The sequence below is a fragment of the Mixophyes fleayi genome, chromosome 1 (assembly GCF_038048845.1).
Source record: "Mixophyes fleayi isolate aMixFle1 chromosome 1, aMixFle1.hap1, whole genome shotgun sequence".
In the NCBI taxonomy this organism is placed as follows: domain Eukaryota; kingdom Metazoa; phylum Chordata; class Amphibia; order Anura; family Limnodynastidae; genus Mixophyes; species Mixophyes fleayi.
The window spans coordinates 461,187,806-461,259,537 of NC_134402.1; the positions used below are offsets into that span (position 1 = coordinate 461,187,806).

At 44.4% G+C, this 71,732-nt stretch overlaps 1 protein-coding gene across 2 annotated transcripts; it reads left to right on the plus strand.

Moving 5' to 3' along the window:
• The first annotated feature begins 13,813 nt into the window (after window positions 1-13,813).
• LOC142102858 (uncharacterized) lies at window positions 13,814-42,849 on the plus strand. 2 transcript variants are annotated; one of them, XM_075187367.1, is made up of 4 exons: window positions 14,209-14,358; window positions 22,125-22,177; window positions 35,419-35,527; window positions 40,754-42,849. In XM_075187367.1, exons 1-4 carry the CDS (start codon window positions 14,277-14,279, stop codon window positions 41,818-41,820), a joined length of 1,311 nt encoding a protein of 436 aa, XP_075043468.1. In that variant the 5' UTR covers window positions 14,209-14,276; the 3' UTR covers window positions 41,821-42,849. The 2 variants fall into 2 exon arrangements, with proteins under 2 accessions (XP_075043469.1, XP_075043468.1); XM_075187368.1 differs by lacking the exon at window positions 35,419-35,527 and having other exon boundaries at window positions 13,814-14,358.
• The last annotated feature ends 28,883 nt before the right edge of the window (window positions 42,850-71,732 follow it).

Consider the following 71,732-nt stretch of genomic DNA (forward strand, 5'->3'; position numbering starts at 1 on the left):
CTTTGGCCGGGTCCTGTGGAGGAATCCAGCATTGTGAGTGGGGGCATAAGAGTAAACACCACCTCGTTACCTCCATTCTTACGCTCAGAGCGTTAGACAATCATCCAAGCTGTGACATTAAAGTCGTAGACTTTGGAGACCACCCCAGTAATAAAATTCTAAACTAAAGGCCTAACAGGAGAGGGGTATACAGCAGGAGTAGTGTCAGTGAACTTCCAGAATGTCTTATATTGCCCTTTCGCCTGGTCCCTACCGTATCTTCCAATGGTTCCTGGTGTCCCGCAATGAATGCCTGAAAAATAGCAAAATGTAAAAGTTATGGATAAGTGAGAGAGCTGAAGTATGCCACCCAAAAAAGTGTGTAGAAAACTGGATGTATTGTTATTTTTGTGAGATAATTGAGAAAAGTCTTTTATGTACAGTGTTGTGACAAAAGCAATTATACTCATGACCTGTAATGAAAATATCATCTGAGTAAAATGTGGTTTTGTTTATTAAAGATTACTGCATCTAGTCACAACATCTATGGCAATAACGGTCTCTGTATTATTATCTCACCTGCCGGTAAGGCTCTACTCCTCTTTCAAATAAAAAGTACCTCGTTTCATTCTGAAGTAAGAGGTGTCAGGATTGTGGGCAGCGGGGTCTGTGAGGGAAAAGAGAATGAGCACCTGTCATGGGGAATAGCAGATAAAAGATGGTGAGTGTTGTCAGGGTATTGTTGGTTGAGGAGGGGCTGTGTGGGGAAGAGGGGAAGATGCTTCTCCCTCACATGCCCCTTCTGCCCACATGCTTTACTCACACATGCCCCCCCCCCTCTGTGCCCTGCAGCTTCCATCACACATGCCCCCCTATGCCAAGAGAGAGAGACACACACACACACACACACTACCATGTGACCCCTATGTCAAACAGCTTCCACCACACATGCCCCCTGTGCCAGCCCTGCATCCACCACACATGCCCCCTGTGCCAGCCCTGCATCCACCACACATGCCCCCTGTGCCAGCCCTGCATCCACCACACATTAAGCCTAACGCTGCCGATCTACCACTGCCGGCCTAACGCTGCCGATCTACCACTGCCGGCCTAACGCTGCCGATCTACCACTGCCGGCCTAACGCTGCCGATCTACCACTGCCGGCCTAACGCTGCCGATCTACCACTGCCGGCCTAACGCTGCCGATCTACCACTGCCGGCCTAACGCTGCCGATCTAACGCTGCCGGCCTAACGCTGCCGGCCTAACGCTGCCGGCCTAACGCTGCCGGTCTAACGCTGCCGGCCTAGGGCTGCCGGTCTAACGCTGCCGATCTACCACTGCCGGCCTAACGCTGCCGGTCTAACGCTGCCAGCCTAGGGCTGCCGGCCTAGGGCTGCCGGCCTAACGCTGCCATCATCAGTTATTTATATAGTGCCACTCATTCTGCAGCGCTGTACAGAAAACTCACATCAGTCCCTGCCCCATTGGGGCTTAAAGGCTAAATTCCCTAACATACACACACAGACAGAGACACAGACTGGGGTCAATTTGATAGCAGCCAATTAATCTACCAGTATGTTTTTGGAGTGTGGGAGGAAACCGGAGCACCCGGAGGAAACCCACGCAAACTCGGGGAGAACATACAAACTCCATACAGATAAGTACATGGTCAGGAATTGAACTCATGACCCCAGTGCTGTGAGGCAGAAGTGCTGACCACTGAGCCACCGTGCTGCCTTCTGTGATCATCCGTTTAGTATATCTCAGGATAATGTGTAGATATTAGCAATTATTATTCTATGCTAGAACCTTAATACACATCACCATGTATTAGACATATATAAAGAGCCCCCTCTCCCTCTCTATTCACACAACTTGTTTTCACTAGCAGACAGTTATAGCTGCCAGCTCAGTTGTTTGGTGTTAGTATTCTCTATGACTGGTGCATGTAGATTTGCTTACAGGAGTTGACTATTATACTTGTATGCTTTGTAGTAGATGCTTTAGGTTATGTTTTAATCATACTTACCCACGACTCCCTAATTCTGCATAGATCCCCCGCACTCCCGGGAGAGCAGTTGGTTTTCCTAGCGAAGTGGGCAGGATGGGGTCCTCCATGACGTGACGGCAAACCGCGTAATGTAGGCTTTGTCATCTGGGTCATATTGACGCGGCTGCGTAAATGCATCGTTGGTGGTGATACCAAAATGACACCATTCCCTGCCCCCCCCTCTGTCCTCACACTTAACCACCCCTCCAGGATATGTACAGATTTTAGTGTAAAGTTAAATAGTACTTGGATATACCTATGTTGTAAATTTTGCTGAAGGGGTATTTATGTGGCATTATTAACCACAATGAGTCTGGTGACTCCCCAGTCATTGTCCCCTGTCCATGTACTAGGACACCTTATCCCACTATCCTACTGGAACCATACTCAAGAAGGACACTGGGAGTAGGTATAGCAATTATCATAACGAGTGCAGAATGGTGAACAATGTAAGTAAGGCAGACAAGAGGAGGAATGATTCTGAGGATGCCCTATCACAGTAAAATAAATAATAAAACGGATATCGCTTATATCCGTTTTAATTATCTTAATTCTTAAGATTATTTGCAAATGTATCTTATTTTGAGATTCTTTCCTATTGCAGAGTAAGATTTATTGAGACAAAGTTCATAGGACAAGTTCCTTAATGTCAAAGAGATTTTGTTTAATGAAAATATCTGTGATAATAGAATATATATTTAATAACAGCTTCAGATTACATTTACATAAAATTGCACTATGCTGCCTCATATTAGGTATTCAGATACAATTCCTGATAATAGTTTCCTAATATGGACAGTCGTTGTTATTGTAACTTGTTTGTGGGTTGTAGGTAATCATCCTGAGGGGTCCAGAGGAGACGTATGAGAAGATTGTACAGCAGACAGTGATAACTAAGAGCTCTGTAAAACACAGCGTTCTGCAATTCTGATGTCTTTTAAACCATTATAAAACTATCTATATGCCAAAGATTTACTATAAATAAATGAAATAGCAAAAAAACAAGGACAATGAGAAATGTGATTTTGCTAAACTGACGCTATCTTGTTGCCTTATAGCCATTTTGTTCTGCATCTAATCTGTCTTAAAGACAGATTAGATGCAGCTAGTTTGTAGGAGTAATTCATTGTTTGCAGGAGACTGTGCTTATAACCTTGGACATAGCAGACAGGAGATAAACCAACTCCCCCCTGGGGAGTTTTCCTGTGTGATAATGAGAGAATGTACTAACATCTGTGTGAAGGGAACATGATTGGTTAAAACCTTTTGGGGCGTAGTTTTCTGATTTGGACTTGTAACTAATAAAGCAGAGCTAATTGTACACTCAAACCATGCAGTGTATTTAATTCTCTCTAGCTGATGAGCTCATAACTGATAGACTGACACTTACAGCTGAACAATCTAATATAGATTCGACAACAACAACTGTCATAAACGTAATTTTTTTTAATTTTCAATATATACAAAACTAAATGTAAATACAATATAATACAATTTTCTATATAAATATAAATGTCAAGGTAATTTTGCATCACAATAATGACAATGAAGTTAGTGCTCTGTAACTTATCTCTGTGTATTTACATTGAGGACAGTAAAAATGTTTCCTTTTTGTTTTCACACATTTGTCATCTGTTGTTAAAGCCAACACAAGTGAAACCATACCACAGTGTACACAGGTAACACACAGGTCACAGTGTACACAGGTAACACAAAGGTCACAGTGTACACAGGTCACAGTATACACAGATCACACACAGGTCGCAGTGTACACAGGTCACAGTACACACAGGTCACACACAGGTCACAGTACACACAGGTCACAGATCACACACAGGTCACAGTACACACAGGTCACAGTATACACAGATCACACACAGGTCACAGTACACACAGGTCACAGTGTACACAGGTCACAGTACACACAGGTCACAGTACACACAGGTCACAGTATACACAGATCACACACAGGTCACAGTACACACAGGTCACAGTGTACACAGGTCACAGTACACACAGGTCACAGTGTACACAGGTCACAGTACACACAGGTCACAGTATACACAGGTAACACAAAGGTCACAGTGTACACAGATCACACACAGGTCGCAGTGTACACAGGTCACAGTACACACAGGTCGCAGTGTACACAGGTCACAGTATACACAGGTCGCAGTGTACACAGTACACACAGGTCGCAGTACACACAGGTCACAGTACACACAGGTCACAGTGTACACAGGTCACACACAGGTCACAGTGTGCACAGGTCACAGTACACACAGGTCACAGTGTACACAGGTCACACACAGGTCACAGTGTGCACAGGTCACAGTACACACAGGTCACATTACACACAGGTCACAGTATACACAGATCACACACAGGTCACAGTGTACACAGATCACAGTGTACACAGGTCACAGTATACACAGATCACACACAGGTCACAGTATACACAGATCACACACAGGTCGCAGTGTACACAGGTCGCAGTATGCACAGATCACACACAGGTCACAGTATACACAGATCACACACAGGTCACAGTGTACACAGGTCACAGTATACACAGGTCGCAGTGTACACAGGTCACACACAGATCGCAGTGTACACAGGTCACAGTACACACAGGTCACACACAGGTCGCAGTGTACACAGATCACACACAGGTCACGGTATACACAGATCACACACAGGTCACAGTGTACACAGGTCACACACAGGTCACAGTGTACACAGGTCACAGTATACACAGGTCGCAGTGTACACAGGTCACACACAGATCGCAGTTTACACAGGTCACAGTACACACAGGTCACACACAGGTCGCAGTGTACACAGATCACACACAGGTCACAGTGTACACAGGTCACACACAGGTCGCAGTGTACACAGGTCACAGTACACACAGGTCACACACAGGTCGCAGTGTACACAGGTCACAGTACACACAGGTCACACACAGGTCGCAGTGTACACAGGTCACAGTATACACAGGTCGCAGTGTACACAGGTCACACACAGGTCACAGTATACACAGATCACACACAGGTCGCAGTACACACAGGTCACAGTGTACACAGGTCACACACAGGTCGCAGTGTACACAGGTCACAGTACACACAGGTCACACACAGGTCACAGTGTACACAGATCACACACAGGTCACAGTGTACACAGGTCACACACAGGTCGCAGTGTACACAGGTCACAGTACACACAGGTCACACACAGGTCGCAGTGTACACAGATCACACACAGGTCGCAGTGTACACAGGTCACACACAGGTCACAGTATACACAGATCACACACAGGTCGCGGTGTACACAGATCACACACAGGTCGCAGTGTACACAGATCACACACAGGTCGCAGTGTACACAGGTCACAGTATACACAGATCACACACAGGTCACAGTACACACAGGTCACACACAGGTCGCAGTGTACTCAGGTCACACACAGGTCGCAGTGTACACAGGTCACACAGGTCGCAGTGTACACAGGTCACAGTGTACACAGGTCACAGTATACACAGGTCACACACAGGTCGCAGTGTACACAGGTCACACACAGGTCACAGTATACACAGATCACACACAGGTCACAGTGTACACAGGTCACACACAGGTCACAGTATACACAGATCACACACATATCACAGTATACACAGATCACACACAGGTCACAGTGTACACAGGTCACAGTATACACAGATCACAGTGTACACAGGTCACAGTATACACAGATCACACACAGGTCACAGTGTACACAGATCACACACAGGTCGCAGTGTACACAGGTCGCAGTGTACACAGATCACACACAGGTCACAGTATACACAGATCACACACATATCACAGTATACACAGATCACACACAGGTCACAGTGTACACAGGTCGCAGTGTACACAGGTCACAGTATATACAGATTACACACAGGTCACAGTATATACAGATTACACACAGGTCACAGTGTACACAGGTCACAGTATACACAGATCACACACAGGTCGCAGTATACACAGATCACACACAGGTCACAGTATACACAGGTCACAGTACACACAGGTCGCAGTGTACACAGGTCACACACAGGTCGCAGTATACACAGATCACACACAGGTCACAGTATACACAGGTCACAGTACACACAGGTCACAGTGTACACAGGTCACACACAGGTCGCAGTACACACAGGTCACACACAGGTCGCAGTGTGCACAGGTCGCAGTGTACACAGGTCACAGTATACACAGATCACACACAGGTCACAGTGTACACAGGTCACAGTACACACAGGTCACAGTGTACACAGGTCACACACAGGTCGCAGTACACACAGGTCACACACAGGTCGCAGTGTGCACAGGTCACACACAGGTCGCAGTGTACACAGGTCACAGTATACACAGATCACACACAGGTCACAGTGTACACAGGTCGCAGCGTGCACAGGTCACACACAGGTCGCAGTGTGCACAGGTCGCAGGTCACAGTGTACACAGGTCACACACAGGTCACAGTGTACACAGGTCACAGCGTGCACAGGTCACAGTATACACAGGTCACAGTGTACACAGGTCACACACAGGTCACAGTGTCTCATTTCTTCTTATGGATCTTGCAGAGACAATGGGTTGTGAGTTGTATTTTTAAAAAAAACACATTTATTTGGGTTTGTTTAATTTAATATATGGAAACATGGTCATGTGATTTTCTTCAATGCAGTTGACTAAATGTTTTCTCATCTTGTGTTCTAAATGCATTTGATTTAAATTGAATCCATTTGCCAGTGACAGAGCAGAGAGGCGGATGACACAAGACAATAAGTGTGCCGTCTGGATCAGCCACTCCCTCCAGGGTCCCCCACCGCTGGGGGGGGCCTTCGTTGGCCTGCGCCAGCCTCATGCTCTTCCCTGGCCTGCGCCAGCCTCTCTGCTCTTCCCTGGCCTGCGCCAGCCTCTTGCTCTTCCCTGGCCTGCGCCATCCTCTCTCCTCTTCCCTGGCCTGCGCCAGCCTCTCTGCTCTTCCTCGGCCTGCGCCAGCCTCTCCTCTTCCCTGGCCTCCGCCAGCCTCTTGCTCTTCCCTGGCCTGCGCCAGGCTCTCTGCTCTTTCCTGGCCTGCGCCAGCCTCTTGCTCTTCCCTGGCCTGCGCCAGCCTCTTGCTCTTCCCTGGCCAGCGCCAGCCTCTCTGCTCTTTCCTGGCCTGCGCCAGCCTCTTGCTCTTCCCTGGCCTGCGCCAGCCTCTCTGCTCTTTCCTGGCCTGCGCCAGCCTCTTGCTCTTCCCTGGCCTGCGCCAGCCTCTTGCTCTTCCCTGGCCTGCGCCAGCCTCTCTGCTCTTTCCTGGCCTGCGCCAGCCTCTTGCTCTTCCCTGGCCTGCGCCAGCCTCTTGCTCTTCCCTGGCCTGCGCCAGCCTCTCTCCTCTTCCCTGGCCGCCGCCAGCCTCTTGCTCTTCCCTGGCCTGCGCCAGCCTCTCTGCTCTTTCCTGGCCTGCGCCAGCCTCTTGCTCTTCCCTGGCCTGCGCCAGCCTCTTGCTCTTCCCTGGCCTGCGCCAGGCTCTCTGCTCTTTCCTGGCCTGCGCCAGCCTCTTGCTCTTCACTGGCCTGCGCCAGCCTCTTGCTCTTCCCTGGCCTCCGCCAGCCTCTCTGCTCTTCCCTGGCCTGCGCCAGCTTCTCTGCTCTTCCCTGGCCTGCGCCAGTCTCTTGCTCTTCCCTGGCCTGCGCCAGCCTCTTGCTCTTCCCTGGCCTGCGCCAGCCTCTCTGCTCTTTCCTGGCCTGCGCCAGCCTCTTGCTCTTCCCTGGCCTGCGCCAGCCTCTCTGCTCTTCCTTTGATATAATGATATAACTATCATTAAACTATATTGGTAATTGGTCCATTGGTAGCCATATATTTGAATTATGGTGCCCCCCCAGCCATTTTTTTGCATCCACCCATGTATGCCGCCCAATAATCTATAGTGCCATGGAAGGCTGACACTGTGCCAATGTATACTGACATTTTTATGAACGTTTAACCATTGGGACTGGGCTGCTAGAGTCATGGTACACTGGAGTAATGGATGATTTATTATGTATTTGTGCTCAGCCCTCGTATGACAGTTTTACAGACTCCCCCTTTACATGATTTGTTGGTCCCCTGTCAATGTCTTTGTGTAATGATAAATGTGGTGTAATCCTCGTGGCCAGTTGTAGTGTATGTAGTGTTAGATAAACACACTGACTACTTGTATGTATTGGGAACAGCAGCCGCTAAGCTCAGGCAAATAATAGAAAATACAACAGTTTTATGAACACACTCCTGACGTCAACCTCCGCGGAACTATAAAGTAGTCCATAGCCCACATAAACTGATATACATAATTTCCAGTAATGTGCACATTAACATGGCCACAAGGTTACCAGCCTTGTGGCTAATTGAGTTGCATTTACTGTATGGGTGCCTAAAAAAATCTAGTTATGATATTACCAGTGATTTAGTAGATTAGTGTGATCTCATGTAATAAGGGTAACCAGGTAAACATGGAAGGATTTTTCCAATCGTGATCACCAGAGCCAGTAATTTGGCATCTGTGTACTCAAGAAACAAAGATGGCGGCTGTGTGATCATGTGATCAGGATAACCAATCAGTATCCATTCTATCTGGTTACCCCAACCAATAAGTGCACGTGATACTGATCGAAGGATCGGAGTCACATAATGACCAATGTCCTACTGAAAGTAGCTATATTTGTTTTATATGTGATGTAACGTCACAATTCAGTTAAACAGAAATCATAGTAAACACCATTATATTATTATTACGTCTAATGTAATAATAATTTAATGGGCAAAAAATTAAATGCCCACAAGTTATAGTTTAGCTTGACACAAGATCAACCTAATTTGAAATTGGTGGTTAAAAAGGTGGAGATGTGTGCAGACCCCTGTGTGTTGGATTAGGCTCTGGTTCTGGTTCTAAAATCATCTTCGTGTTTTGCTTTGGATCTGGATTCCATTAGAAAAAATGTGAAAAACAGATGAACTGTTTTTGTTTCTGCATTAGTATTTATAGCATTAACATTCAATTACGTTCTATGATCTAATGACCTCTTCATAACTGTCAACATTTTCACCAGTTTTGGCCAAAGGCTGCATTGAGCTGTCTGGGTACAGTCAGTGACAGAGCAGATCAATAACAGATACAATCCCTCTGATACATTGTGGCACAGCAGTGGCAGATAGGATGGTAGTTTAATAAAGTAAAGGACACCTTTAAACATAAAGGCAGAGAACTGGCTGATAGATGGTAGTTATAGAAGAGACCATAACCCAGGGTAGGCCGACCCCACAACTGACATATAAAGTGTGGGAATCTACCTCGTTATTATAAAGTGTGGGAATCTACCTCGTTATTATACAGTGTGGGAATCTACCTCGTTATTATAGAGTGTGGGAATCTACCTCGTTATTATACAGTGTGGGAATCTACCTCGTTATTATAAAGTGTGGGAATCTACCTCGTTATTATAGAGTGTGGGAATCTACCTCGTTATTATAGAGTGTGGGAATCTACCTCGTTATTATAGTGTGGGAATCTACCTCGTTATTAGAAAGTGTGGGAATCTACCTCGTTATTATAAAGTGTGGGAATCTACCTCGTTATTATAGAGTGTGGGAATCTACCTCGTTATTATAGAGTGTGGGAATCTACCTCGTTATTATAGAGTGTGGGAATCTACCTCGTTATTATAGAGTGTGGGAATCTACCTCGTTATTATAAAGTGTGGGAATCTACCTCGTTATTATAGAGTGTGGGAATGTACCTCGTTATTATAAAGTGTGGGAATCTACCTCGTTATTATACAGTGTGGGAATCTACCTCGTTATTATACAGTGTGGGAATCTACCTCGTTATTATACAATGTGGGAATCTACCTCGTTATTATACAGTGTGGGAATCTACCTCGTTATTATAGAGTGTGGGAATCTACCTCGTTATTTTAGAGTGTGGGAATCTACCTCGTTATTATAGAGTGTGGGAATCTACCTCGTTATTATAGAGTGTGGGAATCTACCTCGTTATTATCCAGTGTGGGAATCTACCTCGTTATTATAGAGTGTGGGAAACTACCTCGTTATTATAGAGTGTGGGAATCTACCTCGTTATTATAGAGTGTGGGAATCTACCTCGTTATTATAGAGTGTGGGAATCTACCTCGTTATTATAAAGTGTGGGAATCTACCTCGTTATGATAAAGTGTGGGAATCTACCTCGTTATTATAGAGTGTGGGAATCTACCTCGTTATTATAGAGTGTGGGAATCTACATCGTTATTATACAGTGTGGGAATCTACATCGTTATTATAAAGTGTGGGAATCTACCTCATTATTATAGAGTGTGGGAATCTACCTCGTTATTATAAAGTGTGGGAATCTACCTCGTTATTATACAGTGTGGGAATCTACCTCGTTATTATAGAGTGTGGGAATCTTCCTCGTTATTATACAGTGTGGGAATCTACCTCGTTATTATAGAGTGTGGGAATCTACCTCGTTATTATACAGTGTGGGAATCTACCTCGTTATTATAGAGTGTGGGAATCTACCTCGTTATTATAGAGTGTGGGAATCTACCTCGTTATTATAGAGTGTGGGAATCTACCTCGTTATTATAGAGTGTGGGAATCTACCTCGTTATTATAGAGTGTGGGAAACTACCTCGTTATTATAGAGTGTGGGAATCTACCTCGTTATTATAGAGTGTGGGAATCTACCTCGTTATTATAAAGTGTGGGAATCTACCTCGTTATGATAAAGTGTGGGAATCTACCTCGTTATAATAGAGTGTGGGAATCTACATCGTTATTATACAGTGTGAGAATCTACCTCGTTACTATAAAGTGTGGGAATCTACCTCGTTATTATAAAGTGTGGGAATCTACATCGTTATTATAAAGTGTGGGAATCTACCTCGTTATTATAGAGTGTGGGAATCTACCTCGTTATTATAAAGTGTGGGAATCTACCTCGTTATTATACAGTGTGGGAATCTACCTCTTATTATAGAGTGTGGGAATCTACCTCGTTATTATAAAGTGTGGGAATCTACCTCGTTATTATAAAGTGTGGTAATCTACCTCGTTATTATAAAGTGTGGGAATCTACCTCGTTATTATAGAGTGTGGGAATCTACCTCGTTATTATAGAGTGTGGGAATCTACCTCGTTATTATAAAGTGTGGGAATCCACCACAACACCATAATATAGACAGGGTTGGAAAGTCGACAATAATGTCATCTACAGTGTTATTAGGTTGACAATTGTAATGTAGACAGTATTATTAGGTTGAAAACAATATCCCTAACCATATAATACTGTATACCTTTGAGTTGTCGACTTTCTGAATGTTGACCAAATGAAAGTCTATATATCCACCGCATGTTTTGGGGGGTGTAATACATATGTTCATCAGTTACCTTTGGAAGGTGAGGATGAATAGTACTGATGATGATTTAGACATAGACATTGAGGCTGCTACTTTGGCACTTGCTAAAGTCCAGCAGGAAAAGGGGGATAATTGTGGATCTGAAAATGTTACAATGTGTTGAACTTGAACAAGATAATGAGAATGATGAATGTTTCCTAGTAAGTCAGTCACCAGTGGTACCACCTCATGCCCATGATAAATATATTATCATGTCTGGGCAAAAGACCAAAAAATCCAGCCCCTGCATGAGGAAATATTTCATCCCATCCCAGACAACATTTGTCAAAGCATCTGTAGCCTTTGTGATGCCACAATAAGTAGAGATAGGCGCCCCCTCCCTTCATCATCATATTTTATTTATATAGCACTTTACAATTGGATACAAACACATTCATAAAACAATACTGTGTAATACAGACAGAGAGGTAAGACGGATCTGCACACAGTTTACAATCTCCGTTACCAAGAGATGGAAAATGATGTATAGTAACAAGTGTGGGTATAGTACACTGGATGTGCAGAATGAGAGCAGTGAGATATACTGGAGATTGGGAATGGTCAGAGGCCGGCTGGGGATTGTACACTAGATATGGGGGTAAAAGTATCAACCTCTGGATTCTTCAACTCCGGCGAGTTCAGCGTCTTCAGCACTTAAATTTAAAGTGGCGCTGCATTGTAAAGGGAAACTTCCCTTTACAAGGCAGCGCCGCTTTAAATTTAAGCGTTGAAGACGCTAAACTCGCCGGAGTTGAAGAATCTGGAGGTTCATACATTTACCCCATGGAGTTTGAGGACAGTCACAGACAGGCTGGGTGTGGTACACTGGATATGCCGATAAAGAATAGTAAGAGGCAGGAAGGGTTTGATGCACTAGATATACACTGGTAGAAAGCTATTATCTATAGTGGAAACGTTGGATTTATGAATAAAGCACCATTTTTTACTATTGCTTTGGCATTGTGACAAGCACGACAAACAGATGATGCTTACACAGGTTTGCTGAACCACTTTGCTGCAGTCTATTCAGGGATGTCAGGATGGTACAGACAGCCTTGTAGATCCAGCAATCAAACAAACACAAGTAATTACAATCCCCACAACCCTGCATCTAGCTCATACTTACCTACTTTTGCGAAGTTCTTTCTGGGAGATGGGCGTGAGTGGAGGGGGGGAGGGGACGGGGTGCTGCCAATCGCCTCATTTTGGCCCCGCCTCCGTGATGGAAATGCCGTTTTGTCGCGGGAGGCGGGGCCAAAATGACATGAATGGCAGCGAATCGCGTCATTTTGGGAAGACAATAGCGGGATGCGCGAGACTTGCCAGTTCTCCCGGGAGTCCATGAGACCAACCCGAATTTCAGGAGTCTCCCGAACATTTTGAAAGAGTTGGCAAGTATGATCTAGCTGAACACTGAGTCACCTGACTAATGGTCGGCTCACTAATTCAGGGTCCTGCCCACAACACAAATCCAGCTATTTATGCTTCCTCCCCAGCGCTAACTAGTTACACAATTAGTTACACCATACTTGCCAACCTTATGTTGGCCGGGTCTGGGAGATTCTGGAAGGCAGTAAGGGTGTATGGGCGGAGGAGGCGTGGCTTCACGATTTGCGCCATTATGGTCCCACCCCCCGGTTACATAATGCCTGTTTTGGGTCAAAATGACGCAAATCCCCGCCCCCTCCACCCGTACATTTCAGGTCTAATTTTATTGAAGTAGGCAGATGGGCCAGTTACGGGAGAATCGCCAGCTCTCCCGGGAGTCCGGGAGACTGACCCAAATTTCGGGAGTCTCCCGGACATTCCGGGAGAGTTGGCAAGTATGAGTTACACACATTATGCTCTACTTATCTGCAGCATGAGCCTGCGCCCACGGCCCCGTAACCACACTCCTAACATGACGCAGCCATATCCCTGTTGGAGCTGTGTCCTGATTTAGATATTTGGATGCCTGATAATATATATATGGTATAGGCACCTAGTGCTGTAGTATTTCTTAGGTGCAGATAAGTGTACAGGATACAAGGTGAACCTGCACCAGGTGTATTACATATTCAGAATAGAAGGTATTGTATAGTAAATAAATGAACACTGGGGTGAGAGCGGTGTGCCCACATTAATCTCAGAGAAGAATATAAAGATACATAGTGTAATATATAAGATATAGCTGTACTGATAGGGTGATACTAACTGCACGTACGTAAGATAATGCTGGAGAATCCTGGGGTCCTTAATGCTGTATACACAGCCACTATTACCAATAGTCTCTCCCAATGATGGAACTTTCTACAGGCTCCAGGGCTGGAAGAATTGTTGTCCCAGAAGCCCCCAGGCTTATTATATGTTGTTTTATATAGACATCAGTATATAATAGGTACAATGTAATACATATGAAGAGGAATATCCAGTGTACAGCCCTGAGCTAGGATCTGACTGCTCAGTTATCTAGTGATAACACTAGAGGAAGACACTTATAACACACATGGATAACATCTGTCCTCAGTGCCGCGGCCATTTTCCTGTAGTACAAGTAGTGAATATTGGAGGAGACATACTGAGCTTTATCTCTACAGGAAGATACAAAGGATGTTTTGTAAATAGCAAAATGTATATATATGACTGGTAACAATTTCATCACTAGAGTAAAGTAAAGTTCATTCGTGTATTGTCCTCAATGCAGGGTAGCGGCGGCCATTTTCCCTTAGCCTCTCAGACACAATATTACTGTTACAGGTATAGAACCAGTGACCCTGCGGAGGGGGCGTTGCCACATGCGCTCAGACGCCATGTTGGAACCTGGAGCGCTGCCCTCAGTCACCCATATACAACATCCGGGTCCTGTACAAGGCGGAGGTAATATCTGACTATAATAATATATCAGTCACTGGAGGTAAAGAAAGATCCTCCTCAGATCAGCACATTATATATATTAGGTGTCACTATTTATGTTGCTGTATTTGTGGTTACTTCTCTCTGTGACGTATGTTACATATTACACACACCAGCAGCACATAACACAGGAGGCCGCCATATTGGATTTATTGTGGGTGCTGGTGACACAAAGCGCCATAAGCCCATTTATTTATTCAGTACCAATGTATATTGTGTATTCCTGTGATGTCAGTCCCTGCTGCACGTATATGACGCCACAATCATCACCATTTATTTATATAGCGCCACTAATTCCGCAGCGCTGTACAGAGAACTCGCATCAGTCCCTGCCCCATTGGGGCTTACAGTCTAAATTCCCTAACATACACACACACAGACAGAGAGAGAGACTAGGGTCAATTTTTGATAGCAGCCAATTAACCTACCAGTATGTTTTTGGAGTGTGGGAGGAAACCGGAGCACCCAGAGGAAACCCACGTAAACAAAGGGAGAACATGCAAACTTCATAGAGATAATGCCATGGTCACTATAACCATCATTTACTGCTGGAAGAGAGGCACTAAGTTCTAGTGTTTTATATGTAGAAGGAACCAGATATCCCCCGCGGTAAATGAAATAACAAAATTCTGACCCAAACTCTCAAATTACCGCCCAATCTCTCAGCTCCCGTGCCCCTCCAAACTTCTCGAGAGAATTGCCTACACTCGCCTCACACACTTTCTTTTCGCTAACAACCTATTGGATCCTCTTCAGTCAGGCTTTCGCTCTCAACACTCCACAGAGACTGCACTGACCAAGGTTGTCAATGATTTGATCACAACAAAAAGTAATAACCATTACTCTCTTCTAATTCTCCTGGATCTCTCTGCTGCATTTGACACTGTTGACCACTCTCTCCTCATGCAAACACTACAATCCCTAGGTTTTGAAGACACTGTCCTATCCTGGTTCTCATCCTACCTATCTAATCACTCTTTCAGTGTTAATTTCTCTGGATCCACATCTGCTCTACTTCCTCTATCAGTTGGAGACCACAAGGCTCAGTCCTAGGTCCTCTGCTATTCTCTATCTACACCACTTCTCTTGGAAAACTAATAAGCTCCTTTGGATTTCAGTATCATCTCTATGCGGATGATACATAAATGTATCTATCCTTTCCTGATCTTTAACCATCTTTGTTGTCTCGTGTTACTGACTGTCTTTCTGCCATTTCATCTTGGATGTCTTCTCGCCAACTCAAACTCAGTCTTTCAAAAACTGAATTAATAATATTCCCACCCAAAAATAGAAGCTTCCTGCCTGACATTTCTATTTCTGTTGATAACATGACCATAAATCTCACCCCGCAAGCTTGCTGACTCACAACTATCATTTATTCCCCTCATGAACTCTATATCTAAATCATGTTACATACATCTAAAGAACATTTCCAGAATACGCACATATCTCACACAAGACACTGTAAAAACCTTAATTCATGCACTCATCATCTCCCACATCGACTATTGCAATTCCCTCCTTACTGGTCTTCCCAAAATCAGACTTGAACCTATTTTGCATGCAGCGGCTAGATTGATTTTCCTTGCAAATTGTTCTTCCTCTGCTGAGCCACTCTGTCAGTCTCTACATTGGTTGCCTGTATTTCAACAAATCCAATATAAAATTCTTCTACAAACATACAAGGCCATCGACAAAATTACATCAACATACATCTCCTCACTTGTCTCAAAATATCTCTTCCACTCTCATCACTTCCTCCCATTCCCAGTTACAGGAGTTTTTTCGGGCTGCACCCACTTTGTGGAATTATCTCCCTCGCACAGTAAGACTTTCCTCTAGTCTTCAAAACTTCAAGCGTTCTCTGAAAACCTACCTCTTCAGACAAGCTTATAATATTCCTCAACCAGCATCCTAATTTCCCTAGGTTACCCTATTACCACCCTCTACACAGCTATCACAAGACAACAACCCTCTGACCAACATTGCTGTGTGACTGATAACACAGCCCGCTACTTTTTACCTTTGCATTCTAGCTGGTCCAATGTGCAATATGATGTAGCACATGTCCTTATGTTTCAAACTCCCATTGTCCTATAGATTGTAAGCTTGCGAGCAGGGTTCTCTTACCTCTCTGTCTGTATGTATTACCCAGTATTGTTTGATTAATGTTTGTTCCCAATTGTAAAGCGCTATGGAATCTGCTGGCATTATATATAAATAAATGTTGATGATGATAAATATATAAAGCATCTGTATAAGACATTCCTTTTTATTTCAGCACAAACCAAAATATACATTGAATGGGCAAATGTTAAAAATATATTTAGTTTATTAAAAGAACATATACATATCTCAATACAGCTAATTAAAACCACAATTACTCCACTCAGAAATCTAATTATGTCAATATTTGAACATATAGCCAGAAGCCGGCATTAGATAGAGCATCCACATCAATTAATTTAAGGCCACTAATTCAATTTATTTATGTTCTGGGACTCTGAATGCACAAATGTTTTCATCCAAAATGAATAAAAATGACCAGTCTTCAGTTAAATCCGGGTACTGGGACTAAATCTCTTAATTGCACAAGTTTGTAAATTTAAAATGTTAACAATCCACATAATGCAATTAAATGTTTTGCGCCACTTTCATAATAACTAAGTATCAGACTGGGTGTTGATACATATTGAGTCCACGCAAATTAATTAGGAGTGGGAAAAGCTTTGTGTTGCGAGAACCCACATGACCAATCCCCTTGTACAGAAATACATAAACGCGCTGATTCATTTATTTAGATTCAGACAGAAACAGCTAAATGTCCTATAAACGTTCTCATGTATCACAGTTGAAACAATCGATCTCACAAACCTGTAAGAATTAGGGAAAGCTGTTCCCTTGTGATCCGGCTCCCAGATAGTTAATCTTCAGTAATACGTACAAAACGCGCTGTTTTTTATTATTATTATTATTATTATTATTATTATTATTATTAATAATAATAATAATAATAATAACAACACAGTTCCTCAGAGTGGATAAAGGTCTCATAATACCTGAACTCCAGATGACCACCTTAATTCTGATTGTACCATTGCTCGGCCCTCTCATGGTCAATCCCACACGTCTGAGCTGATACTGACTGATCTTTGATGTGAATCTGTAGCGGGTCCCAGTAGTTGTAAATCCCAGTTCCGTGCTGGCTGAGTAATGCTGCACCCGCTGATTCCTGGCTTTGCTCAGTAGATTGCTCCTGTAGTGACTTATTTATGGCGTTCCTTTGGATGAAGTGGTTGTGTGATGATTGTCCTCTTGTTGGATATTAGTGTACTTGTTCTGTGGATAACTCATATAGTAGTTTGTCCTGGTGAAGAAGCAGATGGAGGATGAGTCACAGACTGTGGGTGGTGTTTTGCATCCCCAAAATAAAGCTGGAAGTAGTGATGTTAAAGTCCTTGTTTCAAGTGTTTACAGCCCTTCCCCTGGTTTGGTGGCTCTTACTGTCTTTACCATTAGTTTGTGTACAGGTTGGTGTTAGATGTTTGTATCTTCACTTAAACACAGACCCTACGCAGTTTACACAGCGGCGGAGCTCGGCCTACAGACAACAGGCTCTCCGCATCCCACCTCACACTACGTAGTCACACATACATGACCGTATAGTCTGCGCCCTATTACCAGCACTGTTTTATTGTTAGACCGCTCCAATTATCCACCACACATCTCCCTGAACCTCCTCAGCACTGACTCCCATCAGGTGGAGCTGACTGTGTTTAAGTGAAAATAAAAACATCTAACACCAACATTTACACAATGTAATAGTAAAGGCAATATGAGCTACTAAACCAAGCAAAATAGCTTAAGTAGACACAAGAGCTGTAAAAGAACTATAGGAACAAAAAAGCTATAAACACTTGAGGCAAGAACATCAGTAATTTGTTGGGGCATCCAAAGCACCACCCACATTCTGTGACTCATCTCCCTTCTGTATTTACAGCAAGTAGCGGTCACCAGTGGCATAACCCAGGTATCTGTACTTGGTCTAGTGCTCTTATGTATCTTCTTTTTTTATTGTTTATTTTTTAAAAAATATGTGTTTATTGAGGGAGCGTTGGAGTTACATATCGTTCCATGTAAAAACACAAAATAAATATATGCAGTGAGTGGTACTATATATTGCACACAATAAAATTAACAAATAATGTAATTAGTTCATATGAATATTGGGTGTAAACCATCAATCCAATGTCGGCGTTGAAGCTGGAGAAGACTAGGAGAGGGATGGGACCAAAACAAATGGGAGAGAACTTAAAAGCCACTGAGATTGAGTGACCCAGGAGAGGTCACCACACCCGAGTATAGAAACAAAATGAGGTTACATATCACATTATATGTTAATCACAAATTATGTTTTGCCGCCTAAAGTTGGCAGATTTTACAGAAAGATTTTGAGACGTTTTGGATGAGACGTGTCTTTATACTTCGTGCAATAGGTGTACCACAACCTACGGAGTACCGCCTGTTGTGAGGATGTGGTGGAGGCTTCCTGCAATAGGTGTACCACAACCTACGGAGTACTGCCTGTTGTGAGGATGTGGTGGAGGCTTCATGCAATAGGTGTACCACAACCTACAGAGTACCGCCTGTTGTGAGGATGTGGTGGAGGCTTCATGCAATAGGTGTACCACAACCTACAGAGTACCGCCTGTTGTGAGGATGTGGTGGAGGCTTCATGCAATAGGTGTACCACAATCTACGGAGTACCGCCTGTTGTGAGGATGTGGTGGAGGCTTCATGCTATAGGTGTACCACAATCTACGGAGTACCGCCTGTTGTGAGGATGTGGTGGAGGCTTCATGCTATAGGTGTACCACAATCTACAGAGTACCGCCTGTTGTGAGGATGTGGTGGAGGCTTCATACTATAGGTGTACCACAACCTACAGAGTACCGCCTGTTGTGAGGATGTGGTGGAGGCTTCATGCAATAGGTGTACCACAATCTACAGAGTACTGCCTGTTGTGAGGATGTGGTGGAGGCTTCATGCTATAGGTGTACCACAATCTACGGAGTACCGCCTGTTGTGAGGATGTGGTGGAGGCTTCCTGCAATAGGTGTACCACAATCTACGGAGTACCGCCTGTTGTGAGGATGTGGTGGAGGCTTCATGCAATAGGTGTACCACAACCTACAGAGTACCGCCTGTTGTGAGGATGTGGTGGAGGCTTCATGCAATAGGTGTACCACAATCTACGGAGTACCGCCTGTTGTGAGGATGTGGTGGAGGCTTCATGCTATAGGTGTACCACAATCTACGGAGTACCGCCTGTTGTGAGGATGTGGTGGAGGCTTCATGCAATAGGTGTACCACAATCTACGGAGTACCGCCTGTTGTGAGGATGTGGTGGAGGCTTCATGCTATAGGTGTACCACAATCTACAGAGTACTGCCTGTTGTGAGGATGTGGTGGAGGCTTCATGCAATAGGTGTACCACAATCTACGGAGTACCGCCTGTTGTGAGGATGTGGTGGAGGCTTCATGCAATAGGTGTACCACAACCTACAGAGTACCGCCTGTTGTGAGGATGTGGTGGAGGCTTCATGCAATAGGTGTACCACAATCTACGGAGTACCGCCTGTTGTGAGGATGTGGTGGAGGCTTCATGCTATAGGTGTACCACAATCTACGGAGTACCGCCTGTTGTGAGGATGTGGTGGAGGCTTCATGCAATAGGTGTACCACAATCTACGGAGTACCGCCTGTTGTGAGGATGTGGTGGAGGCTTCATGCTATAGGTGTACCACAATCTACAGAGTACCGCCTGTTGTGAGGATGTGGTGGAGGCTTCATACTATAGGTGTACCACAACCTACAGAGTACCGCCTGTTGTGAGGATGTGGTGGAGGCTTCATACTATAGGTGTACCACAACCTACAGAGTACTGCCTGTTGTGAGGATGTGGTGGAGGCATCATGCAATAGGTGTACCACAATCTACAGAGTACTGCCTGTTGTGAGGATGTGGTGGAGGCTTCATACTATAGGTGTACCACAATCTACGAAGTACCGCCTGTTGTGAGGATGTGGTGGAGGCTTCATGCAATAGGTGTACCACAATCTACGAAGTACTGCCTGTTGTGAGGATGTGGTGGAGGCTTCATGCTATAGGTGTACCACAACCTACAGAGTACCGCCTGTTGTGAGGATGTGGTGGAGGCTTCATGCAATAGGTGTACCACAATCTACAGAGTACTGCCTGTTGTGAGGATGTGGTGGAGGCTTCATGCAATAGGTGTACCACAATCTACGGAGTACCGCCTGTTGTGAGGATGTGGTGGAGGCTTCATGCAATAGGTGTACCACAATCTACGGAGTACCGCCTGTTGTGAGGATGTGGTGGAGGCTTCATGCAATAGGTGTACCACAATCTACAGAGTACTGCCTGTTGTGAGGATGTGGTGGAGGCTTCATGCAATAGGTGTACCACAATCTACAGAGTACCGCCTGTTGTGAGGATGTGGTGGAGGCTTCCTGCAATAGGTGTACCACAACCTACGGAGTACCGCCTGTTGTGAGGATGTGGTGGAGGCTTCCTGCAATAGGTGTACCACAACCTACAGAGTACCGCCTGTTGTCAGGATGTGGTGGAGGCTTCATGCAATAGGTGTACCACAACCTACAGAGTACCGCCTGTTGTGAGGATGTGTTGGAGGCTTCCTGCAATAGGTGTACCACAACCTACAGAGTACCGCCTGTTGTCAGGATGTGGTGGAGGCTTCATGCAATAGGTGTACCACAACCTACAGAGTACCGCCTGTTGTGAGGATGTGGTGGAGGCTTCCTGCAATAGGTGTACCACAACCTACGGAGTACCGCCTGTTGTGAGGATGTGGTGGAGGCTTCATGCAATAGGTGTACCACAACCTACGGAGTACCGCCTGTTGTGAGGATGTGGTGGAGGCTTCATGCTATAGGTGTACCACAATCTACGGAGTACCGCCTGTTGTGAGGATGTGGTGGAGGCTTTCCAGCCGATCTCAAGTTGCCAGGTGGCTGCAGCAATAATATGCCTGATTATATTGATGATGGGATGCCAACAGGTCTGAGGTCAGAATGAGGAAGAATTTTGGCAGTAGAGGAATATCCACATGTAACATTGGGCTTTATACCCTTGCAGATGTTTGTTAGTTTTGGACATCCCCCATCAGATGTGCAGGAACGTGCCTAATAGAGTGCATCTCCTCCAACATCTGTCTCAGGCAGTGGGTAAAGCTTATGCCGTTTTGCTGGTATAATGTACCAGTGATATAAGAGCTTATAAGAATGTTCTTTGATTTTAACACAGATGGAGCTGCTGGTAGTATTCTCTTTTATCGGCCCTTTCCTACTCGCCCAATGCCTTTGGTCTATGGTGTGGTGTTCATGTTTTTATTTTACAAGCACTTTATACTTGTGGGAATGTTTTTGTTTTGATTTTTTCAGCCATTTTTGCAAATGTGCACATATGAGTCTGGACATTATCAATGTTTGTCTATTTTTATATATTATGATGATGATGTGTTGTATATTTACTACATGCTTGCATACATGTACATTGTGTTTATATACTTTAAAAGATTTTATAACATTGTGCGTATGTCATCTGCTATGTATGCCTATGTAGTGTGTTAATATATATATATTTATATGTATAATATTTTTAATTTTTTTTCTTGTTACTATTCATAGGATTCTCAAGACTATTTTGGCTAGAAAATATGTCAGTTCATCATACTTTACATGTAAGTACCTTTTGGCCTCTGTTTCATACGTAATGGTTAAAGTAAATTGACAAAAACACAAGAAGACTTTTGGTTTTGTAAAACAAATGTATATTAAGGCAAACACAACCACACGTGTCCAAAATATAATAATAACAAAATATTTTATTTATTTCGGGCCCTCTTGCCCCTTGGAAGAAGATTTAGCCCTGACCCCCTGGCTCCAGGTTACCCGTGATGTGGATTGTAACAGTGGTGAAGAAACAGAGGGTGGAGGTGGTGCAGCGGAGGGGAAGCAGAGGATGGAGGTGGTGCAGCAGAGTGTGGAGGAGCAGCAGAGGGTGGAGGTGCAGCAGGGGGCAGAGGTGGTGCTGCAGAGGGTGGAGGTGCAGAAGAGGATGGAGGTGGTGCAGCGGAGGGGAAGCAGAGGGTGGAGATGGTGCTGCAGAGGGTGGCGGTGCAGTAGGGAGTGGAGCAGAAGCAGAGGGTGGATGTGCAGCAGAGGATGGAGGTGGTGCAGCGGAGGGGAAGCAGAGGGTGGAGGTGGTGCTGCAGAGGGTGGCGGTGCAGTAGGGGCGGAGGAGAAGCAGAGGGTGGAGGTGCAGTAGAGGCGGAGGAGAAGCAGAGGGTGGAGGTGCAGTAGGGGCGGAGGAGAAGCAGAGGGTGGAGGTGCAGTAGGGGCGGAGGAGAAGCAGAGGGTGGAGGTGCAGTAGAGGCGGAGGAGAAGCAGAGGGTGGAGGTGCAGCAGAAGGGTGTTGGTCAAATTAAATCTAAACAATTTATACAAAAAGTGACAGCGCACAAGAGCTACTATTGATTTAAAAAAGAAATAATAAGAATAATAATAATAATACTGACATTAATATATCTTTGGATAAAGAATTACTTAATAATAATAGTTTAGTAAGAAAATATTTTAAATTAAAAACTCCTTATAAATCATCCATATGATAATTAACAAGCTTAAAACTATTAATAACAGCAGTAAACAATAAGGTCCATTGCTATATCCAGTGCCGGATTGGGCCAGCGTGGTCCCGGGGAGATCCCCGGTGGGTCCCTCTGCCCGATGGCCCTGTCCCCATTCGCTAGGGGGCGGGACAGAATGCCAAGACCCCCACTGGCGGAGCAGTGTAGGAGCAGCCTGTGCTGCTCGGTAACACAGAGGGGTTTTCTGCTCATGCAGGAACTCCTCACTGTCTCTCTAGTGCTCTGATTGGCTGAGTGACTGTGTTAGCCATTCAGAGCACAGACACCCCCCCCCTAGCCATCCTGCCATTGAAGCTGGAGGAAGCATTGCAGGAAAAGGTAAGTGTGTGACTGTGTATTAATGTGTGTCTGTGTGTATTAGTGTGTGTATCTGTGTGTGAGTGAGAGAATGTGTGTATGTGTGGTGAAACGAGTTTGATAACACCCTAACCAGCCTGTCCCTCGTTTCTCACATAATGTGGATTATTACACATACTTTTTATAGCCCTTTCTCATTGTAAATATGTATATTGTATCTTGTTGATATTGCATGGAAGCTGTTAGTCATTGTCCTTAAAGTGAAGCCAGGGAGGTTATGGGTGAGGATCAGATTGCAGGATACAGGTGAGGGGGAAGGCCAATTAGTATCCATTGTTCTCAACATGACTAGTCCAGACATTTTGTCAAGAGCCTAGCAGGGGACCTTCTGTGGAAGTACAGCTCATCTCCACTCCCCCTCCAACCCCCTGATACAGCACTCACCAATGGTTAAGGATAGACCAGGGGTTTGCCCAAGGAGGGGAAAGAACTGTGGAAATTTGACCCTAGATATAAGGAGCCACTCCAGGGAGGAGGAGATATTCATTCTGGGACTGGAAGCTGCAGGGTGGCTGGTTTTAGAGTTTCCATTCTCTGCCAGTGAAATACATCAGCATATCCACAGGTCGTCAAGTCCGGACAGCCAGGTGACTGTAACTCCTTAAGCTAGTGGGGTAAGGGACATATGATATGGTAAACCTGCCTGGCATTTATTTACTGTGTGTATATAATAATCTAGTGATTGTTTTTCTATTACAATAAATGTATTGCTTTACTTTCTAACTGCATTTGCCTGAGTGACTAATAAGAACCCTAGAAGGTCCTGGGTAGGCTTCCCTGGCATAGTGATGCACCCGTGGGTGGCCAGCCCACGAGAAGTGGGTAGAATTGGGCCAGGTAAACCCGGTATCTTCACAGTTTGTGTCTGTGTGTATGAGTGAGATAATGTGTGTCATTGTGTATTAGTGTGTGTCATTGTGTATTGGTGTGTGTCTGTGTGTATTAGTGTGTATAAGTGTGTGTCTGTGAATATTAGTGTGTGTTTGTGTATGAGTGAGAGAATGTGGGTCTGTGTGTGTCACTTTGTATTAGTGTGTGTCAGTGTGTATGACAGTGTGTGTCAGTGTGTATGAGAGTGTGTCAGTGTGTATGACAACTGTGTGTGTGAGAGAAGGGGTGTGAGTCAGTGTGTGTGACAAATGTGTGTATGCAGAAGGGGTGTGTGTGACAAATGTGTATATGAAAGAAGGGGTGTGAGTCAGTGTGTGACAACTGTGTGTATGAGAGAGGGGGTGTGAGTCAGTGTGTGACAACTGTGTGTATTAGAGAGGGGGTGTGAGTCAGTGTGTGTGACAACTGTGTGTATGAGAGAGGGGGTGTGAGTCAGTGTGTGTGACAACTGTGTATGAGAGAGGGGGTGTGAGTCAGTGTGTGACAACTGTGTGTATGAGAGAGGGGGTGTGAGTTAGTGTGTGTGAGAGAAGGGGTGTGAGTCAGTGTGTGTGACAAATGTGTGTATGAGAGAAGGGGTGTGAGTCAGTGTGTGTGACAACTGTGTGTATGAGAGAGGGGTGTGAGTCAGTGTGTGTGACAACTGTGTGTATGAGAGAGGGGGTGTGAGTCAGTGTGTGTGACAACTGTGTGTATGAGAGAGGGGGTGTGAGTCAGTGTGTGTGACAACTGTGTGTATGAGAGAAGGGGTGTGAGTCAGTGTGTGTGACAACTGTGTCTATGAGAGAGGGGGTGTGAGTCAGTGTGTGTGACAACTGTGTGTATGAGAGAAGGGGTGTGAGTCAGTGTGTGTGACAACTGTGTGTATGAGAGAGGGGGTGTGAGTCAGTGTGTGTGACAAATGTGTGTATGAGAGAAGGGGTGTGAGTCAGTGTGTGTGACAACTCTGTGTATGAGAGAGGGGGTGTGAGTCAGTGTGTGTGACAACTGTGTATGAGAGAAGGGGTGTGAGTCAGTGTGTGTGACAACTGTGTGTATGAGAGAGGGGGTGTGAGTCAGTGTGTGTGACAAATGTGTGTATGAGAGAAGGGGTGTGAGTCAGTGTGTGTGACAACTGTGTGTATGAGAGAGGGGGAGTGAGTCAGTGTGTGTGACAAATGTGTGTATGAGAGAGGGGGTGTGAGTCACTGTGTGTGACAACTGTGTGTATGAGAGAGGGGGAGTGAGTCAGTGTGTGTGACAAATGTGTGTATGAGAGAAGGGGTGTGAGTCAGTGTGTGTGACAACTGTGTGTATGAGAGAAGGGGTGTGAGTCAGTGTGTGTGACAAATGTGTGTATGAGAGAGGGGGAGTGAGTCAGTGTGTGTGACAACTGTGTGTATGAGAGAGGGGGTGTGAGTCAGTGTGTGTGAGAGAAGGGGTGTGAGTCAGTGTGTGTGACAAATGTGTGTATGAGAGAAGGGGTGTGAGTCAGTGTGTGTGACAACTGTGTGTATGAGAGAGGGGGTGTGAGTCAGTGTGTGTGACAACTGTGTGTATGAGAGAAGGGGTGTGAGTCAGTGTGTGTGACAACTGTGTGTATGAGAGAAGGGGTGTGAGTCAGTGTGTGTGACAACTGTGTATGAGAGAAGGGGTGTGAGTCAGTGTGTGTGACAACTGTGTGTATGAGAGAGGGGGTGTGTGTGACAAATGTGTGTATGAGAGAAGGGGTGTGAGTCAGTGTGTGTGACAACTGTGTGTATGAGAAAGGGGGAGTGAGTCAGTGTGTGTGACAAATGTGTGTATGAGAGAGGGGGTGTGAGTCACTGTGTGTGACAACTGTGTGTATGAGAGAGGGGGAGTGAGTCAGTGTGTGTGACAAATGTGTGTATGAGAGAAGGGGTGTGAGTCAGTGTGTGTGACAACTGTGTGTATGAGAGAAGGGGTGTGAGTCAGTGTGTGTGACAAATGTGTGTATGAGAGAGGGGGAGTGAGTCAGTGTGTGTGACAACTGTGTGTATGAGAGAGGGGGTGTGAGTCAGTGTGTGTGAGAGAAGGGGTGTGAGTCAGTGTGTGTGACAAATGTGTGTATGAGAGAAGGGGTGTGAGTCAGTGTGTGTGACAACTGTGTGTATGAGAGAGGGGGTGTGAGTCAGTGTGTGTGACAACTGTGTGTATGAGAGAAGGGGTGTGAGTCAGTGTGTGTGACAACTGTGTGTATGAGAGAAGGGGTGTGAGTCAGTGTGTGTGACAACTGTGTGTATGAGAGAAGGGGTGTGAGTCAGTGTGTGTGACAACTGTGTATGAGAGAAGGGGTGTGAGTCAGTGTGTGTGACAACTGTGTGTATGAGAGAGGGGGTGTGAGTCAGTGTGTGTGACAAATGTGTGTATGAGAGAAGGGGTGTGAGTCAGTGTGTGTGACAACTGTGTGTATGAGAGAGGGGGAGTGAGTCAGTGTGTGTGACAAATGTGTGTATGAGAGAGGGGGTGTGAGTCACTGTGTGTGACAACTGTGTGTATGAGAGAGGGGGAGTGAGTCAGTGTGTGTGACAAATGTGTGTATGAGAGAAGGGGTGTGAGTCAGTGTGTGTGACAACTGTGTATGAGAGAAGGGGTGTGAGTCAGTGTGTGTGACAAATGTGTGTATGAGAGAAGGGGTGTGAGTCACTGTGTGTGACAAATGTGTGTATGAGAGAAGGGGTGTGAGTCAGTGTGTGTGAGAGAAGGGGTGTGAGTCAGTGTGTGTGACAAATGTGTGTATGAGAGAAGGGGTGTGAGTCAGTGTGTGTGACAACTGTGTGTATGAGAGAGGGGGTGTGAGTCAGTGTGTGTGACAACTGTGTGTATGAGAGAAGGGGTGTGAGTCAGTGTGTGTGACAACTGTGTGTATGAGAGAAGGGGTGTGAGTCAGTGTGTGTGACAACTGTGTGTATGAGAGAGGGGGAGTGAGTCAGTGTGTGTGTGACAAATGTGTGTATGAGAGAAGGGGTGTGAGTCAGTGTGTGTGACAACTGTGTGTATGAGAGAAGGGGTGTGAGTCAGTGTGTGTGACAACTGTGTGTATGAGAGAAGGGGTGTGAGTCAGTGTGTGTGACAAATGTGTGTATGAGAGAAGGGGTGTGAGTCAGTGTGTGTGACAACTGTGTGTATGAGAGAAGGGGTGTGAGTCAGTGTGTGTGACAACTGTGTGTATGAGAGAAGGGGTGTGAGTCAGTGTGTGTGACAACTGTGTGTATGAGAGAGGGGGTGTGAGTCAGTGTGTGTGACAACTGTGTGTATGAGAGAGGGGGTGTGAGTCACTGTGTGTATGAGAGAGGGGGAGTGACTCAGTGTGTGTGACAACTGTGTGTATGAGAGAAGGGGTGTGAGTCAGTGTGTGTGTGAGAGAAGGGGTGTGAGTCAGTGTGTGTGACAACTGTGTGTATGAGAGAAGGGGTGTGAGTGTGTGTGACAACTGTGTGTATGAGAGAAGGGGTGTGAGTCAGTGTGTGTGACAACTGTGTGTATGAGAGAAGGGGTGTGAGTCAGTGTGTGTGACAACTGTGTGTATGAGAGAAGGGGTGTGAGTCAGTGTGTGTGACAAATGTGTGTATGAGAGAAGGGGTGTGAGTCAGTGTGTGTGACAACTGTGTGTATGAGAGAAGGGGTGTGAGTCAGTGTGTGTGACAACTGTGTGTATGAGAAAAGGGGTGTGAGTCAGTGTGTGTGACAATTGTGTGTGTGAGAGAAGGGCTGTGAGTCAGTGTGTGTGACAATTGTGTGTATGAGAAATGTATTAGTGTGTGTCCTTGTATTGCTATTGATGTAACATCTGGTCTGGTTGGGAAGGGGGCACTCATGGCTCGTCTGTTCATATTTCTTGTACCTATATTCTTTTCTCCCAGACAGGAGCCCAACATTCCAGGATGGAGAGAAGTAACTACTGAGCCTATTTATATGCTACAATATGGCACGAGCCATGTCCTTGGTGGGCAGACCATGCCCCTTCTAGTCACACACTCAGGTGACTGGCCACACCCCCTCTGGTGGGCCCCTACCATGACATCCCCCAGTGGACCCTTCATGATCCAGTCCGACACTAGCTATATCCTTAAAGATTTGTTGCAGTTCTTAATCAGACACTTTTGAACTGTTGCCAGTAACACCTAAAATTGTTACAATGTGAAGACAAGGACCAGGTCTCTGATATTGAGGTTATATTCAAGTACAAAAATACTCAGTCCAAATGGCGCACCAAATAAAAAAAATGAAAGGCTGCTTGTAGCAAACCAATAGGTCACACCAACACCTATAAACAAAATCAAACAAACACCAGATTTGCTGACAGGCGCCAATCAAAAGATGGGGTAAACAAAAACACCACTAAAGACAAAAAAATAAAAACTAACAAAGGCATGTAAATATAAACATGTAACCAAGACAGGCAATAGAAATAAACAAACAATGGCTCAAGTCCTGAACACAAGCAAAAAAGGGGATGAGTCCTCTAGAGAGTTCCCAATAACTTCATGCTTTGTCGTGGGTCCATATGAAAAAGAAAAAAACAAAACATAGTGCAAACTGTAGATCCAATCGAATAAAAGATCGTGACCCTTAACTGTCCGTGCATAGGTAGAAACCATAAACACCACGTGTTGAAGAGGACACTCTGAACCCCTCAGGGGTACGCACTCACCAGAGGGTATAAACAAGCAAGCGTGTAAATAGAATAACGCTCCTCCTGTTGAGATAAATCTTCTAATATGCAGCTCCAAACGACCATAGTAGGACCAAAAAGAAAAATGGCTCCATAGTGTAAAAACGTATGAACACTTTATTCACAACAACACAGAACCTAACAAAAAATACAACGACAGAGCAAGCCTGTAAAACGGGAATGGATGGACCCTTACCGTCTTATCACTTGCATCAAGCGTCTCATAAAAGTGGCAAGGTGATCTCCTGCGAGCGGTATCCCGGGTTACCTCTCTCTCATAATGTACGCTCCGTATGCAAGCACAAAAAGGTCCGATGAGGGAAATCCCTCCCTAGAGGCGTCTAGCATCTGACATCACAGTAAACCCCGTCAGCAACGCGTTTCGGCTCATCTAGAGCCTTTGTCAAGGCATGTAACTGGGATTCCCAATAAGAGTTCCTAATATAGTCCAGGTATGCGGATCCATATTAAAGTGGTAAAAAAAAAAAAAACGAACAAACATACATACCACATAAAATCTGCCCTAAAAATATATATATACATATAGGGATAATGATGTTAATCTTCCCAAATCTGGTTTCTGCACATCGGAAATTTGGCTACATAAGCCATATTAAAAACAAAAGGTGCACATCAACAGATGAAGACCCTTATATAACCAAACAGATGAATAAAAAAATACAATAACTGATTGTACAAAAATCATAATAAAAATAATAATACATAATAATGATAATAATACACATAAATTATAAAATACAAAAATAAAAATAAAAAACAAATAAAATAGTAAGCCACCCGTAAAAAATGATCCTGCTAAAATTCCCAAGTATGTCGCATACATAATAGGACCAGAAGGTTAATCATCTGTTAAGAACCATTTAAGCTCAAAGTCCTGATTAAGACCTTCTGGGACCAACGTCCCCAAATTGAAGATCCATCTCATCTCACATCTAGCAAGAGACATGGAAGTATTTCTCTGTCTCCAATTGGGTTCTATTTTGTCTATCGCTAGGAAATTCTTTAAACCATTCCCCGCACAATTGTGATGACTCTTAAAATGCGAGGACACAGAATGGTTTTCATAAAAGTAATCTTGCATGCCGCACATAACCCGCATCTAAAAAATCCCTTGGGAACTTTTTTGCTTGTGTTCAGGACATTAAACAATTGTTTGTTTATTTCTATTGCCTGTCTTGTTTACATGTTTATATTTACATGCCTTTGTTAGTTTTTATTTTTTTGTCTTCAGTGGTCTCTTTGTTTACCCCATCTTTTGATTGGCTCCTGTCAGCAAATCTGGTGTTTGTTTGATTGAGGTTATATTGCAAATCCAAAATGGCAATAGATGAAACTTATTGTAGAGACCCCTATAAATTCATATAAAGCTCTTACACCAAGCAGTCTTGGTAAGTCATGCACACAAGTAGATTCGTATTGGGCTTACTCTAGCAAAATAATCTTAATATACAGGGTGGGGCATAAAGATCTCCCACATTTTGAAAGGGTATAAAAAATTAACAATACTATTTGTCACGCTAGCCGTGAGAATCAGACCCACCTTCTGGTATTGGCGTAGCTAATCTAGGAGGCGTGCAGTCTAACGTGCCCCAGGTCTTTGCCAGGGACCCCCGCAATGAGGTATGGGCTTTGCAGCAGTGACACGCAGCTCGCGGCCCTCCAAGGTAAGCATCAGAGAAGTAGATACAGACAGGTTGAGCAATTTTGGTCAGAACCATGCAGGAGGTAGGTACCGAAGGAGCCGGCAAAGGCACCGTCAGGAATGCAGGGGTCGAGCCAGGAGATCCAGTACAAGCCAAAAGGGAATTCAAGGAGCAGAGTCAAACAAGCCGGGCAGTAGCCAAAAGTAGAACCAGGATACATGATCCAGAATAAAGGTGCTGGAGCAAAGGAGGACCTTGATACTCTGGCCCCAGAATGGAGCCAGAGTCACCTTTCAATAGATAGAGAGGCTCCCTCATTGGTGGCAGTGAGATCGACGGTGCAGCAGGAACCTGTTCAAGAATTGTCTCACATAGGGCTCTGTGCCATAATCTCCCTCACTTAATTCTTGAACCAGCGTCATTATGTAAGGATGTAATATTAAATCGTCTTGTAAAATTCTCCTCAAATTCTGACTTGATATCCCCAGTGCCATGGCATGGAGGCATGCTGATATCGGCCGTCCCATGGCATGGAGGCATGCTGATATCGGCCGTCCCATGGCATGGAGGCATGCTGATATCGGCCGTGCCATGGCATGGAGGCATGGTGATATCCTCTGTGCCATGGCATGGAGGCATGGTAATATCCCCAGTGCCATGGCATGGAGGCATGGTAATATCCCCAGTGCCATGGCATGGAGGCATGGTGAAATCCCCAGTGCCATGGCATGGAGGCATGCTGATATCGGCCGTGCCATGGCATGGAGGCATGGTGATATCCCCAGTGCCATGGCATGGAGGCATGGTGATATCCTCTGTGCCATGGCATGGAGGCATGGTGATATCCCCAGTGCCATGGCATGGAGGCATGGTGATATCCTCTGTCCCATGGCATGGAGGCATGGTGATATCCCCAGTGCCATGGCATGGAGGCATGGTGATATCCTCTGTGCCATGGCATGGAGGCATGCTGATATCGGCCGTGCCATGGCATGGAGGCATGCTGATATCGGCCGTGCCATGGCATGGAGGCATGGTGATATCCTCTGTGCCATGGCATGGAGGCATGGTAATATCCCCAGTGCCATGGCATGGAGGCATGGTAATATCCCCAGTGCCATGGCATGGAGGCATGGTGAAATCCCCAGTGCCATGGCATGGAGGCATGCTGATATCGGCCGTGCCATGGCATGGTGATATCCTCTGTGCCATGGCATGGAGGCATGCTGATATCCCCAGTGCCATGGCATGGAGGCATGGTGATATCCTCTGTGCCATGGCATGGAGGCATGGTGATATCCCCAGTGCCATGGCATGAAGGCATGGTGATATCCTCTGTGCCATGGCATGGAGGCATGGTGATATCCTCTGTGCCATGGCATGGAGGCATGGTGATATCCCCAGTGCCATGGCATGGAGGCATGATGATATCCTCTGTGCCATGGCATGGAGGCATGGTGATATCCCCAGTGCCATGGCATGGAGGCATGGTGATATCCCCAGTGCCATGGCATGGAGGCATGATGATATCCTCTGTGCCATGGCATGGAGGCATGGTGATATCCTCTCTCCCATGGCATGGAGGCATGGTGATATCCTCTCTCCCATGGCATGCTTATGAGCGGAACGCCTTGGTGATTGCTGAATGGATGCTCTCACTGCTACCACATTTTCTGGCATTCTATGGGTCCTAGGTCTGCCAGGTGATTTTCTTTTCAGTGTGGATCCAGTTGCCCAAACATTAGAAATCCATTGCAAAATTATTTTCTGATCTGGTACAGTTGCATTTCGACCTAGCGCATAGCGTGTACTGAACGCTCTCACAGAACGGTTGTTTTCATAATATGCTTGAACAACAAAGCCCCGATGTTCACCGGTCCAATTCATGATGAGTACTAAAAACAGTACTCCCTAAGTACTCCCTTGAGTACTACCTAACCTACCGAATTAAATCTACCCCACCTCTTTACTCCCACTACAGCTCGCACAGTGTCCCCTCGAAATATGGGACATCTTTATGTCCCACGGAACGTTCTTATATTAGCAGGTATGAACCTGCTGCTGATTGCTCCGAACGAATAATGTCTGTGTAAACCTAGTGATCTGTCGGCATTTGTATTGCTTAGATTTATTGTTGTACTCACACATAGGATGTCTCACAGAATACTCAAATGAAGACTTTAGGTGGCTCAAATTATGGTACATGGGTTATACACAATATCACAGGCGCTCCCAGGGCAGACTGCTTCGTGTAAAAGCTTTATATGAATTTATAAGGGTCTCTACAATATTTTACATCTATTGATGGATTTGTAATATAACCTCAATAATAGAGAATTGGTCCTTGTGTTTCACATTGTAACATTTTTAGGTGTTACTTGAAACCGTTTATCAAAAGTGTCTGATTAAGAGCTACAACAAAGAGAATCTTTAAGCATACAGCAATGTACCTTATTGTTTACTGCTGTTATTAATAGTTTTACATTTGTTGATTATTATATTCATGATATGTAAGGATGATTTTAATTTAAACTTATTAATAAACTATTATTATTAATTAATTCGTTATCCACTGAGCTATTATTGTTATTAATATTAATATTAATATTATTGCTTTCTCAAATTTAGTAGCAATCGCTGATAGGTTTTATATTTTATTTGTTTGAGCAAAAGAGCGGTTTTTGGCTGGAGAGGGCAGCGTGTTAAAGTTTGATAGGATGACGAGGATCAAGTTGTGGATAATAAGAAGAGTAAATGTGTAGATGATTTGGATTTTGGGTGGAGAGATTTTGCAGACAGACAGGAGTGAGGAATTGGGCTAATACGGAAGGAGGGGAAACGTGTCATTGGGGCGGAGGGTCGTTGGTGAGGTACTGTACAAAGAGGTCGGTGAGACGGGTCAGGGTGGTGTTAGGGTTGGTGAATTTGTCATGGATACGGGTCAGGGTAGTGCTTATGTGCTGGGTTATCCTCTCTAGTGCTTGGTTGGATTAGTGCATCGATTTCCTAACAATGTATGTGTATTTATTAACATGCAAGTCGTTGTGCATCTGTGGGGTTGTCTTTTATCAAAAATGATCACAAATTTAATAACATAATAATGTTTCTAATAGTATATATATGTGTTGAGTGGAATGCTACCTAGTCATCCTTTTCTCATCTCATATTGATCTTGTCTGAAAATACTCCGTAATCTTGAAGAACATTGTCTGAATCTGCAGTTTGATTTGCATTATAATTGGCAAGGGCTAATTCTGAATGTATTTTATTTTATTAAAAAAGCCACCTATTGTAGGGTGTGTTTATATTGCTGTAATGAAAACATTTGTCATTTTTTATCTGTGTACTGTGTTTTTATATGTACTTGTGGGGAATAGTGATGTTGTTAGGGGTGGGGTAGCTCCGGTGTCAGTCCTTCCCACCCCCTGCACCAACTACTCCTCAATGCAGGCCAATGCCGTGGTCTCCAGGGGACTGAGGTTGAGCTGAGCTGGGGGACCACTACCTGTCACCCTAGTATGCACGCGGTGGAAGTCTTGCACCTGTGTGAAATGTTGCAAGAAAAGAATGTTGCAATGTGTACAATCCAAAATAATTCTAGAAGACTTGTGCAGATACATAGTTACACCATCAGCCACAACATTAAAACCACTGACAAATGAAGTGAATAACATTTATTATCTCAAGTGGTGCGTGTGACAGGATGGATGGCAAAATCAAGTGTGAGATGTCACACCTGAGGACCTGTCTGTACCCAGACTGGGTTGTGTCTCTGGAGTTAGGCTGGTGACACAAAGCTGGGTAGACTGATTTTGTTCCTTTGCATGTAAATAGAAGGACTGGCACAGGTGGTGATAGACTAGTAGAGGAGACCAGGCAGGAACTGGATTGCTTGAACCGAAAAGCTGGAACCGGAATGGAGGAACTGGAATGCTGAATCCATAATGGAATCGGAATACTGGAACCAGAACGGAACCAGAATGCAGACTGCACTGTCCAAGCTGGAACAATAGAAAGGATTGCAGCCTGCTAGGTTCCAGGTTGGCATTTGAAATTACAATGTTACACTGGCAACAGTCCTTTCAGAGTAGTTGATGAGTCATTATTGGAGACTGCGGTCAGCTGGACTGAAGCAGCACTCGTGAGTTGCTGAGATGGATCAGGTGACTCAATCCAAGATGGCAGCTACCAGGATCTGGTTTTGGAGGGAAACCTGGAGTGGAGGCTGCGATCCCCTGATTGGCTGAGGAATCATGTGACTGAATCCAAGATGGCAGTGCCCATACCCTGATTCTGGAGGGCTCTCTGAACTAGAGACAGACTGGGCAGCATCTTGCAGATCCTGAGGACCGCAGGGATTGCTTGGAAAGACAGCGGAGAAGTAAGTGACAGGACCTGAGAGCCTGGTATGTGACACGAAACATGGAGGTCCCATCTCACAGCTTACAGGACTTAAAGGATCTGCTGCTATCTTGGTGCCAAATACCACAGGACACCACCAGAGGTCTTGTGAAGTTCATGCCACGATGGTCAGAGCTGTTTTGGAGTCACAAGGTGGACCTACAATATTTGGTGGGTAACTTTTATGCTGTGGCAGATCGGTGTATATTCTTCTGTTTTATCTCAAATTATAAACTCAGACATTATTAAATATGATATTTTTATTGTTTTTTTGGAATTTTTAGGATGATGTGACTGATATTAAAGTAGAAGTTATAGAAGGAGAGGATGATACGGATGTGAGGGGTGATCAGAAGTGTAGGGAGGAAGAAATCCCTACAGATATCAGCACAGGTGAGTAATATACACTTATTACTGAAAAGAGTCACATATTCTGCTTATTCAGTCACTATAACAATCTCTTATTCTACACCCTCCTCTGTCAGTACAAACTAATGAGGAAAAATGATCTGCTCAGTGGGGGGTCAGGAGCCATCAGTCCCTATTAGACTCCTGCTCTCCTCCGCACATAATATCAGTGTGTGCTACCAGCCCAGAGATCTGACCGGTCTATTCCTCACATCATATCACTGTGTGCTACCAGCCCAGAGATCTGACCGGTCTATTTCTCACATCATATCAGTGTGTGCTACCAGCCCAGAGATCTGACCGGTCTCCTCCTCACATCATATCAGTGTGTGCTACCAGCCCAGAGATCTGACCAGTCTCCTCCTCACATCATATCATTGTGTGCTACCAGCCCAGAGATCTGACCAGTCTCCTCCTCACATCATATCATTGTGTGCTACCAGCCCAGACATCAGACCAGTCACCTCCTCACATCATATCATTGTGTGCTACCAGCCCAGAGATCTGACCGGTCTCCTCCGTACATCATATCAGTGTGTGCTACCAGCCCAGAGATCTGACCGGTCTATTCCTCACATCATATCAGTGTGTGCTACCAGCCCAGAGATCTGACCGGTTTCCTCACATCATATCACTGTGTGCTACCAGCCCAGAGATCTGACCGGTCTATTCCTCACATCATATCAGTGTGTGCTACCAGCCCAGAGATCTGACCGGTCTCCTCCTCACATCATATCAGTGTGTGCTACCAGCCCAGAGATCTGACCAGTCTCCTCCTCACATCATATCATTGTGTGCTACCAGCCCAGAGATCTGACCAGTCTCCTCCTCACATCATATCATTGTGTGCTACCAGCCCAGACATCAGACCAGTCACCTCCTCACATCATATCAGTGTGTGCTAACAGCCCAGAGATCTGACCGGTCTATTCCTCACATCATATCATTGTGTGCTACCAGCCCAGAGATCTGACCGGTCTATTCCTCACATCATATCAGTGTATGCTACCAGCCCAGAGATCTGACCAGTCTCCTCACATCATATCATTGTGTGCTACCAGCCCAGAGATCTGACCGGTCTCCTCCTCACATCATATCACTGTGTGCTACCAGCCCAGAGATCTGACCGGTCTATTCCTCACATCATATCAGTGTGTGCTACCAGCCCAGAGATCTGACCGGTCTATTCCTCACATCATATCAGTGTGTGCTACCAGCCCAGAGATCTGACCAGTCTCCTCCTCACATCATATCACTGTGTGCTACCAGCCCAGAGATCTGACCAGTCTCCTCCTCACATCATATCATTGTGTGCTACCAGCCCAGAGATCTGACCAGTCTCCTCCTCACATCATATCATTGTGTGCTACCAGCCCAGAGATCTGACCAGTCTCCTCCTCACATCATATCACTGTGTGCTACCAGCCCAGAGATCTGACCGGTCTATTCCTCACATCATATCACTGTGTGCTACCAGCCCAGAGATCTGACCGGTCTATTCCTCACATCATATCAGTGTGTGCTACCAGCCCAGAGATCTGACCGGTCTCCTCCTCACATCATATCAGTGTGTGCTACCAGCCCAGAGATCTGACCAGTCTCCTCCTCACATCATATCATTGTGTGCTACCAGCCCAGAGATCTGACCAGTCTCCTCCTCACATCATATCATTGTGTGCTACCAGCCCAGACATCAGACCAGTCACCTCCTCACATCATATCATTGTGTGCTACCAGCCCAGAGATCTGACCGGTCTCCTCCGTACATCATATCACTGTGTGCTACCAGCCCAGAGATCTGACCAGTCTCCTCCTCACATCATATCATTGTGTGCTACCAGCCCAGAGATCTGACCAGTCTCCTCCTCACATCATATCATTGTGTGCTACCAGCCCAGAGATCTGACCAGTCTCCTCCTCACATCATATCAGTGTGTGCTACCAGCCCAGAGATCTGACCGGTCTATTCCTCACATCATATCACTGTGCGCTACCAGCCCAGAGATCTGACCGGTCTATTCCTCACATCATATCAGTGTGTGCTACCAGCCCAGAGATCTGACCGGTCTATTCCTCACATCATATCAGTGTGTGCTACCAGCCCAGAGATCTGACCAGTCTCCTCCTCACATCATATCACTGTGTGCTACCAGCCCAGAGATCTGACCAGTCTCCTCCTCACATCATATCATTGTGTGCTACCAGCCCAGAGATCTGACCAGTCTCCTCCTCACATCATATCATTGTGTGCTACCAACCCAGAGATCTGACCAGTCTCCTCCTCACATCATATCAGTGTGTGCTACCAGCCCAGAGATCTGACCGGTCTATTCCTCACATCATATCACTGTGCGCTACCAGCCCAGAGATCTGACCGGTCTATTCCTCACATCATATCACTGTGTGCTACCAGCCCAGAGATCTGACCGGTCTCCTCCTCACATCATATCAGTGTGTGCTACCAGCCCAGAGATCTGACCGGTCTATTCCTCACATCATATCAGTGTGTGCTACCAGCCCAGAGATCTGACCGGTCTCCTCCTCACATCATATCAGTGTGTGCTACCAGCCCAGAGATCTGACCGGTCTCCTCCTCACATCATATCATTGTGTGCTACCAGCCCAGAGATCTGACCGGTCTATTCCTCACATCATATCATTGTGTGCTACCAGCCCAGAGATCTGATCAGTCTCCTCCTCACATCATATCAGTGTGTGCTACCAGCCCAGAGATCTGACCGGTCTCCTCCTCACATCATATCAGTGTGTGCTACCAGCCCAGAGATCTGACCAGTCTCCTCCTCACATCATATCATTGTGTGCTACCAGCCCAGAGATCTGACCGGTCTCCTCCTCACATCATATCAGTGTGTGCTACCAGCCCAGAGATCTGACCGGTCTATTCCTCACATCATATCAGTGTGTGCTACCAGCCCAGAGATCTGACCGGTCTCCTCCTCACATCATATCAGTGTGTGCTACCAGCCCAGAGATCTGACCGGTCTCCTCCTCACATCATATCATTGTGTGCTACCAGCCCAGAGATCTGACCGGTCTATTCCTCACATCATATCATTGTGTGCTACCAGCCCAGAGATCTGATCAGTCTCCTCCTCACATCATATCAGTGTGTGCTACCAGCCCAGAGATCTGACCGGTCTCCTCCTCACATCATATCAGTGTGTGCTACCAGCCCAGAGATCTGACCAGTCTCCTCCTCACATCATATCATTGTGTGCTACCAGCCCAGAGATCTGACCAGTCTCCTCCTCACATCATATCATTGTGTGCTACCAGCCCAGAGATCTGACCGGTCTCCTCCTCACATCATATCATTGTGTGCTACCAGCCCAGAGATCTGACCGGTCTCCTCCTCACATCATATCATTGTGTGCTATCAGCCCAGAGATCTGACCACTCTCCTCCTCACATCATATCATTGTGTGCTACCAGCCCAGAGATCTGACCAGTCTCCTCCTCACATCATATCATTGTGTGCTACCAGCCCAGAGATCTGACCGGTCTCCTCCTCACATCATATCATTGTGTGCTACCAGCCCAGAGATCTGACCGGTCTCCTCCTCACATCATATCATTGTGTGCTACCAGCCCAGAGGTCTGACCGGTCTATTCCTCACATCATATCATTGTGTGCTACCAGCCCAGAGATCTGACCAGTCTCCTCCTCACATCATATCATTGTGTGCTACCAGCCCAGAGATCTGACCGGTCTCCTCCTCACATCATATCAGTGTGTGCTACCAGCCCTTAGATCTGACCGGTCTCCTCCTCACATCATATCAGTGTGTGCTACCAGCCCAGAGATCTGACCAGTCTCCTCCTCACATCATATCATTGTGTGCTACCAGCCCAGAGATCTGACCGGTCTCCTCCTCACATCATATCACTGTGTGCTACCAGCCCAGAGATCTGACCAGTCTCCTCCTCACATCATATCATTGTGTGCTACCAGCCCAGAGATCTGACCGGTCTCCTCCTCACATCATATCATTGTGTGCTACCAGCCCAGAGATCTGAACAGTCTCCTCCTCACATCATATCAGTGTGTGCTACCAGCCCAGAGATCTGACCAGTCTCCTCCTCACATCATATCAGTGTGTGCTACCAGCCCAGAGATCTGACCAGTCTCCTCCTCACATCATATCAGTGTGTGCTACCAGCCCAGAGATCTGACCAGTCTCCTCACATCATATCATTGTGTGCTACCAGCCCAGAGATCTGACCGGTCTCCTCCGCACATCATATCAGTGTGTGCTACCAGCCCAGAGATCTGACCGGTCTCCTCCTCACATCATATCATTGTGTGCTACCAGCCCAGAGATCTGACCGGTCTCCTCCGCACATCATATCAGTGTGTGCTACCAGCACAGAGATCTGACCGGTCTATTCCTCACACTGTCGGGTGTAGCTCGAGGGATGTCAATCTGAAAAGACTCCATGAAATTACCCATGCAACTCATGTAAACTACCCCCTGTGACATTATCCATAATCCTCTCTCTGTACTAATTATCTTCCCTGTGTAATAATACATAAATATTTGATCAATTTGCGGTATATTAACACTGTAATACTAAAGTAAAATTCCAGATGATAACACACCCCATCACACATTACACTTCCAAACTCCTCCTTCTCGCACTCACAGAACTATAACCACAGCCAGTGCACAATAGCTCCCCTTCAGAATGTGCTTGGACACACTGTAATTTTGCTCTTCATCTGCTTTGCCCTAATGTTTTCTTCCACTTAGTGCTGTTGCCCATCTGTGTCCTGCACCATTTTCCTACGCTGATCTGATGCTCTCCTCTGCTCTGTGCAAGGGTGTGAGAGCTTAGAGCAGTGTAAACCCATGGCCAGGACTCACTGCTAATTTAGCCCATGCCTAGACTGTTTCTGCGTCTCCAGTGTTTGTGTGTGTGGGCAGTGTCTTGTTGGACAATTTCATTGGCTAATGAGGCTTCTTGTCTTATGATACTGGTAGTGCAATGTGGATGCTTGCCAAAGTCTGCAATTCGACTGAAAGTGTCCAATGTGGCGGAATCTGTGCAATGTGCTTGTAATGTAGTGTTTCTAGTTTGCAAATTGAAATTAAACAGCGGAACATCTTCAACTCACTCATACTATGAACATTTTGGCCATTATAGTATACATCTCAATGTATTTAAGTACATTTATTTTATTCACTTCAGATGGATGCACACGCTGGGATATCTCTGAGGGACATCTCATTTTATCTACATATAAGATAGAAGATTCTCCAGAAGAAAACTCTGTTACCCTAAATATACTTCCATTACTTCACAGTGCAGATAAATCATCTGATCCCTGTAATCATGAGGAATGTTCTCCTGCAAACATAAATAATGTTACACCTAGTACAGCCCATACAAATGAAACTAACTTTCCATGTCCTGAAAGTAGGAATTGCTATACTAAATTATCTCTTCATATGCCTCAGATAACCCACACAGGTGAGAAACCACTTACATGTTCTGAGTGTGGGAAATGTTTTAGACACAAATCAGACTTTATTAGACATCAGAGAACTCACACAGGTGAGAAACTATTTTCATGTTCGGAGTGTGGGAAATGGTTTACACATAAATCAAGTCTTTACAAACATCAGAGAACTCACAGAGTTGAGAATCTTTTTCCATGTTCTGAGTGTGGGAGATGTTTTGCATACAGATCAGACCTTATTAGACATCAGAGAGCTCACACAGGTGAGAAACCATTTCCATGTTCTGAGTGTGGGACATGTTTTACACACAAATCAGATCTTATTAGACATCAGAGAAATCACCCAGGTGAGAAACCATTACCATGTTCTGAATGTGGGAAATGTTTTACACAAATATCAAGTCTTGTTGAACATCAGAGATCTCACACAGGTGAGAAACCATTTCCATGTTCTGAGTGTGGGAAATGGTTTACACAAAAATCAAATCTTGTTAAACATCAGAGGACTCACACAGGTGTGAAACCATTTTCATGTTCTGACTGTGGGAAATGTTTTACACAGAAAACAAATCTTGTTAAACATCAGAGATCTCACAGAGGTGTGAAACCATTTTCATGTTCTGAGTGTGGGAAATGTTTTACACAAAAATCGAGCCTTGTTGAACATCAGAGAACTCACACAGGTGAGAAACCATTTTCATGTTCTGAGTGTGGGAAATGTTTTACACAGAAATCGACGCTTGTCAAACATCATAGAACTCACACAGGAGAGAAACCATTTCCATATTCTGAGTGAGGCTAATGTTTTTCAAACCTATCATGTCTTGAATATTAGAAAATTGACATAGGACAAAAGAAATGAAATTTGAAATGAGCCTCAATTCTCTTAATATTGTAAAAATAGTTGATTTTATTAATGTGAAATAAAATACATATAAATATATTTACAGAGTTTATACACAAAGTCTGACTGGAACAGATCCATGTGTGGAGCTACTTTTTGTATAAGATATTGTCCACAGTAATAACAAGACCACCTCGTTGTTATGTAGGGTACTGAGTAATATAAATAATCCCAACTATGGGTCATTCCATAGGAGTGTGAAGGTAAAGAGAAAATGTGTCAACTTGGGGCACTCCAAGACTTATATATTCAATTACATAAAATATTAGCATTTCAGCTTTATTGATATTCATAAAAATGTACTGAAAAGTTTATTTCAGTAAAATCACCTACCGAAATATTAAAAAAGATTGGAGTTTAATGTCCAGAGTATATGAGAACTGTAAAAATGTCAACTGGAAGCTGATGGTCACGTTTCTACTCCCTAAAATTCCGTAATAAGCTAATGATCCTCTGGTATTTATTCAAGACACCTTTAATATTCCATATATTTCATTAAATGCTTGAATATTCAATTAAAGTATTTCCATATGTGTATGTTCTTTTACATAATTTGTATAAATGTTGTTTGTATAATTATTATCACACCTATCATATAAGAGAAATACCCTATATTGGACTCCTGATATCCTAATAGCAAGTGTAGCTGCTTCCTTTCCTATGTAGGGATTACTACATAATGATATACACTGGCTTTAATTTGTTTACAACCTTAAGGGGTTAAATCCACCCATTTAAATCTTCCACATACAAGTGATAGAGATGCTGATTGAGCAAACCCCTCACTGTTGTGATTATGAGGATAGCCAGCTGTTATGTTGTAGTATTGGTAATCACCTAAGACTCACTGCCCTTTCCTATTTAGGGATTCCTCCTACATATGCCCCTTCATATGTTCTATATTGTGTAGGATACTTTTACTCAGTATGTTAGTAAATTAATAATAGGTTCTCCTGTTAAAGGAAGCAGCTACCTATATTTCTAGCCCTTGGGAAACATTCATACAGGTAAGTCCATTCACACTGACTGCACCTACACAGACGCTCAGTACTGATCATATAATCAGATCAGGTTACAAGAGGATTATATTTAAAGCATATATTGAGAGTAGAAGCAGTGAACGTGGCTTCTCTCTGACGCGTGTTTCACTAGTGGCTTTGTCAAGCCTTGACAAAGTGTGAATAGACTTACCTGCATGTGTGTAGGCAGATCTCCATAGAGTTTATAGAGACATGATCTTTTCAGCCGATGGTTATGACAGATGAAAAGCACAGATCTGAAAGGTAAATCTTGTAAAACGTATGTAGTGTATACACATGAATCAGCATGCTGTTTGGGACTTTGTCGTTAGTAAAATCGTTAACAATATTACATCGGGAGGAATTTACTTTACTGTGTACACAGCTTAACGCAGCTGAGAGTGTCAATTTGTTGGGTGTACAAACATTTATGAGAATTCTGCCTATCAATTCATTAGGAACCAGTGACATCACTGAAGTACTTCATAAATTGATTTTCTGCATTTTAAAGAATGCCCCCAAAATTGGTGCATGCGCTATGTAAATTATTTCAATCTGAGCTCCCAATATAAAGAAATCCAGTGCTGCTGCTGTATGTCACTACCAGCACTCACCTGAGCCTGTGTGATGTGTGTGTGTGTGTGTGTGTGTGTGAGACAAAGGGTTAATCAAAAACAACCACCTGGTCTGTCTTAAATGATTAAATCCTTCCCTATCTATGCCACACACTAGCTTTGCTGTACCAATTATACCGCTACCAAGGTTTTTTGTGAAGAGCTGACCCTCTTATTCAGGAGGATTTCGGTTCTTCCTTAAAACTAACTGATCACAATTTATTTTACTCTAGGTTACCATAAACCACAATGTTCTCCCCTGTTTCAGCTATGCAGCGTTTTGACCAAACTGTCACCTGAATTCGCAAGAACACAGAGACTTAAAAGTGTAATTTAATATGGAAAATACTTCCACAATGCTTAAGGTAAAACAATTAAATGATATGCAAAGGTATAATGCAAGGGTTTATTGTAAAATAAAAGGATAAACACAGAATTGATAAAACCCTAGTATGATCAAGTTTCTGCGAGGAGCAGAAAATGGGACACTCTTTAATATCGGATTGACTCCACAAAAGTAAACAATTTCTTAGAGTTACACTACAATGTAAAAACTGCTGCAGGGCCCACAGCCCTCCTTCCTGTGATGTAAGAACTAAAAAGTCTGTGTAAATGCAAATTAGGGTTATATGACTGTTGAAAAACACCTTTCCAGTCAGGCTTTATTTATCCTGTCCTAACTTCTCACCAGAATGGCTTACAAATATTATTTTACCTCCACACAGCAGGGCTTAAGTTCCCCTTCATCTGCATACCACACATGCCTCCTTTAAGTATGAATTGGATAAAATATGATGATACGTCATTAACATATAACCCAGCTGCTTGTCTCAGCAGTCGAAATGTGTGAGACTTCCCAGATGTGTGTCACATATCACTGTCCTGAAAGTTATTTCAAAAGGCTTCAACTTTTGAGACCCACCATAAATTGACACAGTGCAGTCACCTGTACCCATGGGTCTGGGCTCTCATGTACAAGCACCATCTGGGGAGAACAGAGGAGTTTAACATAATCAAAGGGGCACAATAATTTATATTCAGTTTCAGGTTTTTACCCCTAGCTGTACACAGCTCCTCTGAGCCGTATCGATCTATTACTAGGAATTAATTCACAAACACATATTTGCAGTTTTATATGCCTAGAAATTAGCTTGCACATGACACTGTTGTTACTGATTGGAAACTGTGGGTTCGGGCTGCAATGGATTAATAACACATGGCCCTCAGATTGTCTAACAAGTATATTGTTTAATGTAAAGAATTAATATAAAAGAGTTAATAATATGCAAAAACGTAATATGATACAAAAAGTAATAATTTCCTCGGACCCCGCCTTTATCCGCACAGCTGAGCGTAAGCGAGGAAAAGAAACTGGAAACAACAGATGTGCTCGGCTGCCCTGCAGGGACCAAGCTGTGGCCATGTTGTGTCGCAGCAACTTTGCTTTTATTGATGTGGACCTTAAAATCGTTTGCATATAATGCATAAACATGATCTTGGACTTCTATTGGTTTAATACTGATGACAAACTGGAGCATGTGCAATAGAGCCAAAGCCAGGCCTTGATTATATAAGCATTGTGAAATCACTTGGTTATGTAAACCTTAAAGTAATACGAATATGAAAGTGCAAACAACAATATAGGGTTTCAGCAGACATTGTGTCACACCTGCCACAACTGTACATCCAGTAAATACAAGGACTACGCAGTTGTTTACAGTTATAAACTATGTGTTACTAATAAGTGATTAATGGTTAATAGATGAAAACTAACGAGAACAGTAGTAAATATAATGCAAATATAAAAGAGCAACTGGGTTTGATATGTAATGTACATGACTACTTGGTGCTAGTGATTTATCCTGTTGAGCTCTGACTGAATTTGACACAATAAAAGGGGGATAGAGTATGTGGGAGGGACGGGGTATAAGCCAGGATGACGTGGTACCTGGGAGGCAGCTTCTTAAAAGATGGTAACATGTTAAACCATTTTAAAAATATATTTAAAAAAAAACATTGCATCACTATGGAGATTATCAGGTGTGTATGTCTAGTGAATACATAAGTAGAAAATGGAACCACGAATGCTGTAAGAAGAGGTGTAAAGGATCTCATGTGACTATTTTCAAATCATGCCGTTTTTATGGTGCCCTTTTCTCTCTGAGGTTTGTTAAAGGGATTACATTGTAGAAAGGAACTTAGATGATAGTCTAGGTTTACATTATGTCTAATACTGTCCTCACGCCAGCCTTCATCTATTAACGATTAATCGCTCATTTATTATTTACACATACAGTTTATCACTAAAAACAAGTGTGTGCATCTTATATATACTGTAAACAAGTACGTCCTCTATTTACTGGATGCGCTACGTATTGGTGACAATTGTACTTTAATTCATGTGAAATTAAAATCTATATAACACATTAGAATATTTTACGAGTCTTACAGTTGCTGATCTTTCTATGCAGGTTAAACTACATCGCTGGCCTCTGTTCTCCAATACATCATATATTGTTTGCTGTAGTTTGTACAGTGACTCATGGGATATGTTTTATTTTCAGTTTGATTTTATTTTGTATCTGTCCATCTTATGCATTATACAGTGAGTAAGTAGATGAAATAACAGTACAGTGCATATATGGACATGACTTGCAATTATGTGGTCTGTACATAAATCAGTTAATAAAGTCTATAATTATCAACAAAGTTGACGTCTTGTTTTTCTTAAGATTATTTATACAAGATTAAAGAAGTACCGTATATACTCGAGTATAAGCCGAGTTTTTCAGCACTTTTTTTGTGCTGAAAAAGCCCTCCTCGGCTTATACTCGGGTGATGGAGATGCAGACCTCAATAAATAGTACTGAAGGGAATGGTGGTATATCCGGAGGCTCCAAACTGTATAGGACATAACAATAAGGAACAATGCAGAGCAGTGTTGGTGTGTATAACTCACGATTTCTTGATAGCAGTTCTCAGTCCGTCCGCGGTATTCCTTAAAGACTGCAAGCAAACAGATGGGGTGCGCTGACTATAATAGCCGTCCAGACACAAAGTCTTTTGAAGGAAAGATCCTAGCTCCGTTTGGTCCTACCACTCCAATAGCGCTGGTTGAAGTAGTGATGTTTCCATTCTTCAGACGCGCCTGTACAGGAGGTTCCTGACGTCCCGGCTGTTACTGATTTCCTCATGTCTCACTAAACAGGCTGTCAGTGCAGTCCAGCGCTGCAGCGGCAGAGGATGAATGGGATGTGAAGCGATGATTCATTTACCCTTCATCGTCGTCAGGAACCTCCTGCACAGGCGCGTCTGAAGAATGGAAACATCACTACTTCAACCAGCGCTATTGGAGTGGTAGGACCAAACGGAGCTAGGAACTTTCCTTCAAAAGACTTTGTGTCTGGACGGCTATTATAGTCAGCGCACCCCATCTGTTTGCTTGCAGTCTTTAAGGAATACCGCGGACGGACTGAGAACTGCTATCAAGAAATCGTGAGTTATACACACCAACACTGCTCTGCATTGTTACTTATTGTTATGTCCTATACAGTTTGGAGCCTCCGGATATATCACCATTCCCTTCAGTACTGTTTATTGAGGTCTGCATCTCCTATATATCCTTTGTGATATATTACATGTTGGTATTGCTACACCAGTCAATCATCCTATTTATTTATCTAGTCTGGGAACAATACATTTGTTTTTATAGATTGTATATATCATTTTTATTTTTGAAATTTACTAGTAGCTGCTGCATTTCCCACCCTAGGCTTATACTCGAGTCAATACGTTTTCCCAGTTTTTTGTGGTAAAATTAGGTACCTCGGCTTATATTCGGGTCGACTTATACTCGAGTATATACGGTAAAAAGAAAATGAAGGAATGGAGCATGTGATAAAGGGATATCCTGTATAAAGTATGGAGGGGAGAGGGGGTGTGTGTGTGGGGGGTCCTTGTGCACAATGTTGGTTGGCAATGTATGATCTATTACTTTACTATTCCCTATAGCGGTCCGCTAACAGGTATTGTGAACGTTAAATAATTGGATGAAGGTGATAATCAATATTTTCTGTACACTACAATCAGTAGCAATGCAAAATTTACGCAACGTATTTTCACAATAACCTTTTATTAAGCTTAACGTTTATGCTACGGCTACTAGCTATTATCATAAGCTTGCAGAACTGGCAGCAGAGGTCTTAATCTTTAGCAGCTGCCTTTCCCGTAGAGCTACATGCTCGCAGGAACTCTGACGCCCCCAGGTCTTAAACTCAACATAGTGCAACCTTATGAGTAACACTGCAGCATGGAAATAGGAGGTGATGACAGGAGATAACGATGGTTTGGAACAGACTAGGATCCAAAGGCAGTGGCAATCAGCGTAGTCAGATACAGGCAAAGATCTGGGCCAGCAGAAAACAACAGTATCCGAGTCACAAGCAAAAGGTCAGGGCCACAAGCAAAAAGTCCAGGAAAACAAGTTAAAAGGGCATACACAGAAAACAAATCCAGAATCAGCACAACAGGGCAGGAGCAGGTCAGCAGCCAGGAACTGAAGCTTATAACCGGAAGGGATGCTAACCCCTCCATGCCTTAAATACAAAAATGGGCCAATAGGGTAATTAGCCTCAGGAGGCTGCTAGTTAATTGTTTATCTGCAAAGTGTGATCAAGGCTGCTGCTGACTGTGTGCATGACACTCTCAGGAAAAAAATGGAAAACGTGTGCTAAGTTAAACAAATCTGTACTACATAAAAAGTTTATATCAACACCTGCTGTGCACGAGCGCAAAGCCCCAGATTGCTGGGACGCCACAGATTGAGGCATAGTGTCCCGGCCGTTGCCTTAGCTATGACGACTGGGACGTCACTTCCGGTATCATTCAGGCCATTGCCTTAGCAACGGCCAGGACACAATCTGGGGAATGCAGCTCGCTACTAATCTTTTTTTATATAAAATAAAGTGGTAAAGAGGTTAAAATATGTTTCCAGCTTAAAAACTACATAGTGTTTGGTATCAATCTGTTTGTGATTACATGACAATGTTTCCGTAGAAGACCAGCTCACAGGGATCATAAACAGTTTATACAGGTCTAGAGGTGGAAAACTGAAGAAGGACAGTTGGTACTTTCAAGGAACAATTACCAGAGGAATCCACCAATGCCAAGTCAAGTTCCTAGGAGGTCATGACCCAGCAACCTCTGAATAAAGACCTTAATGCTGCCCTTGTATTTTTCTGTAAAATCACTGCGCTTTACAACTCTACAGTGAAAAAATAAATAAATCACAACTATTCACCAACAATTGTACCAACAAAGCACAGGGCTTATTTATACCCAATATCCTCTAACTGTCACACGCCGCACTCCCGCTGTCCAGCGCGGGAGCCGGCTTGTGTAACCGGGTCTCCGCTGCTCCCCCCGCCTGATTCCTCTCCAGAGCTTCACTTACCTAGTTCCACGCTGCAGCTCTCCTCCAGCGCTGTCTCTCTGCTTCCTGGATCGGCATTCACTGTTCTGCACATGCGCAGAACGTCCTAAACCTTTTCTCTGCTTCTACTGCCCTCTATTGGCTACCTAATTAGAACTACACTATATAATGCCTTCCTGACCTGGAGTTGGTTACACCTCATTATCGCTACCATCTCCAGTGGCAACGCAGCAGGCTATCCGGTAGATTCGCTCCTAGCAACATCCCTTGGCTCATCTTCTCGTCAGTTGCCAGTAGCAACGCATACTACCTACATCAGTCTACGCTCTCCCTCTCTCGTGGTGCGCTGGGGACTTCCGAGGGGGCCGCGACCTGTAAGTGGAAGCCGCGAAGTCCATATTCCCTTGCGGGAATAACTGGTGAACACCATTTCACTTGTTAGACTCCGCGCCCCTAGCTGAAGTGACGTCAATTCCAGTGAACCACCAGGATCCAGTTGTCCCTCGTTGGAACCGTGACACTAACATGTGCCCCCTACCGTAGTATCTTCGGTCCACACAGGCCCTCTCTCCCCCCTTCCACTCCTCGGGCCCCCACCTTGCCCCACCGGACTCCCCTAAACTCCTGACCCCTTGGACCCACTGTCTCTCTTGCCTCTCCGGGTCTTAACTCTGTACTGAACTGGTTGTCTTGACCCTCCTTAACTCTGATCCCTCCCGATCACTTAACCCCTCAGACTATTCCGGATCCTCCGCCTACCTCCCGGTCGATGGACCCCGTGGACCACCTCCCGATCGCCGGACCCCTTGGACTACTCCGGCTCCTGTGAGCACCTTGAATCCTCCTAGACTCCCCCGTTCATGAGATATCCTTCTGGCTCTCCTAGTACGGGCTCTCCATAGCCCCTTCACTGCTTGTTCTTGTGTTTTATCTGATCTAACCATCAATTTTTATCTTTAACGTAATTTGTTTATTTTATTTTAATCAAATTGTTTACTCCACTTTTATTTTACTGTTCCCAACCAAACATTGTTTTCATTATTTAGATCGCTATTCAGATTGTTATTTAGATTAATTTCATTATTTAGATTGTTATTTTATTCTCCTCCACTTTACATTGTCCACTTTGCTTTTCCCGGCTCTTCCCCACTTTGCATCGTTCATAATTTTTTGCCACTGCCCTTCTGTTTCACTCTGTTCCTCAATCCTTTACAGTCCCACCTACAGTCTTTCTCTGCTCCGTCAGTCCTTATTTGACCTAGCTCAATTTTCTCCTCCTGTCTCCGCTGCCTCGTCTCTCTCACTCCTGTCCCCCATCTCTCACCATGCCGCCCCGCCCCTTTCCCATTTCCATCCTCTCCCCGGGCCACCTCCACCAGTCCTTCTCGCACAATCCCATCTCTCCTCCTCGCTCCATCAACCTCTCCCCCAGCCCCCTGCACTGGTCCAACTCACACCCTGCCCCCTTGCTCCAGCAACTCCAACAATCTTATCCACATCTCCCCTCATCCTTTCCTCCCTTTCTCCTGTGCCCTCTGGAACTCAAGGTCCATCCGTAACAAACTGACCTCCATCCACAACCTCTTTATCTCCAACTCTCTTAACCTTCTCATCATCACTGAAACCTGGCTCACTCCCTCTGACACCTCCTCACCCACCGCCTTCTCCTATGGTGGCCTCTCCTTTACCCACTCCACCAGACCGGATGAACGTCCAGGTGGTGGAGTGGGACTCCTCCTGTCCCCCTGCTGTACTTTTCGGGTCATTCCCACCTTACCTTCCCTCTCTTTCTCCTCCTTCGAAGTTCACTCCATCCGTCTTTTCTCCCCCATCCACCTCCGTGTCTCCGTCATCTACCGTCCCCCTGGCCCTACCTCCCTTTTTCTGGATAACTTCACTGCCTGGCTCTCCCACTACCTTTCCTCTGACCTTCCCTCCATCATACTCTGTGACTTTAACATCCCCATTGACAACTGCTCAGACCTGGCCACCATCAAACTTCTCTCCCTCTCCTCCTCCTTAGGCCTCACCCAGTGGACTTCTTCCCCCACCCACCGTCTTGGTCACTCTCTCGACCTTGTCTTCTCTCATCTCTGCGATCTCTCTGATTTCTCCAACTCTCCCTTCCCACTATCTGACCACCATCTCCTCTCTTTCACTCTGTCCTCCTCCCCTGCTCCTCCCCCACCCAAAGCCACACTCACCAGACGCAACCTTGAAACGATTGACCCCCATCTCCTTCTTCTCCTCTCTTGATTCTCTCCTCTCTCCCATTCCCTCCCTGACCTGCCCTGACCAGGCATCCTGTCTCTACAACCACTCCCTCACTACTGCCCTGGACGCTGTTGCTCCTTGCTCTCCCATCCGGCGACGCCGTCTCATCCCCCAACCATGGCACTCCAAACTCACCCGCTTCCTCAAAAAGTGCTCTCGCACTGCGGAACTACTCTGGAGGAAATCTCGCTCCCTGGCTGACTTCCTTCACTTTAAATGTATCCTCTCCTCATTCTGCTCTGCCCTCTCCCTTGCTAAACAAACCTTCTATAAATCCCTCATTTCATCTCAGTCCTCTAATCCCCGCCGTCTTTTCGCCACCTTTAACTCCCTCCTTTCTCCCCCCCCCCCCCCTCCGGTGTCTCTTTCCCTCTCCGCTGCTGACTTCGCCACCTTTTTCTCTTCCAAAATTTAAGCCATCAGACTTAATATCTCCTCCTCCAACCCCTTTCCCGCTGCCCTCATTGCTCCACCTCTCTTTAACAAACAACTCTGGTGCTCCTTCTGCCCCACATCAGGCGAAGAAGTTCGCTCCCTTATTCTTTCCTCTCCACCCTCCACTTGTCCTCTTGATCCCATCCCCTCTAACCTCCGTCACTCTCTCTCTCCCACTGCCTGCTCCTACCTGGCACACCTCTTCAACCTATCACTCTCCTCTGGTGTAGTATCCTCCTCATTTAAACACGCTCTTATCTCTCCTATCCTCAAAAAACCCAATCTTGACCCCCACCTCCGTCGCCAACTATCGCCCCATCTCACTTCTCCCCTACGCCTCCAAACTACTTGAGTGGTTAGTCTGCTGTCGTCTCACCAGATACCTCTCGGACAATTTCCGCCTTGACCCTCTCCAATCTGGGTACCAAGCCCTCCACTCCTCTGAAACGGCCCTGGCCAAGGTCACCAATGACCTCCTATCAGCCAAATCCAGGGGTCACTTCTCCTTACTTATCCTCCTCGACCTCTCCGCGGCCTTTGACACCGTGGACCACCCCCTCCTTCTGCAAACTCTTCTCTCTCTTGGCCTCTCTGGCTCCGTCCACGCCTGGTTCTGCTCTTACCTCGCCAACCGCACCTTCTCTGTCTCCACGTCTGACTCTTCCTCTGCCCCCTCCCCCCTCCAAGTAGGTGTCCCCCAGTGCTCTGTTCTCGGCCCCCTTCTCTTTTCGCTCTATACTTCCTCCCTTGGTGTGCTCATCTACTCCTATCACCTTTATGCTGACGACATTCAACTCTACATCTCTTCTCCTGACCTCTCTCCCACCCTCCTCTCTCGTATATCTGACTGCCTCTCTGCCATCTCCTCATGGATGTCCTCACGCTTTCTCAAAATTATCATCTCTAAGACTGAACTCATTGTCTTTCCTCCCTGCAGACTCCCCTCCCACCTCAACCTCTCTATCATTGTTAATAATACTACCATCTCCTCTGTCACCCAACTCCGTTGCCTGGGTGTCACCCTTGACTCCTCTCTCTCTTTTACCCCCCAAGTCCAATCCCTTGCATAAGCCTGTCGCTTCCAACTGCACAACATTGCCCGCATCTGACCCTTCCTCTCACAAGACGCCACCAAAACTATCATCCACGCACTCATCATCTCCCGCCTTGACTACTGCAACCTTCTCCTCACTGGTCTCCCCCTCTCCCATCTTGCCCCCCTCCGATCTGTACTCAATGCGGCTGCTAGACACATCTAGTGGTTAGCACTTCTGCCTTACAGCACTGGGGTCATGAGTTCAATTCCCAACTATGGCCTTATCTGTGTGGAGTTTGTATGTTCTCCCCGTGTTTGCGTGGGTTTCCTCCAGGTGCTCCAGTTTCCTCCCACACGCCAAAAACATACTGGTACGTTAATTGACTGCTATCAAAAATTTACCCCAGTCACTCTGTGTGTGTGTTAGGGAATTTAGACTGGAGACTCTCTCTGTCTGTATGTGTATTTTAGGGACTATAGACTGTCTGTCTGTGTATCTGTTTGTTAGGGAATTTAGCCTGTAAGCCCCAATGGGGCAGGGACTGATGTGAGTGAGTTCTCTGTACAGCGCTGCGGAATTAGTGGCGCTATATAAATAAATGATGATGATCATTATAAACATTGTTTGTTCTAGTTGCAGTGGCTCATACTAACCTACTTGGCTAAGATTTATTAGTTAAAATAAGGGGGTGTAATTAACCGTCACATATACTGGGTTCCTTATGAACTAAAGATGGACAAGACACCAGATTGAGGGATAATGTAACTGCCCATTAGGATTAAAAAAATGGGGGAGGGGCTACAGGTTAGTTTAAGATTTAAGGGGAATTAATAAAATAGTTGAGAACCAATTCCCCGTAGTGCCCAATCCAACTGTCATCTTGATGCAAATCTCTTTTTTTCTTTTTCTGCAAATCATTTCTCTATTATTATTCTTTGCTGTTTTTTGGGGGTTTTTTTCTCAGTCCTGAACCTTTGTGACTGTTCAGTACCTCTTTGGTTTCTCTTATAAAGGGGTACAATATACTTAGACAGTGTCCCAAGAGTTTATAAACTACCTCAGTATCTTGGCACAAGCCTGGCGTGATGGTTTTCGATCTTTCCAACCAAACAATGTCTTCTGATTTGTTTTCAGTGTCTGATACTAAACCCTTGTTACTTTATTTCTTACAAACAGTACAAGGTTGCAAGGGATAAATGACAACCATGCCAGACAAAGGTCAAATACTTAAGATACTGTCTTACCCAGGGGCTAAGACGTTTTGATAAGGGACAAGATTCAGGCGATACTACATGACACTGCTGCAAAACCAGCCACAGATTCATACTTTCTTAGGGGGTGTGGGCACTGTAGATCCTGAATATAATTTTTTCTATATTGGCTTTACCAGTGCAAGAGTTGGTCTCATCCTCTAAACCTGAGCTGTCTCACATACTGAAGAGTCAGAACAAGCATTCTTTAACCTTAAAGAGTTTGACTAATCCACTTGTCCTGGGAATATCTGATTATAAAAAACCTTTTGCGTTATACTGTACTGAAGCTACTGGTTGTGCTGCAGGAGTCTTGACACAGAAAGATGGTGAAGCTAGCAGACCTGTAGCATACTATGTGGTGAGATCTCTCCCTGTGTGTTTAAGAAGTATAGCAGCAACTGTTCTTCTTGTAAGTAAAAGTGAGGACTTTGTACTGGGACAAGATTCAACTGTCTGTACACCACATGTGGTATCTGCCCTTCTTAATTCTGCCCAAATTAGGTGTGTCTCCTCAGTAAGATTTACGAAATGTGCCTCGAGATGCACAAAGAGTGGAAGGAAAGGAGAGTAGACTGAAAGGGAATTCGGCAGGTATAGAGATGCGCATGATTGTATAGAATACTTGAATCACTTTTACCGCAAGACCTGACATATGTGACACCCCCTTAGAATGTAAAAATGTTATGTTTTATATGGATGGGAGTTGTCATAGACAGACACATGCACTGGTTATACTGTTATAGATGATGAAAGTGCTATAAAAGCTGAACCTCTTGGCCCTCCTCACTTAGCCCAAGAAGCTGAACTGAGGAGGTGAGTTGGCAGAGGATAAATCAGTTAATATATACACTAACTTTAGGTACGTTTTTGGATAGTGTGTGACTTTGGGTCTCTATGGTTACTTGGGAACTTTATAACAGTAACAGAACACCAGTAGCGCACTCACATCATATAAAAAGGACATCTGACAGTGATACAACTACCCAATATATATATATATAATTATATATATATAATATAATATAAAGTTATAACCTCGGGGTTCAACAGATTGTCATTGGATTAGAGACTCATACTACATCACAAACTTTCTATTTCCTCCTACCTCTTACTACTAGAAACACCGGACTCCAGAGTTGGAAAAGTATCATAAGCTTATTATCGTTACTGCTATTTCTCTTTACATGTGCTATGTAGTGTTCCCCAATCATGAGGGTTCTGTTTAAACACATCTTGATGCATCATCTGATAGACCTACTAACTTCACATATATCTAGGAGTCCTTCCATTCAACCTTATTACCATAAGGACGTTATGGAGTATTTATGGGAGGTATACTAAATTCTTGGACTTGTGAATGCATCAACACATTGAGTGTTGCTAATAATATAATATACATTTTTACATGAGTCCTACTGATATATATTTTTCTCACTTTCTAACATCATAGCCAACATTGTAATTCTCATTTATTATCATTTATATAGGATCTGGGGGTTATTCCTGTGGTCTTATACACATTTATATGTTTTTACTGTGTATTATCATTGATGAAGTATTAAAACCTTTTTATCGGGACTTCCGGTGGGCGGGGCATCTGGAATGGCCGCTTTTTAGGAAGGCTCTGTGCAACCTTAAGCTATCCATCGGCATCAGGGTACTAGCCCAGTGGTCAGAGAACAGGGGTAAATTACCCCAACTGGGGTAAAAATGAAATTCCTGAGGGTAATGCTGCCGATTCACCTGCTGTCAGTTGGATTGTAGACCCCTTTAAATGTGAAATTGCTGTTGTACCAGAAGGGCCTCAGGGGTTGGCAGAGGCACTTCTTGAGCTTCGATACAATAATGAAGCACATATTGCATTTGAAATCAAAGCAGATCTGTAATATTTTTGGATCTCAACAGCTACAAAAGCATCAAAATTGCATATGAGGAGGCAGTCAAAAAAGTTGCTGCCTTTTGCAACAACCTACCTTTGCGAACAAGGATTTTCCACTGTAACGAACATAAAAACAAAGCAGAGAAATCGATTGGATGCTGAAGACTGTATCCAAATTGCCCTAATATTAATGCTCTCGTATCAAAAATGAAGCAACATCATTTCTCCAAAACCTGAAGTTTTGAAGTTGAAGCTTTCAAAGAAATTTTAAACAGATTTAATACAATTTTGAATTCCAATAATTAATAATATATGATTTCCTTCCTTTCAAATCAAGGGGGTAACGTCGGTGTATCTAAATATATTTTGGGGTAAAAGGTAAAAGGGTTCACTGACCCCTGTACTAGACAATTCTAAAACAATATCAGAACTTGGCTAATAGTAAGCCCAAGAGTCTAGGTGAGACCCATATAGTAGCACGGGGTCGACTCATTGTATATCCCCGGAGTCCGGCTCTGAGTGAGAGCCACATGGCGGATACGTCTCCAAAGAGCTAAAGAAGATTACTTTGTCACACTCATATGTGCATCATATGTGAGGCGATTAATACCACAAAAAGAAGGGACGGCCTAACCGGGAGAAGGCGAGAGATTGATAGTCCCGGCACCTATACCGACTCCTACACATAATCCCTACCTGAAGACTCTGTTAGGAGACAGACGGGTGACAGATGTGAGGGAAACCCTCGGTGAGATTCCGACGGGGAGCAGTGGCGGCAGAGCCAGAAGAAGTACTATCGCTTGCCTGGGAGCCGTGTTGGAGAGTCCGGTGGCGGTGAGAGCGGTGACCCCATTGACGGAGTTCGTGCAGCCTAAAGTATCACCACTTACTTGGAAGCAGAGCTGGAGGACCGCATCTCGGCGCTCATGGATGGGCGGCAGTGGTGAGACCTCTCGAGATCGGCAGGCAGCTTTTCGTGGAGAGTGCTACTGCACAGTGCATGTGAGCGCCAGACGGCTGCGCTGGAGAGTCCATATCTGGCAGCGGAGATCGAATGGAGGCTTTCTGGGGAGAGCTGAGGCGCGGAATCGGGGTAGCCCACAACTGGTTTGGACAAAACAGACTTTCTTTTCCCAGCTATACATGCTAGAGTAGTCAATACTGCAGTTGAGAAGCAGTAGGTGATAAACTTTACTGTGTAATTTCGCCTTTCTCTTAGCACTGTTTAGATGAGGCTAGGTGTGTAAACAAAGAAAAACTAATTCTTATATGCCGCTAAAATTATCCACATGTGTGCAAACTTTTATATGTGTGTCTAGAGATAAGAGAAACCATAAAATATTCTGTTAAAACTGACATCCCAGGCACACATACTACATATGAGTGACCTCACTGCCACCTAGTGGCGACAATTACTTGCATACTTCTAAAAATACTAAAATTAAAATAACTAGACGAAACAGTGAGAGAACTAGATATTAGTTTTAATATCTCGCATATTTGTGACCTTGCTAGCTTTAGGTGATGGTGAATGATTTATGCTTTTAAACATCTCATGCAAAACTGTCTAAAAGGTTGTTTTATACAAACACTGTAACCCTGCTGCCACCTGCTGGTGGAAGATATTCAAGGTTTTCGAATATCAAAGGTTGATATTGCATTACAATACACACAGAAAACCAAAAGGTCACCTGGCCAATTCTAGTGGAACCAAAAGGTCACGCAACATATCTTTGATTTATACGAGATAACTCTATCACATAAAGTGACTTGCTGACTAAAAGAAACAAAATTCAACTATATTAAATGTCCCACTCACTCAAATAAATACAAATGTAATTGTTTAAGGAGAGAAGTAAATGTAAACTTTTACCTAAAAAATTGACAACCTAGGCAGACCCCCTTAACGGGGGCTTCCTTTTTCTAGATATCTTGTTCATCCCATGTAAAGATACTTACACAAACAAAAAACAGGGATTAGTTTACCCAAAGTTTCCCTTTCCACAATGGGAAAGCCAAAATCACAAACCAACAAACCTGTCCCCTCTCCCCCATCCCCCCCATTGTCAGATACTGCTCAATCAAATAATCCTGACCCCACAGAGGCTTTACCGCAGAGCGCCTCTCCCTCTAATTCGGCAATGGAATTTTCAGCCATATTCATGGCCCAGATTGATAAACAATTTCAGGCTCTGCATAATAGGGTTGAAAGTGTCCTATCAACTATTGCGGCTAATACAACCCGCATCGCCGAATTGGAACAACGTACTAGTGATGTAGAAGATAAAAAAATCGCTAGAGGGCAAGGTAGATGATCATACTCAAACTTTACAGCAACTAATGGACAGGATTGATGACCAGGAGAATAGGAACCGGAGAAACAATCTCCGGTTCATAGGTATCCCAGAGACAATTAAGGGTCAACAACTTACCCATTACTTAAGTGTTCTGATTCCTTTGGATCTCGAGGAAACAATGGAGAAACCCCAAATTGAAAGGGCGCATAGAATTGGGCAAGAAAGAGAGGGAGATAGACCCAGACCCCGCCCAGTTATAGCCCGATTTCTGGATTACAGAGCAAAAGAATCGATACTTGGGGCGTATAGAAAACAGGGGTCACTGATTATCGAAGGAACAAAAATTCTAATATTCCAAGATTTCTCTGTCATAGTGTCCCAAAAACGCAAAGAGTTCTCAGCTGTATGTAAACACTTGATAGATAATAATAAACGCTTTGCCCTACTCTTTCCGGCTAAACTTAGGGTAGTAGAAAATGGAAAGACCCTGTTCTTTGAAGACCCAGCAGAAGCCACTAGATACTTCTTACGTAAGTCACCATCACAAGGGACACCAACTGGAGACAGAGTGTCCCCTCACCGCTGAGACATTACATACACAGATAGTGTTCTAGAGCTTTAGCCACTTTTACGAATATTGTGCCTCTTCTATGTTAATAGGTTGTGTTATGTTTTACACTAATATAATAAGTTACATTTCTTCTCGTTTTGATTATGAATAACAAAGTTATTGAAATGTTCACATCTTTGAGGATGAGTCCCGACTACATGTCTGGGTCTCACCCTAGCTTGTTATTGTAAAAAAGGAAAAATAGAAAATGGTGGATGAAGATTGTTCAGATAATAATGCTTTTATTTTTTTCAACATGTACAGGGATCTTAAATTTGCAAATGTATGGGGGGTGTGGAGGAGACCAGAATCTCTTTGAAGGGCTGGAGACGCCTCCCCGTCATCTTAAAAACATATCAAGAAGGACTGCAGTTCGTAAGTAACCAATCCCCGGGTGGGGGGGGGGAGCTGACCATGCCGTTTACACATTCTGACATAGATTCATCTCCCCGTCCTCCCCCACCCTTGAAGGTAATTTCATGGAATGTAGATGGTCTAAATACCCCTATAAAACGAAAGAAAGTTATAACACACCTTAAGCGCCATAAGCCCGATATCATCATCTTGCAGGAAACGCATTGGAAGACGGGGGATGACTCTAGCCTTAAAGATACTTGGATTGCCGAGTGCATATCAGCCCCATACAAAAATAAGTCCAGGGGAGTGGCCGTGTTGTTCGGGAGGAATGTGTCCTATACCGTTTCAGATAAGATAATTGATCCAAATGGCAGATATATACTACTTGATGTCCAAATCCATGACTATAGATATACGCTCCTAAACATATACGCCCCCAATGTAAATCAAAAATAATTTTTCCATTTTATATCCCAATTGGTTTCCTCAAGAGAAACGCCAAATTTAATAATAGGAGGTGATTTTAATGTGGTTGATGATCCAACTGTGGATAAAAATCCTGTTCCCCAAAACCTCAGATCGGAAATATGGAATCAAATTTCTACTCTAAAAATGACGCATAATCTCACAGACCCGTGGAGATTACTAAATCCCTCAGATAGATCCTTCACATTTCACTCGGGAGCGCACAATTCTTTTTCCAGGCTAGATTACATATTATTAGCTGATTTCTTAATAACTGAAGTCCTTAAGACTGATATCGGCCCTATACTTATATCTGACCATGCCCCTATAACAGTAACGCTCCGTCTGCCCTTGGAAGGACAACGGAACTCAACTTGGCGATTCCCATCCTATTTATATACCTCAGAGAATTTTAAACAGCATCTTCAATACCATTGGTTGGATTACCAAGACAATAACATCGAATATTTTGATAACCCTATAATATTCTGGGAGGCATCTAAAGCAGTCTTGTGAGGGAATATAATAACATATATGGCCAATCGGAAAAAAGAATCGAATAAACTTTACCAATCCCTCTCACGGACAATGCGAACCCAGTACAATGCCTATCTCTCTGACCCCAAAGATACAACATACGCTAGCTATAAACAGGCAAAACAAACATTAGAAAACTTCCTACTGACCCAGGCTCAGTCCAAAATAGATTACACAAAAAATAGGTACTATAGGTGGGGTAATAGAACTGGTAGACTTTTGGCGAATCTCTCAAAACCCTTTAGACGTAAAAGTCATATAGTGGCTATCAAAACACCAGAATCCTCACTGCCCCTCACTAAATCAAAAGAAATAGCGGGAGCCTTCTTAAAATACTATCAGACACTATATACAGCTACCCCATCTAATGGTGCACTCCTGAGTGAGATAATGCAAGAAGCTAATTTGCCAAAGTTGTCTCTTGAACAACAGAAATGACTAAATGCAGAAATTTCTTCTCAAGAGATCTTAGATACTATTTCAGATCTGAAGCTTCATAAATCTCCTGGCCCAGATGGATTTACTGGGGAATATTATAAACTGATGAAAGTAGAGATAGTACCGACCCTACTGGAGTTGTATCAAACTATCCACCGTCACCGCCCTCATTACCCATCTTTCAACCAGGCATACACTACTTTAATACCTAAGCCAAATAAGGACCCTATGTTGATGTCCTCATATCGCCCCATAACCCTGCTAAACCTGGATTTTAAAATTCTTTCCCATATAATGGCCAAACGCCTCCAGACAATACTGCCCTCCCTGTTAACCTCACACCAACTAGGCTTTGTGCATGGACGCCATTCGGTACGCGGTATTCGTACTGCAATAGCTTCAATAATTGCCTCTTCCCAAGACCCCCGCTCACCTAATATGCTTCTCAGCCTGGATGCCCATAAAGAATTTGATACAGTGTCCTGGTCTTTCCTATCAGCTGTGTTGAATGAGAGGGAATTTGGTCAAGATTTCATAGCAGTGATAAATTATTTCTATGAAACCCCATCAACGTCTCTAATCATTAATACATTATTAGGAGATTCATTAGTGATGTCGAGAGGCATTCGACAAGGATGCCCGATGTCCCCACTGTTATTTAATTTATCACTAGATCCAATGCTGAGATTGATCCAGCAGTGGCCCTGGATGAAAGGTATCTCGGTTGGCACAGAGTGCACAAAAATTACAGCATTTGCCGATGATATTCTGCTTCATATCTCAAACCCTCAGTCTTGTCTGGGTCCACTGATGGAGAAAATTATGGAAATAGGGTCTGTGTCAGGATTCTAAGTAAATCTTGAAAAATAGCAATATATCTGGGAAGAGTTCCCGTGGAGCCTCAGTGGGCTCGGTCACTTGGGCTGCAGTGGGCGAATGGGTCAATACCATACCTGGGGGTCCGACTCCCGAAGAACATGGCCACTCTCTACAATCTTAATATTAGGAAAGTCATAGCGGACATGCAAAGGGAGTTGGATTGTTGGGAACGACTCAATGTATCCTACTTAGGCAGAGCAAACCTCCTGAAGATGATATCGTTCCCAAGATTACTATATCCACTGCAAACATTGCCACTCCTTCTAACACAAAAAGACTCCCAAAAAATTAATTATCTGTTCCGGAAATTTATTTGGAAAAAAAAGCGCCCCAGGATTAGCCTTATTAAACTTCAACAACCCAGGTCCAATGGAGGCATAAATTTCCCGGACATAGTACAATATAGTCATGCAGCTCATCTGCGATACTTGAAGGATTGGTTAATGAATCAGAGCACCTTTATCAACTTAGCAGTAGATAAACAATTTCTTTTGGACATTCATTTAAAGGCTTTTCTTCACCTACACGACCAGGAGTTGCCTCCTCATACTCTTGAAAACCCCCTTGTTGCTTCGGTTAGGAAAATCTGGCATATTCTGAGACATAAACTTCATCTTAATCCCTATAAATCTATACATCTACCGTTTATCAAAAACCCTGCGTTTCAGAACGGCATGGCGGCTCGCCCTTTCACTGTGTGGGAGAGGGAGGGGCTGCAGACAGTAGGACAGTTGTTGAGCAGAACTGGGAGAAGACCACTCCGCCATGTGGAGGCACTGGAGCTGTATCCATTTCTGGGTCCATGCGGTCTTTCTTTCATCCAGGCCCAGCATTATGTTCGAGAGGTGATTTCGCTCTTCTCAGCAGTGGATTGGGATAACCCTCTTGATACTTTATTATTAGCTGTTTCCTCCAAGAGGGGAGCGATCTCGTCCAACTATGCTTTTTTGAGAACTATAATAGATCACACCAAAATTAAGTCGGGCCTGAGTGGATGGCTGCGTCACTTCCCCCAATTAACAGAGCAGGTGTTGTTGAAAGGGCTGGCCACCTCGATGAAGCTTTTCCCAGCCTCTATATATGCAGAAATGTTCCTCAACATATTCCACAGAGGCTACCTCTCACCACATCATCGAAATATTATTGGTCTCTCAGCTGATTCTAGGTGTCCTAAATGTGGTGAATCCCAAGCAGACCTATACCATTGTTTTTGGGCATGTCCTATAATCAGGGCCTTCTGGAACCGGGTATGGAGGTTTGCAACTGCAGATTTAGTTAACTACTTGCCACTTACCCCCGAATGGGCAGTATTAGGTATTTTGCCTCCTGATGCGCGAACCTCTGTAGGAGGAAGAAGGTTAATTATGGCAATATCTGCGGCTGCTAGGAAATCGATCCTCCATATGTGGATCCAGAACGCCCCTCCAACACTCGATCTATTCAAAGAAAAGATGTATTTTCTCCTGAGAATGGACTGGCTGGAGGCTTCTCTCCAGAAAAGTACCCTAAGTCGTAAATTTTTTGAGACTTGGGAAAGTTATATTGATATCCTACCCTCCCAACTACGAAACCAACTTTATGAATGCTTTCCCCAGACACTGTGGTATGAAACACGGGTGCTTCTCCGAGACCCCCCAATTCTTGTATGAGATGATGGGCCGGGCCTGTCCTCTCCCTCTGGTCCCTCTGCATCCTGATGAAGGGTTGGGAGCGGGGAAACTGCAATATTGCGAGCGCTCCTCTCATTGAGGGGATGGTGACATGTTTGTTCTCATCACAAATGTTATCCTATTATAATAATGTCCTACTTCATGCTACAGTCCTATAGTAGAATAATATCAGATATATATATCCTGGAATATACGTAGCAAGGTAGTGTCAAACCTCCTCAAGTAGAATCTATAAAAAATGTAACAATATCTATGTACATGTATGTTGATTGTATTTACAATTGAATGCTTTTTTTTTCTGTATGAAACAAACTATATTGTATGATCTGGACATCTTCAATAAAAATGTTTTAAAAAAAAAACCTTTTTAGCTTATCTGGTATCAGTGCTCCCCTTGCCTTTCTCTCTTTATCTTATATGTTATTAAAGCTTGGGATTCAGGTCCCATGATCATCATCATCATCAGCATCACCATTTATTTATATAGCGCCACCGATTCCACAGCGCTGTACAGAGAACTCATTCACATTAGTCCCTGCCCCATTGGAGCTTACAGTCTATATTCCCTAACATACATACACACACAGACAGAGAGAGAGACTAGGGTCAATTTTGATAGCTGCCAATTAACCTACTAGTATGTTTTTTTTGGAGTATGGGAGGAAACCGGAGCCCCCGGAGGAAACCCACGCAAACACGGGGAGAACATACGAACTCCACACAGATAAGTCCATGGACGGGATTTGAACTCATGACCCCAGTGCTGTGAGGCAGAAGTGCTAACCACTAAGCCACTGTGCTGCCCAATAATATGGTGAGCTGCGGTCCAGAGTAACACGGAGTAAGGCGCCGTCTCCACACCTCCCACGGGTGGACGGGATTTGAACTCATGACCCCAGTGCTGTGAGGCAGAAGTGCTAACCACTAAGCCACCGTGCTGCCCAATAATATGGTGAGCTGCGGACGCCTTATAACCGCTGCCCACGTCCCGTTGCCTAGCAACGGGACGCCTTCCGCCCACATGACCACGGCGCGCATGCGCAGTTTGCCGCTTAGCTCCCTAGTAACGGGATGCTTCCCCGGCGATCAGCTGAGTCTGATCGCCAGAAGACACTCTCTCCTCTTTTCCTCCTCAAAAATTTAAGCCTCTCTCTGGCACCATTAGGGTGCCAGAGTATTGGTTCTACCTACTCCAGCTTCCCTGCAGTCCTTGTTGTCTCCTGTGATATATCTACATACTTGGCTTGTTTCGACTACTCCTCCGGATCTCCCTTTTGTACTTCGCTGCCCATTTGGTATTGACCCCTGGACCGTTCCTGACTACTCTTTGGTTATTCTCTGTGATACTGCGCTCCTCTGGTTTCCGACCCGGCCTGTCTGACTATGCTTTATCTACTGCACTGATGACTATCTGGGAGAACCGCGACCTGCGCACTTAAACCAGCGAAGTCCATACCCCCTTGCGGGGGTCCCTCGTGAACACCAGAAGTACGCCAGAGGCCTTCACATCCCTCCTCCCGAGAAATATGATGGTGATCCCCTGAAGTGTCGCGGGTTTCTTAACCAATGCGCTATTTAATTTGAATTGGCTCCAGAGAATTTTACCTCAGAAAGGGCCAAGGTGGCTTACCTGATTTCTCTCCTCTCTGGGCAAGCGTTAGCTTGGGCCTCTCCACTATGGAAGCGAGATGACCCCACGCTCCAGAATTCTGTGGTCTTCATTGAGATGTTCCGTAAGGACTCCTAGGGCTACGTCAAGGTTCCCTCACGGCAGGTCAATACGCGGTGCAATTCTGGACATTAGTGGCTGAACTACATTGGAACGATGAGGCTCTCATCGCTACGTTCTGGCAAGGCCACAACGAACACATTAAAGACGATTTAGCCCACGTGACCTTCCTCCTAGCCTGGATGACCTCATATCCCTCTGTATTAAAGTGGACATTCACCACAGAGAACGGGCCTTTCCCTCGGTTGGCACCTAACTTCATACCTCCTTCTCCATCCTCAGAAGAGCCTATGCAGATCGGCTGTTCCCGTTCTCCGGAGGAACGCGAGAGACGAATGAGGAACCGTCTTTGTTTATATTGTGGTGAGCCAGGACACCTTCTCTCTGTTTGTCCCAAGGGACCGGGAAACGACACCTCCTAGGTGATAATAGGGAAGTCAACCTAGAATCCCAGTCCCTTCCTCCCTATTTCCGGAAGGAATCAGAGTTTTTGATGCCAGTTACCTTGCTTTCTCCTAGTGGTCTAAATACTACCTGGGCCTTCGTGGACTCGGGGTCCATAGGGAACTTCATTTCTTCCAGAAAGGTGTCAGAACTCCATCTAAATACGGTACCACTATCCCAACATTTGATTCTCACCACTGTCGACGGGAATAGAGTTTCTAACGGTCAATCTCTCTCTCCACCTCTCCGCTCCTGATGGAGGTAGGAGCGCTTCATTACGAGTCTATAAGTTTCTTGGTTTTACCTCAGTCGATTAACCACATCTTCCTGGGGCTACTCTGGTTAAGACTTCATTCTCCACAATTTGACTGGCAGCGAGCACAAGTTACCCGATGGAGTTCCTCCTGTACTAAGAAATGCCTGAGATCGGTTTCCCCCTTGAGATCTAAGATGCCCTGCTTCTTCACATCCTCTCTGGTGGGTCTTCCTGAAGCTTACTCTGGTTTTGTTGATGTTTTCTCTAAAACCGCTTTTGAGGTTCTTCCTCCTCATCGACCCTGGGATTGCCCTATCGACCTCATCCCTGGAAAGAACATTCCTAGAGGCAGGGTGTAGACACAGGCCATGTCCGAATATGTTTCCGAGAATTTGAAGAGAGGATTTATCTGAAAAATTTCATCCCCTGCCGGTGCAGACTTCTTTTTTGTAAAGAAGAAGGACGGCTCTCTTAGACCTTGCATTGACTACCGGAGATTAAATGCCATCATGGTTAAGAACCGTTATCCCCTCTGATTTCTGAACTCTTTGATCGCATTCGTGGTGCACAAATATTTACTAAATTGGATCTCAGAGGGGCCTACAATTTGATTAGAATTCGAAGGGGAGACAAGTGCAAAAGCGCTACGGAATATGTTGGCGCTATATAAATAAATGATGATGATGATGATGATGAAGTGGAAGACTGCATTTAATATCAGAGACGGCCACTATGAATACCTGGTGATGCCTTTTGGGCTCTGTAATGCCCCAGCTGTTTTTCAGGACTTTGTGAACGAGATTTTTAGAGATTTACTTTATCAGTCTGTAGTCATATATCTAGATGACATTCTGATTTTTTCACGAGACCTTACTGCTCACCTTTTGCATGTTAAAGAAGTCCTGTCTCGTTTGCGCAATAATCGGCTATTCTATAAGCTGGAGAAGTGCCTCTTCAATTGTTCTCAGGTACCCTTCTTGGGATACCTAGTCTCGGGTACTGGCCTCCAAATGGATCCCAGCAAGTTGGAAGCTATTCGTAATTGGCCTCAGCCTTCCGGCCTCAAAGCTACCCAACGCTTCATTGGCTTTACCAATTACTATTGTCAGTTCATCAAGGGATTTTCCACTCTCATCTCTCCCATTACCCTCCTTACTCAGAGGGGTGGTCTGCCGAAATCCTGGCCTCCAGGGGTAATACAAGCATTTATAGCCCGTTAAAGAGACCTTTATGTCAGCACCTGTTTTGTCCCAACCTGATCAAAACAAAGCATTCTTTTTAGAAGTCGATGCGTCCTCTGTGGGAATCGGAGCCGTGCTGTCTCAGAAGGACTCTATTGGCATTTCCACTCCTTGCGGTTACCTTTCCAAAAGGTTCTCTGCCAGCGAGGGCAACTATGGGATTGGTGATAAAGAACTTCTTGCCATCAAGACTGCTTTAGAAGAATGGCGCTACTTGTTAGAGGGGGCACGTTTTCCTATCACGGAATTCACCAACCATAAAAATCTCCCTTTCTTACAGTCTGCACAGTGTCTGAACCCCCGCCAGGCCCCCTGGTCGCTATTCTTTAACAGATTCCAGCTGATATTAACCTTCCGGCCTGGTACTAAGAATCTTCACGCGGATGAATTATCCAGATCATTTGACACCTCATCACCCGTGGTGGCCAAACCCATCCTTAACCCTTCTACAATTCTAGCCATGACTAGTTCTTCCCTCAAGACTCCTCCTCCTGGTCGCTCTTTTGTGGAGAATCATCTACGCATTAAACTCCTGAGATGGGTTCATAACGCCAGATTCGCTGGTCATGCTGGGGTTAAGAAGACGGTTGCCCTTTTGTCTCATCTATATTGGTGGCCCTCGTTATCCTCCGATGTCCAAAAATACATTCGTACCTGTGAAGTCTGTGCTCGACATAAGGTTCCTAGGAGATCTCCTGCTGGTCTTCTTCATCCTCTCCCGATTCCGGACCTTCCGTGGCTTAGCATTAGCATGGACTTTATTACAGATCTTCCTGCTAGCCATGTGTGACTGGATCACTATTAAATAACTTTGGGTAAAAAATGTATTTAAAGCGGATAGCGCAGGGCACTTATTTATGTAATTGCATTTGCACTTATTCTTGTTTAGTGTAAGATAGGAAGTCGTTATCTCTGAGACCAGGAAAGAAATTTGTCTCTGTTTAACCTTGCTATAGGAAATGCCTATTTATGATGCATATAACTGATACAATAGGCCTTTGTGGATGAAGGTCTGGTGTGTATTGGGATGTATTTAGTATGGAAGTGTCGTTGTTTAGGATTTGTAAGGGCTTGTGGAAACCTGCAATTAGGACATGTGCAAGGAAGTCTGATAGCAGAAGGTGCTAACGAAGTTTTGTGATGAAGTGTCATGTCTGCTCTGGCCAAAGACCTCACCAGGGGGTCGTTACTGTGTGGACTGTGCCAGAGTGAATTTCATAGCTAAGTGTAAATTTTGTTAGCCTTGAAATGTATGTAAATTTCTGTTTCTGTGTGAATAGAGTATATCCTGTTTCTAAAAATAGACTATTTCTGAACTGTATAAAAGAGGAGCTCTGTGAGCATATAGTGTTCTTCTGAATTGTCATCTGACCTGATCACACTGGGACCTTCCACCAGTGTGTGTGAGCAATAAACATCTTGCTTTAAAGACCTGCTTGGAATCATCTTCAATATTGTTTTCCTGTGATCTACAGATTAGACCCTAAAATCTAATCCGTTCTCCGGCCGTCTCTGCGGTTTGGACCCAAGCTATTCCAGTGCCAACGCTCTGCGCTACCCAGCAGCTCTGGTTTGTGTGATAGGCCAGGGGGGATCCATTCACAGCAACCCGGATCCATAGTAAGAGGTCCGGAGTTACCAGCCAGGTACACCATCAAGGAGACACGCTAGCAGTGTCAGTGACCCAGAAGAAACCCGGTACTGGATGCCGGTAAGGAGTCCAGTGGTGGCAGCTTGTGTAAGCCCCTCCTACTGCGGCAAGAGGGCGCTTTTTCGATAACGAAAGGGAACGGTGGCAAAGTAAGCCCCGCCGGTTCCCAGCAACAACAGACAGGGTGGCATAGGCGGTCCATCCTGTCACACCATGGTTTTAATACCATCTGGGTGGTGGTAGACCGCTTTTCAATATTAGCTCATTTCGTTCCCCTCAAAGGACTACCTTCTGCTTCCCAATTAGCACTTCTCTTCATCCGAGAGATTTTCCGCCTCCATGGCTGTCCGAAGCACATCATTTCTGATCGCGGAGTCCAGTTCGTCTCCCAATTTTGGAGGTCCTTTTGCAAACAGCTTGGTATCAGTGTAAAATTCTTCTCCGGGTACCACCCGCAAACCAATGGTCAGACTGAGCGGACTAATCAGGACCTGGAGGTGTTCCTTAGGTGCTAATGTTCGGATCGGAAAGCTTCTTGGAGTGAGCTTCTACCCTGGGCGGAGTTTACTCATAATAACCACCAGCATGAGTCTACGGGCAACTCCCCCTTCTTTACTATCTACGGTAGACATCCTATTCTCCCCACCTTTTCCAATCCCGCTGATTCCTTGCTACCTGCCGCACAGTGTATGGTTTGCAATTTTTCCAAAATTTGGTCCCAAGTACGTTCCAAGTTACTACAGTCCTCAGATCGTTACAAACACTTTTCCAATCTGCATTGGATTGAATCTTCCAGTTCTTCAGGTAGGAGACAAAGTGTGGTTAGCTACTCGCAACCTTAGGCTCAAGGTTCCCACCATGAAGCTGGCCCCACGCTATATTGGGCCTTTTTCCATCTCTCATGTGATTAATCCAGTCATCTACAGACTTCGTTTACCAGCCTCTCTGCAGATACATAACACGTTCCATATCTCCTTGTTGAAACCCCTTGTCCTTAATGAGTTCTCCAACAAATCCCCTCCACTTCCTCCAGTTAGGACCATACGGGGTGAAGAATTTCTGGTGGAACACATTTTAAAATGTCGTATCTCTCGAGGGAGGCGTCAATTCCTGATCCATTGAAAGGGCTATGGCCCAGAAGAGAGGTCTTGGGTCCATGAGGAGGATATTCAAGCCCCACTTCTTTTGGCAAAATTTTTGCAGGATTCTTGTACTACCTGCAAGAATGAGAGGGAGGATACTGTCAGGCGCCGTCTCCGCACCTTCCACGGGTGCCGGAGACGGACGCCTTATAACCGCCGCCCAAGTCCCGTTGCCTAGCAATGGGACACCTTCCGCCCACGTGTCCTTGGCACGCGTATGTGCAGTTTGCCGCTTAGCTCCCTAGTAACGGGATGCTTCCCCGGCGATCAGCTGAGTCTGATCGCCGGAAGACACTCTCCCCTCATTTCCTCCTCTCCTCTATTTAAGCCTCTCTCTGGCACTATTAGGGTGCCAGAGTATTGGTTCTACCTACTCCAGCTTTCCTACAGTCCAGTTGTCTCCTGTGATATATCTACATACTTGGCTTGTTTCGACTACTCCTCCAGATCTCCCTTTTGTACTTCGCTGCCCATTTGGTATTGACCCCTGGACCGTTCCTGACTACTCTTTGGCTATTCTCCGTGGTACTGCGCTCCTATGGTTTCCGACCCGGCCTGTCTGACTATGCTTTATCTACTGCACTGGTGACTATCTGGGAAAAGCACGACCTGCGCACTTCACGCAGCGAAGTCCACACCTTGCGGGGGTCCCTGGTAAACACCGAAAGTGTGTTAGACTCAGCGCCTCTCAGTTTAGTCGCGCCAAAACACCAGTCAGTGGCATATTACAGTGAAAGACGTGACACACGGTTTATGATATTGGTCCTTAGCGCCCATTCTTTATATTTACTCTTCTACGTGCAATACCTGAAAATTCCAATGCAACCAATACTTCTACACCAGTTGATTCACTAATAAGTTGTAATATTCTTTTCATTACTTATTTTCTTTCTTATTACTGAATTATCTTTCAAATACTTTTGCTGTACAATTTCCTTTAAATCATTATGTGTAAATATATTAACAGCTTGTTATGGCAGTTTTTTGAAATAATCCAAAAAAACAAAGTCTCTTCAGAATATTATCAATTTATTATGTATGTGCAATACAGACCATTCAATTCATATAGAACAATGGTAATTTCATATTACTTTTGCAAGCATTTTATGCCCTTAAACCACAAACTAATACGTAGATAAAGCATCATATAAGACTTTAGAACAATAATATCACTCCACATATCAGGATCTCTCAACATCTCCCATCATCCCCCAGATATAGGCAGACATCCAAGTAGACCCTGCCACATCTTATCTGGCGTTAACTTACTGTACCACAGCTTCCCCGTTTCCTGACATGAACAACGGAGGGCACATTTCAGTTTAACTACGTTTGCTATGTAATATATTTTAGACATGTTACACCGCATACACCATGAGCAACATTGTCTGAAAAGCAGAAAAACAACCTAATTTGTCAATATATATATGCACTTTAGCTCCTTAACTCTAACGCATCCTACTATTATTTTATAACCAGCTAATTAAACTTCCATTTTGTGTGAATTGATTATCTATATCAAGCTGGATTCACCTTACCTAAATAACATATTCACCTGAATTCAGTGGTACCCACTTATATACCTTACTTCTGCATCTATAATATATATTATCTGGTAGAAAATATGGTATTGCTACATGTACTATATCTGTGTAGAGAATATCTATACATTTTACATACTTCTTATCCTCTAATTGCTCTTTACAATCACCAATTTGTAACATTATATTGCAATATTTTGATGCTACTGTTCCCAGAGATCTTTTTGGTCCAGCAAAGCTAAATTTTGGGTTTTCAAATGCAGACTTTACCAGATTCACTAAAATGTTCACTTATCTTCTCTATAGGTCTATTAAAAGTAGTTACCATCCATTCAAACCAGTCCAACTCCCAATTTTTAATCTCTTGCGTACACCATTTTACATATCTTTCGTCAGGAGTATTATCACTGTCATGAATCAATGTAGGAATACAGCCAAGGAGCCATGGATAAGGTTAAAAAACATGCAATGTTTATTGCTGGAGAGTATGAACAGAAGATGTAATAATAAGCTTGCAAAAATTACCAGATATGCAGTTGCAGGTAAATGGGAGGTGAGGAAAGATTCCAGGCAGCAAGTACAGGGAAATGCACAGGTAAGTCCCA

Excerpts from the sequence above, each read along its gene's own strand:
- LOC142102858 (XM_075187367.1), top strand. The coding sequence starts at position 14,277 with ATGCGCTCAGACGCCATGTTGGAACCTGGAGCGCTGCCCTCAGTCACC. Across the intron at positions 22,178-35,418 it reads CAGTTCATCATACTTTACAT|GATGATGTGACTGATATTAA; the intron begins GTAAGTACCTTT and ends TGGAATTTTTAG. Across the intron at positions 35,528-40,753 it reads CCCTACAGATATCAGCACAG|ATGGATGCACACGCTGGGAT; the intron begins GTGAGTAATATA and ends TATTCACTTCAG.